We start from the raw sequence: 72,089 nt of genomic DNA, 5'->3' as shown, positions 1-72,089 counted from the left end.
CAAGCAACAAAACATCAACAGCAAACAAGTCCCTTTCCTCCCTCTCACCCTCACCTCTCCCATTAGTTGGCAGAAGAGTAAACAGTTTGGCTGAACTGGTGATAAGTAATCTTTGAAAGCAAATATCTGGGAAGGCCACCTGACAATTGGAGGTCACGCATATTTGGAATTTGAGAGGCTTAATAGGTATATTTTTGTCTTATAAAGAAGCCCTCAAGTTTAATTCTTTCATTCTTTTTACTATTATTTCCTCTTTCATCTCTTGTATTTCTTGCTCACATTCTCCCTTTTCTCTCATCATGTAGATAAGACAGTAAGACCATAAGATCATAAGTAGAATCAGACCATCTGGCCCTTCAAGTCTGCTCCACCATTCAATCTGGCTGATCCTTTTTTTTCTTCCTCAGCTCCATTCCTTGGCCTTCTCCCTATAACCTTTGATGCTGTGGCCAATCAAGAACCTATCAAGATCTGTTTAAATACGCCCTGGCCTCCACTGCTGCCTGTGGTAATAAATTCCACAAATTCTCCACCCTCTGGCTGAAGAAATTTCTCTACATCTCTGTTTTAAATGGACCCTCCCTCTATCCAGAGGCTGTGCCCTCTTGTCCTTGACTCCCCACCATGAGAAACATCCTTTCTACATCTACTCTGTCTAGGTCTTTCAACATTCGAAAGGCTTCATTAAAATTTTTCCTCATTCTTCTAAATTCCAGCAAGTACAGACCTAGAGCTATAAAATGTTCCTTGTATGCTAACCCTTTCATTCTTGAAATTCTCGTGAACCTCCTCTGAACCTTCTCCAATGCCAGTATATCTTTTGTTAGATGAGGAGCCCAGAACTTTTCACAATACTCAAGGTGAGGCCTCAACAGTGCCTTATAAAGCCTCAGTATTACATCCCTGCTCTTGTATCCTAGACCTTTTGAAATTGATCTCCTACTGTCTCTCCCCCCTTTTCCCCATCTTCTCTCCTCTCATCCTCTCTTTTCCTATCTCTTCCCTCTTCTTCCTTCTCAGCTACAACTCCTTTCCATTTTCTCTCCTTTTCAACTCCAAATCTCCATCTCAGTTCTTAATTTCTTGATTGTTTATTTATTTAAAGACACAGCGCAGAACAGGACCTTCTAGATCAATGAGCCATACTGCCTAACAATCTACCTATTTAACTCTATCCTAATCACAGGACAATTCACAATGACAAGTTAACCTATAACCAGTGTGTCATTGGACTGTAGAAGGAAACTGGAGGACCTGGAGGAAACACACTTGGTTCACGGGAAGAACTTACAAACTCCTTATAGACAGTGCCAGAAATGAAATCCAAACTCTGGAATGCTCTGAGCTGTAATAGTTTTGCATATCCTTATTGTTGTGAGCCTACGTTGGCAAACTTTGACATCAGTATCCCAATTCACTTCGAGCCTAATGTAAATTCCCCTCTTTCCCTTTCTTCACTCCACCATTAGATTTCTGAATGGACAATGAATCCATGAACACTACCATGCCATTACTTCCTTACTTTTTTGCACTACGTATTTAATTAATTTTTCAGTTATAAGTCTTATTAATTTTTAGTTTTTTTTAAATATGTATTGTAATGTACTGCTGTCAAAAAGCAACAAATGTCATGACATGTGCCAATGATGTTAAACCTGATTCTGATTCTGATAAAGTGTGTCTCCTCTCTGTGGCAGGCATGAATGGTAGCGACTGCCGTACAAAAGCTGATTGGTGGAATAGGTTGGTTTTATATATTCCAAGTTTAATTCCTTAACTTCAGAGTCAGGGGCTTGATAACAATGTGTTTGTCTTTGGAGATGTGTGGCTTAATTTTGCCTTAATTTTCTTACATTTGTGTTGTATTCTCTGGACCAACCAGTTAAAAATGATGCAAAAATTTCTTCAAAACAATCCATTATCAGGAACAACAGGCAGTCTACATATTCTGTTGATAACTACAGGACTGCAACACATTGTTTTGCCCAATCATAAATGACCACAGGACCTATCACATCATCATTTCTTTCTAAATTCGGATGCAAGCATAAACAAAATGTACTCTGAGCTACAACAAGTGTTTACATAATGCTTCCTTGTTTGCAGATTCAAGCTATCTGGTGGTTCAGTTCTGATTGAACAAGAATATCAGCAATTGATAGTGATATTTTAATATGGTTTTTAATAAAAGATGAAAAAATTTCTAGTTCTAACAAACATCTCCATGGCTGAATTATAATGACCAATAATGTCATGAGTCGTTTTAGTGATGCTCCAACACTGCCATCCAGTTAAACCACAATCATTAATATGTCCCAATTGGCTGATTCCTTTTGTGACATTATGTACAAATAGATTCAATGGCAATATGTTCTGTAGGCAATTTTATTATGTACGTTCTGTATCTAATAAAGTGGCCACTGAGTGCATGATTATTGTCTTCTGCTGCTGTGGCTCAAGGTTCAATGTGCTGTGTGTTCAGTGATGCTCTTCTGCATGCCACTGGTGTAACACATGGTTTCTTTGAGTTACTGTCACCCTCCTGTCAGCTTGAACCAGTATGGTTAATCTCTGTCCTTTCTCTTATTAAAAAGGCATTTCGCCCACCAAACCGCTGCTCACTGAATTTTTGTTGTTGTTATTTTTTTGCACCATTCTCTGCAAGCTCCAGAGATTGTTTTACATGAAAATCCCAGGAGATCAGCAGTTTCTGAGATATTCAAACCACCCTTAATGGCACTAACAATTCCACAGTCAACGTTACTTAGATTTCATTTCTTCCCTATTCTGATGTTTTATCTGTACAACAACTGAATCTCTTGACTGTGTTTATGCATTGAGTTGCTGCCACATGTTTGACTGACATGTTATTTGCATTACCTAATAAAGTGGCCGCTGAGTGTATATGATCATTCGTTTTGAATTGGCAACCATGAGCTCCAATATCATGTTGTTTCTTCCACTTCATTCGTTTGGAGTGGATAGTAGAGCTAGCTTCACCAAATTTCAATGTGTTTGGAGATGTCTGCCTCTCTGAACCTTTCCAGGAACCTTTCCTCTAGGTGCTCTGGGAGTGCAAAAGAAACAAGCAACACTTATCTAAATTTCACCCCTTGTTATCTTGCAGTCTTCATTAAGGGATTAGCAGTGGAAAGGATGAGAAGCTTCAGGCCCCTGGGCATCGATATTTCAGATGATTTATCCTGGACCCAACACTTTTATGCAATCATGAAGAAGGGACACCAGAAGTTTTACTTCTTTAGAAATTCAAGGAGATCTGATATGTCACCAAAGACTCTCACAAACATTTATAGATTTATGGAGGACAGTATTGTGACTGATTGCATCATAGGACAGTGGAAATTCCAATGCGTAGGATCACAAGATGCTACTGAAGGTTGGCGACTCAGCCAGCTTAATCATGGGCAGAACCCTCCCCACCATCAAAGTCACCTTCAAAAAGTGGTGCCATAACTAAGGACCTCACTACCCAGGTTATGCCCTCATTACTACCATCAGGGAGGAGGTACAGGAGCCTGAAGACACACATTCCACAATTCAGCAACAGCTTTTTTCCCTCCGCCATCAAATTTCAGAACATTCCATGAATCCATGAACACTACACTATTCATTTTTTTGGTCTATTTATTAATTTGTTGTAATTTTTATGTATATTTTTATGTCTCTGCATTGTACTGTTGAACTTTGCCAAGTATGTTCCAAAGCCTGGCTGCAAAAGCAGGATGGTTAGGACAAGGACTGCATTCTTGGTAGAGGAAGGATACACCAAGAAGATGGGTTACACTTGCAGACAACTTGGTCAGAGAACCCTGGTGATCTGCTGTTGGTGGCCTATGTCCTGGTCGGCCTATTTAATTCCAGTGCAGTCTGTAAGGGGTTTGTATGTTCCCCCCATGACTGTGTGGATTTCCTCCAAGTGTTCTGTTTTACACCCACAGTCTAAAGATGTACCAATTAGTAGGTTAATTGGTCTTTGTAAATTGTCCTGAGATTAGCCAGGAGTTAAGTAGATGTTTCCCAGATGGTGTGGCCTACTATGCAGAAATAGCCTGTTCCATGCTCTGTCTCTAACTAAAAATAAATAAATATTCAAATTCTCTTTTATATCTGCTCTAATGGAAAGTTCAGGTGTTCAGGGAGGATTAGCATCTCTAGTGAAGCGACCTGTCATGTCTAACCTGGGCCAGCTCACTTACCTTTACACTCAACTCTCACCGGTTTGCATGAAACAGCAGCACACCCCGATACACCACTTTTACAGGCCAGCTAAGCCAGGCACCTGGTGAACCTCATGCCTGGTGAAATGTGACTATGCACATTTAAACTCTGTGCCGGAGGCAGTGTGGAAGAGATCAATAGTGAAATCCAACAGCTAGGAAAGTGGTATTGCAATGTTCTGTGGAAAGCGATGGGCATGACAAAGCACAGAAAATGTCATGGTCATCCACTACGAGCAAGGGAGACCCCAGTTTGTGATGCTTGTTCGTACCACTGGACCTGGACTTCTGAGATCGAGAAAGTGGAACTGTCCCAGGGCCACAGCTTTTCCACTTTAAAAATTCTCCCAAGTTTCCTGTCATCACTGCAGATGATGGACAACCATCACCAATGGAAAGTTAGTTACTTTAAACTCTATTGCTCTCTCCACAGTTGCTGCCTGATGCATTGGTTATTTCCAGCATTTTGTTTATATTTCATTATACTCCCTATTCTGTTTTATCTTGCTGTTAAGTTCAGAACTTCCATTATGACAGCCTCCTAGTTAATAATATTGCCCATTGATTTCTTGTTGTTGGGGCCTCAAAGGACTTTACTGAATATACTTTAAAATCTTTAATGCTGATCTTTTTGAGGGCACTTAGCGGGAATATTGAACTGTGGTGTTGCAGCAATATAAAAAAAATCCTTCTAAACAGACAAACTGACTTGAGATAAAAATTATTGTTGTTGAAAGATATTGATGACAAATTTAAACATACACTTCAGAACCAATTCCTGATTTTACATGCAGGAGAGTGAAACCAATAAAGTTGACCATTACACCCCTGTTCAAGGCCAAAACAGAAGAAAATTCAGGCTAATTTAAATCCCATGTATTCAATGCACACTAAGTATGTGTCTGCAGCCACTTGCCTCTCTAACCACGGGGGTTAAAATATTAATGATCTTTTCTCAAAAGACAAATAGGATGCTTCTTAGATATGCAGATTGGTTCTCATGATACCTTCAGAACCTATCTACAACAGGGGAAATAACTTTGCCATAAGTTTGAAGAAAAAGATATCTCAGAGAGTTATATTGTTTTTTTATTGTGGCTGATAGAGTAAGTTAAGGATTGCATAAAAGCCAAGGAAAGGTTATATAAGGTAGCAAAAGTGAGAAGGAAGTTTGATAATTGGGAAGTTTTTCAAATACAACAAGGCAACTAAGAAAGCTATAAGAAGTGACAAAATGAAATATGAAGGAAGACTGAAGCAGAATACAGTACTAAAAGGTTATGGCGGAAAATAGTATTAATGGTAAGACTCTTGGTAGTGTGGAGGATCGGAGGGATCTTGGGGTCTGAGTCCATGGGACACTCATAGCTGCTGCACGGGTTGACTCTGTGGTTAAGAAGGCGTACGGTGTATTGGCCTTCATCAATCGTGGAATTTAATTTAGGAGCTGAGAGGTAATGTTGCAGCTATGTAGGACCCTAGTCAGACCCCACTTGGAGTACTGTGCTCAGCTCTGGTCGCCTCACTGCGGGAAGGATGTGGAAATCATAGATAGGAGAGGAGATTTACAAGGATGTTGCCTGGATTGGGGAGCATGCCTTATGATAATAGGTTGAGTGAACTTGACCTTTTCTCCTTGGAGCGGAGGAAGATGAGAGGTGACCTTATAGAGGTGTATAAGATGATGAGAGGTATTGATTGTGTGGATTATCAGAGGCTTTTTCCTGGGGCTGAAATGGTTGCCACAGGAGGACACAGATTTAAGGTGCTTGAGAGTAGGTACAGAGGAGATGTCAGGAGTAAGTTTTTTACTCAGAGAGTGGTGAGTGTGTGGAATGGGCTGCCAGCAAAGATGGTGGAGGTGGATACGATAGGGTCTTTTAAGAGGCTTTTAGATAGGTACATAAAACTTAGTAAAATAGAGGGCTATAAGTAAGACTAGTAATTTCTAAGGTAGGAACAAGTTCAGCACAACTTTGTGGGCTGAAGGGGCTATAATGTGCTGTAGGTTTTCTACATTTCTATGCTTTTCAGTTATATAAAGAGTAAAAGGAAGGTGAGAGTTGATATCAGACCACTGAAAAATAATGGCGTTAAAGGAGTAACGGGGGACAAAGAAATTACAGATGAATTTAATGGGTAGTTCGCATTGGTCTTCATTCTGGAGGACACTAGCAGTGTGCCAGAGGTCGGTAGGTGTCAGAAAGCAGGAGTGAATGTTATTGCTATTGTAAAGGAGAAAGTGATATTCAAACTCAAATGTCTTAAGGTGGATAAGTCACCTGGACCAGATGGACAACATCCTAAAGTCCTGAGAGAGGTTGCTGATGAGATAACAGATGCATTTGTCATGATCTTTCAATAATCACTTGATTCTGGCATGGTCCCAGTGGACTGGAAGATTGCAAATGTCACTCCACTCTTTTAAGAAGGGAGGAAGGCAAAAGAACGGAGCTCATAGGCCAGTTAGCCTAACCTTAGTGGTTGGGAAAGTCTATTATTAAGGATGAGGTATTGGGGTACCTGGAGACTAATGACAAAATATGTCAAAGTCAGCATGGTTTCAGTAAAAAGGGAAATCTCACCTGATAATTCTGTTAGAGTTCTTCAAGGAGGTAACAATGAGCGGCAGTCGATGACATTTACTTGGATTTTAAGAAGACAGTTCATTAGGTGCCACACATGAGGGTGCTTAACAAGATGAAATACTATGGCCTTACAGGAGAGATACTGACATGGACAGAGGAATGGCTGACAGGCAGGAGGCAGCATGTTGGAATAAAAGGGGCATTTTCTGGTTGACTTCCAGTGACTAGTGGTGTTCCTTGAGGGTCAGTATTGGAACCACAAATTTTCATATTGTTTGTCAATGATTTAGATAATGAAACCAATGCTTTTATGACAAAGTTTTCAGATGATACGAATATAGGTGGAGGGGTAGGTAGTGCTGAGGAAGCAATGGATTGGAGCAGAACTTAGACATATTGGAAGAATGGACAAAAAAGTGGCAGAGGGAATATAGAGTTGGGCTCTATGCTTTTAGCCTGAGAGTAGTGAATCTGTGGAATGCTCAGCCACAGGCTGCAGTGGAGACCAAGTCCTTAAGGCAGAAGTTGACAGTTTCCTAATCAGTCAGGGCATCAAAGGATATGGCGAGGACAGGTGTATGGATTTGAGTGGGATCTCGGATCAGCCGTGATGGAATGGAGGAGCAGACACGATAGGCTGAATGGCCAAACTTCGCTCCCTAACTTACTGTCTTTTAAGGCTGACGGAAATTGCAAGTAAGAAGGGGGAGTAAGAAGGGGGAGTAAGACAATAGAGGAACTTACAACAATGGGCAATAATTTTATAATCATCCATCAGGGGGTTCCCAACCTCAGGACAAAAGACCCTTTGGTTAATTGTATGGGGTCCATGGCATGAAGAAGTTTGGGAACTCCTGTCATAGTTCTACTACTGGAGGAACTGCAGGAAGGAGAAGACAAAATGTGAACCAAAGAGGGTACAAGATGGAACACAGGCAGAACAGTTTTGGAATCACAAACAAGAGAAAATCTGCAGAGGCTGGAAATCCGAGCAACACACACAACATTCTGGAGGAACTCAGCAGGCCAGGCAGCATCTATGGAAAAGAGTGCAGTCAACATTTTAGGTTGGAACCCTTTGGCAAGACTTGAGTAAAAAGATGAGGAGTAGATTTAAAAGGTAAGGGGAGGAGAGAGAGAAAAACACAAGGTGATGGGGAATGATGCAGGGGGGTTGTGGAGGCATCACTGGAGGTTTGAGAAATCAATGTTCGTGCCATCAGGTTAGAGGTTACCCAAATGGAATATAAGGTGTTGTTCCTCCAACCTAAATGTGGCAACATCACGACAGTGGAGGAGGCCATGGATGAATATATCAGAATGAGAATAGAAAGTGAAATTCAATTGGGTGGCCAAGGGGAAATCCTGCTTTTTCTGGTGGATGGTGGATGGTGCTCGGTGAAGCGGTCTCGCAATCTATGTCTGATCTTACCAATATACAGGAGTCCACACCAGGAGTACCAAACACAGTATATAACCCCAGAAGACTCACAGATGAAGTGTCACCTCACCTGGAAGGATTGTTTAGGGCCCTGAATGTTAGTGAGGGAGGAGGTGTAGGGGCAGATGATCGGTGCTCCCGGTGTGACCTTCTGTATATCGTTGGCCAGGATGAACAATTCAATGATCAGCGTTTGCGGGGAAGTACGGTTGAGGAACCAGATTGTGGAGGTCACAACTTGAATCTAATGTGTAGGTTGAGAGAAGAAAAGATGTAAACTGGAATTTAGTTTAGGCTCTGGAATCCATGAGAACATAGGGTTGTTAAGAAAGCATGTGGTATGTGGCCTTCATTATTCAGGTAGAGACATTAAGAACATTTAAGAAACTCTTCAACAGGTACATGGATGACAGAAAATTGGAGGGCTATATTGAAGGGAAAGGTTAGATTGACTTTAAAGTTAATTAAATGGGCCGAAGAGACTGTACTCGGCTGTATTTTTCTATGTTCTATATTCTTAACTTTAGCCCAGTCAGTTTGAGAAAGGAGAAAGCTAATCTTATGGCAAAGGTGGTAGAGGGAAAGATCTGCATCAATGTCAGACACATGTTGCTGGAAATGGAGTTGGGGAAATGGGCACTGGGATTTGGGAGGGTAGTCGGTGATAGACAAAGTAAACTGGTACTAATCTTTGCTTTCCAAAACTAATTAATACTCAACCGAGGAGAACATATTTCTGCAAGATTTTTCTGTCAGTAATAACCTTCAGGAGCTTGGAAGATTAGCGTAAATGGTAGCACTCTCTGCCTCAGCAAGGGTTCAGATCGTTGACAGTAGCTGGAAGAACAACAGCAAACCTTTTCCCAGTTCATTAAAACTGTAGCCAAATGAATAAAATCAAGGAAAAGACATTGAATGAAAGAATAAAGATCTTACAAGATGATTGGAGAGGTCATTGTTAATTAGATTGAAGATTATGCAGGTCATCATCTCATAGGAACCAAAGATATTTGATTGACTGATTTTCAGGTATTTAAGAATCTTTCTGATTTTGTGAGGTCTGCCCTTTCAATGTATTCTGGTAATTAGAGCTACTTCGCAGTTCTAGTTACAACACTAGTTGCATACGTTAGCAGTTACTTCCCTTATGGCAGTCCAGAAGATCACTCCAATATTTCCTCTAAAAGTTATCATATCTGCAGGACACAGATGTGAACTATCCCATAACCCTGCTGTGGTGCAACCATTCAAGATCAAGAATACAGTTGATTGGAAGATGAGGTAAAACAACTGCCAACCTCCTTCTACAAATCTTATATTTAGTAGAATTCAGGTTCCTTATGGTTGTTATAGGCGAGGAAGGTAATGGGGATAAGCTCCCATTATCTATTGAATGCTCCCAATGGCATGCACCTCAAACCGCCTCTGACAACCAAATCCAGCTACTGGCCTTAAGTGTGGCCTAGCTACTAAGCCCGGTGGAACTGTTTCTAATGGTAGGAGAAGGGGCAAAGCTGAGTTATTGGTGCTCGGGCAGAAGAGGCTCTTCAGCTGTGTTTGGCAGCTCATTTATGAGAAAGAAAACTCTGATCTCAAACCTCCACTGACTTGCCACTCTACTCACTGGTGGGAAGGCTTCAGGAGTAAACCCCAAGGAAAACTCCGGAGCTGGAGTCCATAAGCCCATTTTGACTGGCCTCTCCAGCGACGCCGCTTGGTGCCCAACTGTATCGGTCTCTGCTGTTCCTTTGGACTCAGTAGCTGTGTGAACAGAGGTAGCCTGCTACATAAGCAACTGCTCACTCTCCACATTCTACAGGCTTGCATATCACGTAGTCAGTTGAGATTCAACGTCCATGGTTGAATGGACCAATGGAGCCCTGACCAATGGAGGGCCTCAGTAAGATTCAAGGTTGTTTATTCTCATGCTTCATTAGATGCATGTAAAGTAGAATGAAATGATTGTTACCCCAGATCCAATACAGCATATACAAATGATATACATATAAAATCAATCCTAGAAAACAAAATGTTTAACTAAGTTTTGAGTGTGACTGTATATCCCTAAGATTAGCTAACATACATAGACTGATCGCATGTAGATAAAGTGACACTAAGTGCAGGAGAATCTGAACATAAGGTAACTCTGACAGGAAACGATAAAGTGACAAAGTGGCTGTTGGCAAGAGGGACTCCTTAAGATCGCAGCAGGGCATATAACAACACAGCAGGGTAGTGACTGTGTGAGTGTAGGTGCGAGGTGTGGAGTTTAAGCATAAAGTGGAGGTGCATAGGGGTGCTGAGAGGCTGTGGGGAGGAGTGGCTGATGTGGATGTAGTAAAGGAGGGATAGGTTAATGGGTGGAGGTCATGAACAGTCTGGTAGCTTGGGGAAAGTAACTGTATTTGTGTGTCATGCTCCAGGCATGGGTGCTGCATAGCCTCTTCCCTCCTGGGAGCAGGACAAACTGTCCATAAGCAGGGTAGATGGAATCCTTTGTGATGTTGTTGTCCTTTTTACAGCACCTTTCTGTATATATGATTTAGTAAGGACATAACTTTTGTCACTTGTGTCATTTTGCTAAATAAGCAGAAAATCGTTGCTTCCAACCCCTTGCCCATTCATCAGTTTATTAATGGTAGCAGTGTGAAGCCAATCTTTCAAGTTCTGTCCAATTATATCTGTAATGTTAAATATATAAAACTGGTCATCACACGGAATAAAGTAGGATTTTACATTATGGCATTAATATTGTGCTTAATACTATCAAAATTGAAAACAATTTTGTTGCAATCTGTGAGTAAAATGTTGCACTTTAAAATGGTGAAGTGTATAGACACGCAGCAGAGAATATATTGCCTGTTTACACTCACAGTGCAATCACACACATTTCCTGGTATGGAAACATCAATGTCCTTGAAGGGAAAATCCTACAAAAAGTATTGGGCTTGGTCCAGTCCAGCACGAGTAAAGCCCTGTCCACCATTGAGCACATCTACACAGAAAAGCGGCATCCATCATCAGGGACCCCAGATATTCAGGTCATTCTCTTTTCTTGATGCTGCCATCAGGGAAGAATATACAGGTGTCTCAGGACTCACACCAGGTTCAAGAATAGTTATTACTCCTCAGCCATCAGGATCATGAACCAAGGGGGATAACTTCACTCAATTTCACTTGCCCCATCATTGAAATGGATTCATTTTCAAGGCCTCTTCATCTCATGCTTTCGATATTTATTGATTATCTATTTATCATTATTAACCATATAACATATAACCATATAACAACTACAGCACAGAAACAGGCCATCTCGGCCCTTCTAGTTCATGCCGAACTAGATTATTATTTTGCAAACACGAGGAAATCTGCAGATGCTGGAAATTCAAACAACACACACAAAATGCTGGTAGAACGCAGCAAGCTAGGCAGCATCTATAGGGGAAGCACTGTCGACGTTTCGGGCCAGGACGCTTCGTCAGAACTAACCGAAAGGAAAGATAGTAAGAGATTTGAAAGTAGGAGGGGAGGGGGAAATCTGAAATGATAGGAGAAGACCGGAGGGGGTGGGGTGAAGCTAAGAGCTGGAAGGATGATTGGCAAAAGTGATATAGAGCTGGAGAAGGGAAAGGATCATGGGACGGGAGGCCTCAGGAGAAAGAAAGGAGGGGGGGAGAACCAGAGGGAGATGGAGAGCAGGCAAACAACTAAATATGTCAGGGATGGGGTAAGAAGGGTAAAAATGCCCCTCCTCCCCTTCTTACCCCATCCCTGACATATTTAGTTGTTTGCCTGTTCTCCATCTCCCTCTGGTGCTCCCCGCACCCTCCTTCCTTTCTCCTGAGGCCTCCCGTCCCATGATCCTTTCCCTTCTCCAGCTCTGTACCACTTTCGCCAATCACCTTTCCAGCTCTTAGCTTCATCCCACCCCCTCCGGTCTTCTCCCATCATTTCGCATTTCCCCCTCCCCCCACTACTTTCAAATCTCTTACAATCTTTCCTTTTGGTTAGTCCCAACGAAGGGTCTCGGCCCAAAACGTCGACAGCGCTTCTCCCTATAGATGCTGCCTAGCCTGCTGTGTTCAACCAGCATTTTGTGTGTGTAGATTAGTATTTTTTACTTTTTGTATTTGCACAGTTTGTTACCTTTGGCACACTGGCTGAATGCCCAGTTCATTGATTGTTTCATTGATTCTATTATGGCTATTTTTCTATGATGGATTTATTGAGTTTGCCTATTTCAAAATGAATCTCAGTGTTGAATATGGTGACATATTTGTACTTTGAGAGTTAATATTAAAACATATGCATGAGTTAAAATTTCTGCAATTATTTTCTTCTGTTATAACAGACCAGCTGCCATGATTGTAACAGGAATTCAAGATGTGAAGTTCTTGTACCTTCTCTGCAATGAGCATTGGTAGCTTGCTTCCCTCATAGAATTCCAGAAAATCACTCCAATAGTTCCTTTAACAGTTTTTGAATCTGCAGGGTATGTATGCTAAGTAACCTACAACTAAAGGTCATGCTGGTGGGAGTCATTAGCCACATTATCACGGACAGCATCTTCTGAGTTTACACCCTATTAACCAGTTTTGCATATTCTAAATATTGCTATTGGCTTCAAAGTATAATGACAGTGAATATTGACATTTTGACATTATTATAATTGCAAAATCCAAGCTTTTAAGTAACTAGAATATTTGGTGTAATTATTGCTTATCATCTGTTTCTCCAGAATTCACATTGGGGAAAAGATAATGCACTAATGTTAAGACTATTTATTAGTACGTGATGGACAGCTCTGAAGAGCAAAGGTTTTGCTTATACCCCAGAGAGACTTGAAAGAGAAGGAAGATAATTGATGGCCTGAAACTTTCAAATAGCAGTATACGATTCACCTCTGAAAGGGAGCCAAATGAGCCTGTCTCTCAGCTGTCCAGCAGTTATCAGTTTACTGCTTCCTATTCTTCCAGGGTTAACTGTAGATCATCAACAATGTCATCATTGGGGTTTCATTCAGGATATCTGCAAGCTGTCCTTCCTCCTCGTAGAGTGCAAAGTGCACAGTTTGCTTCCACATGTGGTTGGTCAAATATTGCTCAACACAATTCATCCCCTGGTTATCCTAATATATCACCTAATTCATTTGTTTGTCTTCCTGTAGAAAGCATAGTGGAACACTGCTTCTGGAATTCCATGAAGAACCAGAATCAGGTTTATTATCACTGATGTATGATGTATGTTGTGAAATTAGTTTATTTTGCAGCAACTGTATAGTGAAATACATAAAAACTACTATAAATTACAATAAGAAATATATACTATATCTTGATGGGTTCATTGTCCAGTCAGAAGTCTGATGGCAGAGAAGAAGAAACTGTTTCTAAGATGTTGGGTGTGAGTCTTCCTGTACCTCCTCTCTGATGAAAGAAACAAGAAGAAAGTATGTCCTAAGGGATGGGCGACCTTAATACTGGTGCTGCCTTTCTCAGGCATCGCCTTTTTAATGTGCCCATGATGGAGCTGGTTGAGATTGCATCGCTCTGCAGTGTTTTCCAATCCAATGCAATGGCTTCTCCTCACTATGGCAGTCAGCTGCCAGCCTGCTCATATCATGCTTTGACGCATGTCATGTGTCCACCAGTCATCCTCGGTTTTGTTTTTGTTGGGATATTGCAGAAGCATTCCATTGACGAAGTTAAGATCATGTTATGTAAGTAACTAAGATATATATAGTGAACAGGTCATTGCAATACAATGAGAACGATGTGATGTTTGTGTTTTGGTATGCAATATTACAAAGAAAAAGAATCAATAATCTGTCAAGCTTGAAAAAGACTGGTAAATCTGAATTTGATTCATGTAGTGATTGGATCAATGAAAAGGAAAGAAAAGAGGAAAGAGAGGGGAAAATAAATATTATTATTCATAAAACATTTTTCATGGTGTTCCATTACCTCAAAGCACTTTGCAGCCATTGGACTACTTCTGAAGGAATTTCACTGCTGGAAAAGAACGGGGGACATCGAACAATACAACACAGGAACAGAACCTTTGGCCTGTGACACTTTACTGAAATGAATGTGAATTTAAATTAGTCCCATCTGTCTTCACATGGTCTATGTATATCCCACCATTCTCTGCCTAGTCATGTGTCTGTCTAAATACCTCTAAGATGTCACTATCATTTCTATTCCCTGCACTTCTCCAAGCAGAATGCACCCACTTGAAATACTTGGAATTTAAGTCTCCTTTAATCTATCGTTCTGTCAATCAAAGTTATACATTTGAGAATTATACATTTTCACACAGGGGAGGGATAAAACTCTTGTCCACCCCATCTATGCCCCACAGAAGGTTATGCATTTTTAATCATTTTGCCCCTCTTCCCCAACACTCCAGTGAAATCTTGTCCAACCTCTCATCATTAATGCATTCTAATTGAGGGAATATCCTGGTAAGCTGGTTTTGTATTCTTTCCAAAGGCTCCACATCCTTCCTGCAGTGTGGTGACCAGAACTCCACACAAGTCTCCAAATGTGGCTATTTCTACAGCTGCAATATTCAGAGTGCTAGCTGGTGTAGGCGAGTATCCTCTGCATCTTCTTCACTATCCAGTCTACTTGTGTTAACACTTCCAGGGAGCTGTGGTTTGGACCTCAAGATCTCTCTGTACATTAATTTAATACTCAAAGCAACAGTTAAATTGTCCACAAAATTTTTCTTTTGTGATAATGACAAAGAGAGGATATATTTCAGCTATGCTTCTGTCATTGTGATGTGGTTGCATTAAATGGAAGTAACTTGCCTGGTCTTTTCTGAAATAGTTCACTGGATGCACTTACTGTTATTCAAGGGGCAGATGGGATCTCATCCTTTCATCAACAGAAGTTGTCTCCAGGCTATTCCTGCTAGGTCAGAATGCTGGAAACCATTCCCTCATATTATAGTGAATTTCTCATTACCTTCATGATTAATGCTTGATGTCACCTTCACAAGCTAACTGAAGATAAATGATAAATGCAATACCCAGTACAACAGTTTTAATCATTCTGAGATCTGAGATCACAAGTGGAGACAATTGCCATTTCTTGGAGCTTATTGCTAAGCCTTGGAGAAAGTGTTTCACTCTGGAAGGTATTCATACAATTTACATTACAATGAAAAGTATTCAACTTCATGGGAGGTACTAAATTTGTATTAAAAAATAATTCCAATTTATAATATTTGATGGGAAATGAGATGTTGAAATAAGAAGAGAGTCAGGCAGTGATATTTTTGTAAGTACAAGAAGAACCAATGACATGATCAAAGGTTTTTCCAAGGATGCCTATCTCAAGATAGATACTAGGCAGCACAATAGCATAGAAATTAGCACAATATTTTATAGGACCAGCAACCCGGTTTCAACTCCCGTCACTGCCTGTAAGGAGTTTATGTGTTCTTCCTGTCACCACATGGGTTTCCTCCAGATGCTCCAGTTTTCTCCCACATTCCAAAGACATAGAATATAGAACATAGAAATCTACAGCACATTACATGTCTTCAACCCACCATGTTGTGCCAACCATGTTGCTTTGGGGTTTTCCTTATTCCTGTTCACCAAGGCCTTCTCATGGCCCCTTCTATATTTCCTAATTTCATTCTGGCTCTCCTTCCTGGCACCCTGGTAATTTTCTAGAGCTCTAACAGTACCAAGTTTCTTCAACCTTTCGTAAGCTTTTCTTTTCTTCTTAACTAGTTTTTCTACATCCTTTGTACACCATGGTTCTATCACCCTACCATCCTTTCCCTGCCTCAGTGAAACATACTTATGCATAGCGCCATGCAAATATTCCCTGAACATTTGCCACATTTCTGCCATAGATTTTCCTGAGAACAGCTACTCCCAATTTATGTTCTGAAGTTCCTGCCCGTAGTATCATATTTTCCTCTATCCCAATTAAATGTTTCCCCAAATTGTCTGCTTCTATCCCTCTCCAGTGCAATGGTAAATGAGATAGAGTTGTGATCAATACCTCCAAAATGCTCTCCCACCAAGAGATCTGACACCTGATCAGGAACGTTTCCCAGTACCAGATCAAGTACAGCCTCTTCTCTAGTTGGCATATCTACGTACGTCATGAAATCTTCCTGAACACACCTAACAAACTTCACCCCTTCTAAGCCCTTTGCTCTAAGGAGATGCCAGTCAATATTAGGAAAGTTAAAATCAGCCATCACAACAACCCTTTTGTTATTGCACCGTTCCAGAATCTGCCTCCTTATTTGTTCCTTGATGTCTCTGTTACTACTTGCGGGGGAGGTGTTCTATAAAAAACACCCAGTAGAATTATTGCCCCCTCCCTGTTTCTGACCTACATCCACAATGACACAGTAGACAATCCCTCCATGGCTTCCTCCTTTTCTGCAGCTGTAATACTATCCTTGATTAGCAATGCCACTCCCCCATCTCTTTTGCCTCCCTCCCTGTCCTTTTTGAAACATCTAAAGCCCAGCACACTCAGGAGCCATTCCTGCCCCTGGGGCTTCCAAGTCTCTGTAATGGCCACAACATCATTGTTACATGGATTGATCCATGCTCTGAATTCATCCACCTTGTTTATGATACTCCTTACATTAAAACAGACACATCTCAAACCATCAGGCTGAGTACATCTTTGCTCTATCATCTGCCTATCCTTCCTCACAATCTCCCTACAAGTTGTCTCTACTTGAGCAACAACCACCCCATCCTCTGCCTCTTCACTTCAGTTCCCACCCCCGTGCAAATCTAGTTTAACCCCTCCCCAATACAATAAGCAAATACTGGTTTCCAGGACACTGGTTTCCCTCCAGTTCAGGTGCAACCTGTTTTACTTGTACAGGTTACTCCTTCCCCAGAAGAGGTTCCAAAGATCCAAGAACTTGAAATCCTGCCCCTTGCATCATCTCCTCAACCACTCATTTATCTGCACTATATTCCTGTTCTGATCTTCCCTAGATCGTGGCACTGGGTGTAATCCAGAGATTACCACCTTGGACGTCCTGCTCTTCTGCCTCCTTCCTTACTTCCTAAACCTACTGCGCAGGACCTCTACATTTCTCCTGCCTATGTCATTGGCACCAACATGTAGCATGACTTCAGGCTGCTCACCTTCCTCTTCAAGAATATTTTGCAACCACTTAGAGATATCCTGGACCCTAGCACTTAGGAGGCAACACGCTATTTTGGCGTCTCTTTTGCTCCTGCAGAATATCCTATCTGCCCCCCCTACCCCAGCTACTGTGTCCCCAATGACTGTTGCTGAACCACACTTCACACTACCCTTTTGATGCTCAGAGCCAACCAAAGTGCTATTGGTCTGGCTGCTGCTGCCTTACCCAGATAGGTCATCCCCCTCATCAGTATCCAAAAGGATATACCTGTTGCTGAGGGGAATAGCCATGGGTGAACCCTGCACTGACTTCTTTCTTCCTTTACCGCTCGTGTTGTTCACCCAACTACTCCCCAAATTCTGTACTCTGGATGTATCCACCTGCCTGCTCAAAAGTTGTATCTATCAATGCCTGTTGGATGATCCTTAGTTCATCCAACTCCTTAATGCGATCTTTCAGGAGCTGGAGTTGGCTGCACTTCCTGCAGGTGTAGTCATTGGGGTGACCATCAGGTTCCATGAGTTCCCACATCCTACAGGAGGAGCATTCCACTGCCATCCAGCCTGCGCTGTACAGTGGGCAACCAAGACCGATTCAGCAATAATCAAAGGAAAACAAACCCTTCTATCTTGTTTCTAATGACCAATTAACCTGCTTGTTTGGTAGGTTAATTGGTCTTTGTAAATAGTCCCATGATTAGGCTAAGGCTACGTCCGCACTACACCGGATAAATCCATAACCAACACTTTTTCTCTTTGTTTTTACCCTCCGTCCACACTAAAATGCTGTTTTCGTCCCCTGAAAACAGAGATTTTCAGAAACCCTCTCCAGAGTGCATAATTTTGAAAATGCCGCTTGGACAGAGCAGTGTGGATGGGGTAATCGGAGAAATCTAAAAACGCTGTCATGACATGCCAGAACAGATGGTGGCAGCAGCGCAGAATTTCATTGTTTTCATGAACGCAATAGAACAACACTGTAGCGGAAATGGAAATAGTAAACCGCTTCCTCTTCAGTTGTTTTCGGTAGATATTTCCTGCGCATGCCCAGGAGGAGGAGATTCACCCAAATATCCATTTTAATGTGGACAGAGATGTTTTTAAAAATGCCTAGGGTGGACGCCTATCGTTTTTACACAAAACCGGCATTTTCAAGATTATCCGGTATAGTGTGGACATAGCCTAAGATTAATTTGGAGGTTGCTCGAAGGGCCATAAGGCCTACTCATCACTGCATGTCAATAAATTACTAAGACATCTGTACTTCTGTCATTGAACTTAAAGAAAATGTGTTTCCTGTTCTGCATCCTCATCGCCTCTTGGCTGTGTTCACAAATCAGCTAAAACTTTTAACTTCTGTGACATAGTACATTTCCAGGAGCAACATCAGGCTTTGTTTTGATCAGTTAATTTACTGTGCTCTCTGTAATATATTTATGAATGCAAGCAGCATATTATGAACAACTTGTTGAGGGTGGAGATTCAGTGCCATTAGCAGGGTAGTTGTGAAGGAACAAATCACATAATTTAAATAAATAATATGCACTTCCAGTGTGACTTCACAAAATATATTAGTAAAAAAGCTGTTAACTTTATTGTGTTTTCCAGTTCCCCATGAAACCATGTTCAGCCACCTGTATTGTAATTGGCTTAAGGTATGGACACTGTTCATTAGAATGGATTAAATAAAATTGATATACTCCATACATCAAAAAGGAAACAGCAGTCAATTAGTTGTTGACATTTACCTTTTGGAATTATGTCATATTTAAAGATGATTTTGACTCTTTTTACAATAAAAGAATCCTGAAATTTCACAGTAACTGAGACGATAATCCTTTATGACAGTTACTGTTCTCTAAATGAGTCTAGAAAGCTTTTCCACAAATATGTTCAGAAATCTTGCATTTGTAAAATTTTTACCCAGATCCTTTATAACTAATGTTGTACTTTCTGCTTACGAAATTCAAGTTTTTGCAACACCACATGGAATAAAGAATTCATTTTTCCTTTGTTCTTTTGATGAATATCTTCACTGCATTTCCCCTGGCCCTTGGTTCCCAACCTGTGGACATTAACTCCCATTATTACGTGGAAGCCTTTCTTAATTTTTAGCAGCTCTATCAGATCTCTTTCTAACCACTTTTCATCCTTTACAACCACAAAAGGACTCGACCATTCATCCTTGTAACCAAACATTGTAATTCCATGTACCTTCTTTTGTAATTCTCTTTTGTATCCAATTAATCAGCTTGATGTTCTTCCAAATGTACAAAGTAAGACCCACAAAACGGAACACCAAACTAACACATCGCAGGGGTTCTACCCCACTCTTCCTCTGTTCCACACTCTAACCTTTTACCTGTACTCACCTGCCTATCTCTTCCCCCTGGACTCGCTCCTCCTTCCCCTGCTCCTATTTATCACTCTCCCCTCCTATCAATTTCCTTCCTCTCCAGCCCTTGATCTTTCCCACACACTTGGTTTCACCTATCACCTTCCAACTAACCTTCCTTCCTCCCTCCCTCCACCTTTTTTATCCTGGCATCATCCTTCTTCGTTCTCAGTCTTGAAGAAGGGTCTCAGCCTGAAACATCAACTGTCTATTTATTTCAATAAATTCTGCCTGACACCTAAGTTGGATCAGGTTATTATCTTCACTGTTTCTTTGGTTTAAAACATCAAAGCAAACAATAAAATGCATTGTTTGTGCCAAATCAAATCAGTGAGAGTGTTGTCCCAAAATCTGGTGCCCACATAACATGCCCACAACTCACAAACCTTACCCATACGTTTTTGAATGTGGGAGGAAACCGGAGCACCCAAAGGAAACTCATGTGGTCACAGGGAGAGCATACAAGCTTCTGACATATTGTGGCAGGGATTGAACTCCAACCTTAAGCTGTAAAGCATTACCCTAACTGCTAATCTACCATGCTGCCCCAAATAGTTGATGAAAGTAGAAATTGGAGTGAAATAAAGTTCCTTGTGTAATTAATCATCTTAACTTAAAGTAAGTAAAAGCAGGTCATGGTGGAGAGTTCAGCCATGTGGAATACTTGTTCTACACTATCCAGGGACACTTCCAATATTTGATGCAAATATGTGTCTTCTGCCATGACTACTTAGTCTGGCATCTTCCCACTTCCTTCTCAGTCCTGAAGTCTGTATGTAAATACTGGGGCTGTAGCTGAACTTTGTGGAGCATCCAGGAATCTGAGGAAGTTAGAGACAAAGTCACACCCCAGGCTAAGAACATACAGACAGAAAGTGACTAGGCGGCCATCAGGCAGAATAGTACAGGAGTCCCCTATGGCCATTCTGCTCCCTTACAGAAAACAAGTGTTTGAGATAACGTTGGCAGAGGTAGTTTCAAATGGGAACACACCAGGGACCCAAATCCATGAAGGCACTCTCTCAACTCTGTAGTAGGGAAGGAGAATAAATGGGAGATAAATCATGATATCATAGATGGATAATACAAGTGTTTCTATCAGTAGCTTCCCTACTACTTGAGTCAAGAGTGTCATGAAACAGGTGCAGGACATTCTGGAAGGGATATATGACCAGACAGTGGACAAAATACATGCAAGTACCAGTAACATAAGTGGAAGAAAAAAAGTATGAGCTCCTGCAATATGAATTTGGAGAATTAGAAAGTAAATTTTAGAAGAAAGTAGGGAACTACAAAACCATGATAAAGCAGCATTTCAAAAGTGGTTATGTCAGGTTCACTCCTATGCCATGCAAGAACAAAAATATGGGAATGGATAAAATGAATGTGTGTTTGGGAAGATGGTGTAGGAGGGTGGGATGTAGATTCCAGAGATATTGGGATCAATTCCGGGAAGCTGGGAAATGTGCTAGCCAGACAGGCTACAACCAGACAAGGGTGGGACCATTATCCTCTTGGGTGTTTGCTGATGCTGTTGAGGAAGAACTAAGCTAAGGCAGCGAGGGTTGAGGACATTAAGGAAGAGAGAATAAAAGGAGGGTGAAATTGAAGACAAAAGGGGAAGGCAAGGACAGAAGGGAGAGAACTAATAGAAAGATCATAACTCTTAAAACTGAGATCTTTGTTTAGAAATACACTAAGAATGTTAAACTAAATCCTCTCCCTCCCCCCACCTTTTTATTCTGGCTTCTTCTCAAACCTTTGTAGTCGTGATCAGAATCAGAATTAAGATCATGTTTAATATCACTGGCATGTGTCATGAAATTTCTTAACTTTACAGTAGAAGTACAATTAAATTATATGATAAATAAATTTAGTAAAAAAGAAACTAATTACAGAAAGTATATTTATGTCTATTAAATGGTTAAATTAAAATAAGTGCAAAAAAACTAGAAGCAAATAAGTAGTGAGGTAGTTGTCTTGGCAGGGAGGATAGAAGCTGATCCTAAACTGCAGACTGTGTGCATTCAGGCTTCTTTACTTCCGTCCCAATGGTAACAGTGAGAAGAGGACATGGCATGTGTGATGGGGGACTTTATGATGGACGACACCATCCTAAGGCACCACTCCTTAAAGATGTCTTGGATAATACGGAGGCTAGTAGTCATGATGGAGCTGACTAGTTTCGAAAGTTTCTGCACTTTACTTTGATCTTGTGCATTAGCACTCTCATACCAGACGATGATGCAGCCAGTTAGAATGGTCTCCATGGTACATTTGTAGAAGTTTTTGAGTATTTTAGTTGACAAACCAAATCTCTTCAAACTTCCAATGAAATATAGCTGCTGTCTTGCCTTCTACATATATTGCATCCAGGTTAGGTACTCAGAAATATTAACACCCAGGAAATTGAAAGTATTCATTCCCTCCACTTCTGATCCCTCTATAAGGATTGGTTTGTGTTCCCTCGTCTTACCCTTTTTGAAGTCCACAATCAACTCTTTGGTCTTGCTAGCATTGAGTATAAACCTGTGCTACAACACCACTCAACTAACTGGGGTATCTCGTTCCTGTACGCCCTTTCATCACCATCTGAGATTCTGCCAACAATGGTTGTATCATCAATAAATTCATAGATGACATTGGAGTTATGTTTAGCCACACAGTCATGGGTGTAGTGAGAGTATAGCAGTGGATTACACACACATCCCTGTGGTGCACTGGTGTTGGTTAGACCATTAGACCATATAGGAGCAGAATTAGGTCATTTGGCCCATTGAGTTTGCTCCATCATTTCATCATGCTGATCCAATTTTTCTCTCAGCCCCAATCTCATGCCTTCTTCCCGTCTGCCCTGACCAGTCAAGGATCTATCAACCTGAGCCTTAAGTATACATAAAAACTTGATCTCCACAGCTGCCTGAGGTAAAGAATTCCACAATTTCACCTCTCTCAGGCTAACTAAATTCCTCCTCATCTCCATTCTAAAAGGATGCCCCTCTATTCTGAGGTCCTCTAATCTTAGACTCTCTCACTATAGGAAGCATCCTCACCACATTCACTCTATCAAGATCATTCACCATTTGATAGATTTCAATTAGCTCACTCCTCATTCTTCTGAATTTTAATGAGTACAGGCCCAGAACCATCAAATTCTTTTCATATGGCAAGCCATTCAATCCTGGAATTCATGAACCTCCTTTGAACTCTCTTCAGTTTCAGCCCATCCTTTCGCATATAAAGAGCTCAAAATGGCTCATGATACTCCAACTGGGCTATTATTTAATAAAAATAATGCCACTACTTAATAAAATCTCAACATCCTTGCTTTTATATTGTAGTCCTCTTGAAATACTGTAAATGCTAGCATTGCATTTGTCTTTCTCACCTCCAATTCAACCTGTAAATTAACCTTTAGGGAAACTTACACAAGGACTTCCAAGCCCATTTGCATCTCAGTTATTTTTTTGTATTTTCTCTCCACTTAAGAAATAGTCTACCTTTTATTTCTTCAAACGAAGTGGATGAACATGTACTTCCTGACACTATATTCCATCTACCATTTCTTTGCCCATACACCTAATCTGTAGCCATCTGCAGCCTCTCTATTTCCTCAAAATTACCTGCTCCTCCACCTGTCTTCATATCATCTGCAAACTTTGCAACAAAGCCATCAATTCCATCATCTAAGTCATTGAAATACAATGTAAAAAAGAAATGGTCCTAACACAGACCCCTGTGAAATACCACTAATCACTGGCAGCCAACCAGAAAAGGTTCACTGTATTCCCACTCTTTACCCCCTGCCAATCAGCCACTGCTTGATCCTTGCTAGAATCTTTCCTGTCATACCATGTAGCTTGTTAAGCAGCCTCATGTGTGGCAACTTATCAAAGGTCCTCTGAAAATCCAAATGCACAATGTCAACCAATTTTTCTTCTTGTTAATTCTTCAACGGATTCCAAATGATTTGTCAGGCAAGATTTTTCCTTGAGGAAACCATGCTGACTATGAACTATTTTACCATGTGCCTCCAAATACTCTGAAACCTTGTCCTTAATATTCGATTCCAACTTCTTCCCAACCACTGACATCAGACTAACTGGCCTGTAGTTTCATTTCTTCTGCCTCCCTCTCTTCTTGAAGTCAGCGAGATTGAGATATGATTTTCAGTCCACACAGATTGTGGTCTTCCAAATAAACATGTTCAAACAAGCTGAATGAACTCAGCAGGTCGGGCAGCATCCGTTGAAAGGAGCAGTCAACGGGTGCTGCCCGACCTGCTGAGTTCATTCAGCTTGTTTGTACGTGTTTATTTGACCACAGCACCTGCAGTGCTCTTTGTGGTCTTCCAATTAGGAAGTTGGGGTTCCAGTTGCAGAGGGAGGTACAGAGGCCAAGGTTCTGCTGCTTTTCAATCAGGACTGTAGGAATGATAGTGTTAAATGCTGAGCTATTGCCAATAAACAGCATCCTGGCCTAGGTATTTGCATTGACCAGGTGACCCAAGGCCATGTGGAGAGCCATAGAGATTGTGTCTGGTGTAGACCTATTGTGGCGATAGGCAAATTGCAGTGCATCTAGGTCCTTTCTGAAACAGACGTTGATTCTAACCATAACAAACCTCTCAAAGCATTTCATCGCTGTAGATAACAATGCTACTAGACAACAGTTGTTAAGGCAGCTCACACTTCTCTTCTTGGGCGCTGGTCTAATTTTTGTCTTTTGAAGGAGGTGGGAACTGTCGACCATAGCAATGAGAGATTCAAAATATCTTTGAATATACCTGCCAGTTGGTTGGCACAGGTTTACAGAACCTTATCCATTACTCTATCAGGCCCTGCCGCCTTGTGAAGATTCACCCTCGTGAAAGACAGCTTGACGTCGGCCTCTGTGACAGAGATCACTGCGTCACCAGATGCTGCAGGGATCATCATAGCTGTGGCTCTATTCTCCCTTTCAAAGTGAGCATAAAAGGTGTTGAGCTTGTCTGGTATTGAAGCATTGCTGCTATTCATGGTGTTGAGTTTAGCTTTGTAGGAAGTAATGCTCTACAAATTCTGCCAGAGTTGGAAGTGCATCTGACATTGCCTCCAACCTCTCTCAGAGCAACAAACACAAAATGCTGGAGGAACTCTGCAGGCCAGGCAGCATCTATGGAAAAGAGTAGAGTCGACATTTCGGTCCAAGACCCTTCATCAGGACTAGAGGAAAAAAATGAGAATAAGAATAAGAAGGCAGAATAAGAAGGCAGGGGGAGGAGAAGAAGAAACACAAGCTGATAGGTGAAACTGGGACAGGGAGGGGTGAAGTAAAGAGCTGGATAATTGATTGGTGAAAGGGATAAAGGGCTGGAGAAGGGGGAATCTGACAGGAGAGGACAGAAGGCCATGGAAGAAAGAAAAGGGTGAGGAGTACCAACAAACACACAGGTGAAGTGTCGCCTCACCTGGAAGGACTGTTTTGAGGCCCTGATTGGTAGTGAGGGAGGAGATGTAGGGGCAAGTGTGGTACTTGTTCCACTGGCAAGAATGAGTGCCGTGAGGCAGATCAACGGAGAGGGATCAAATGGACAAGGAAGTCGCATAGGGAGTAATCACTGTGGAAACCAAAAAATGATTGGAGGGACAGATGTGATTGTGTTGGGATCCCGTGGGAGATGGCAGAGGTTACGGAAAATTATGTGCTGAATGTGGAGACCCGTGGGCTGGTAGGCGAGGACAAGAGGAACCCTGTCCCTGGTAGGGTAGCAGGAGGATGGGTTGAGGGCAAACGTGTGTGAAATGGAAGAGATTTGGTTTAGGGCAGCATTGATTGTGGCAGAAGCTCCCTTCTTTGAAGAAGGAGGCCATCTCCTTCATTCTGGAATGAAACGCCTCATCCTGAGAGCAGGTGTGGTGGAATTGAGAGAAGGAGATGGTGTTTTTACAAGTAACAGGGTGCAAAGAGGTATAGTCCAGGTAGCTGTGAGAATTAGTGGGTTTACAATAGACATTGGGAGATAAGCTGTCTCCAGAGATGGAGACAGAGAGATCGAGAAAAGAGAGGGAGGTGTCAGAGTTGGAGCAGGTAAATTTGAGGAAAGGTTGGAACCTCTCTCAGAATTGTTTCTTGCCTCTTGAAATAGCTCTCTGCAGGTCATGCCTGGTTTACTTGAACAGCCCTGTCACCATAGTTAAGTGCCACAGATCTAGCCCTTAGCAGACTATAAACCTCATGGTTCACCTATAGCCTTTGGTTTGGAAATGTACAGTAAGTTTTCACACTCATTCACACAGGTGTTAATGAAGTTGGTAGCATCCAGACTTGAAGATGACTTCCTGAATACAGCCTAGACCACTGATTCAAAGCAGTCCTATAAGTGCACCTGTGCCTCCTTGGTCCATAACTTCTTGGTCCTCACTACTAGTGCTGCAGCCTTCAGTCTCTGCCTATTCTCAGGGAGAAGTACAGCGGAAATGAATTAACACACCATTTTGGCTGTTTATTCCCTTGTATTAATGCTGTCTGATTTGCTGAGTTTCTCCAGTGTGTGTTGCTCAAGAAAACGAAGATACTTTTACAAGTGGTGTATGAGTGGGCCCCCGAAGAGTCACCATACTGTGGAGAAAAGCATATAAATCATGGCATAATGGGGTTGTACTGTATAAAAAGGGTAGTGCATTAATAATAGATGACTTTAATCTTCATGTAGATTGGGTTAATCAAGTTGGAAATGGTAGCCACGAGAATGAATTCATGGAGTGCTTTCAGGATCATTTCCTTGAGTAATATGTTATGGAACCAACCAGGGAACAGGCTATTTTGGATTGAGACAGGTTTAATAAATGATCTCAGAGTAAAAGATTCCCTCAGAAGTAATGATCACAGCAGGATAGAATTTTGTATTCAGACTGAGAGTGAGAAACTTGGTTCTGAAACAACTGTGTGTTAATTCAATAAGTGGAATTACAAAGAAATTCAGATAAAGCTGGCCAAGGTAGATAGGGAAAATAAAATACTAGCTTAAACAATAGACAAGCATGGCTCTCATTTAGGAGGAGAAAATAAACCGATGATAAACCAGCAAGAAATATGTAAAAAAATATAAAAGCTTAGTTGCACACAAATGTGAAAATAATTAGAATATAGGACACTCAGATACACTGTATGAAGCTGGGAAAATGGGAACAAAGAAATGTGAGAGGAGCAAAAAGAGCATTTTTTATCATTTTATGCTCAAAGTAACTGCAACCATCCATTATTTTTTTTAAAACTAAAAATATATAGGAAGTATTAAAGACCATAATACATTGGAGTAGAATTAGCCCCTTCAGCCCATCGACTGCTCTGCTAAACCATTATGGTTGATTTTTTATTCCTCTCAAACTCATCCACTGCCCTCTTCCCATAACACAACGTGCTTACTAATGGAGAAACTATCAATCTCTGCTTCAAATATATCCAAAGACTTGGCATTCACAGCGATATTTTATTCTTAATTGTTATTCTTTTGTCTTATTTTGGCTCAATACATTGTGTAATGATTTGATCTGAATGAGCAGTAAGCAGGGCAAGCTTTCTACTGTATCTTGGTACATGTGACAATAATAGACCAATAATACCACGGTGCTGGGGCAGTGTATCATTATGGAAGGAGGATTTACTTGCAAATAGTATACAGCAAGTGGGAGAAGAGCTTTAATCTTAGACTGGCAGCCTGCCAGCAATGGAGTGCTAAGGGATTGTTATTGGGACAAATGTATATTAATGATCTGAAGTACACAAGTACACTTGGAATCCACTTTATTAGGTACACATGCCCATTGATACAAACGTCAAATCAGCCAATCATGTGGCAGCAACTCAATCTGTAAAACCATGCAGACGTGGTTAAGAAGTTCAGCGGTTGTCTAGACCAAACATCAGAATGGGGAAGAAATGTGATCTAAATAACTTTGGCCATGGAATGATTGCTGGTGGCCGTCAGGGTGATTTGAGTATCTCAGAAACTGCTGATTCTCTGGGATTTTCATGCACAATAGTCTGTGAAGTTTACAGAGAATGGTGCAGACACATTAAAAATATCAGTGAGTGATAGTTCTGTGGGAAAGACACCTTGTTAATGAGAGAAGACACTGAAGAATGGCTGGACTGGTTTAAGCTGACAGAAAGGCAACAGTAACTTACATAACCACACATTACAACAGTGGTGCACAGAATAGCACCTTAGAATGCACAACATGTTGAAACTTGAAGACGATGGACTGCAGCAGCAGAAGATAATGACCATGCAGTCAGTGATCATCTGATAAGATGCAGGAAGTGCTTAATAAATTGGACACTGAGTGTATACTTTGATCAGATTTGTAATTGATTAAAAGATAGGGGAGAAAGCAAGACATGAGGAAGATACAAACAATTTGCAAAGGCAAATCTAGGGATAGCACAATAGATTAGAGGTTAGCACAATACTTTACAGTACCAGTGACTTGGGTTGAATGTGCTCCTCGTGACCATGTGGATTTCCTCTGAATGCTCCAGTTTCCTTCTACCATCCAAAGACATACCAGTTGGTAGATTAATTCATCATTGTAAATTCTCCCATGATTAGGCTAAGATTAAGTCAAGGGTCGATGGACAGTGCAGCTCGAAGGACCAGGAGGGTCTTCTCTGTGCTGTACCTCAATAAATAAATTAGTAGCTTAACAAATTAGAAATTGGAGATTCTTAAGAGAAAATATGAAATTCACTTTATAAGAAAAATATTTTTAAAGAAAAGTTTTCATTTGGAAGGACAGTCAATAGTGAGAGTAAAAAGGGCATTTGGATATCCCTGTGCATTGGAATATAAAAAGCTAGCATGAAGAAATATCAGAGGATCTGGAAAGCTAATGGAATTTTAGCTCTTATGTCGAGAGTTTAGAGCATAAAATTAAGCATGCTTTACTATATTTGTACAAGGGCTGAGTGAGACCACATCTCAGAATCAGAATCAGGTTTATTATCATTGACATCTGTCTTGAAATTTGTTCTCTGTGGCATCACTATAGTGCAAGACACAAAAATTCTATCAGTTACAAAAATAATAACTAGTTCATAAGAAGAATTTTGAGATAGTGTTCATGAGTTCATGGACTGTACAGAAATCGGATGGTGAAGGGGAAGAAGCTATTTTTAACACTTTGAGTGTGAATCTGCTGTTCCTGTACCTCCTCCAGACAGTAATAATGAGAAGAGGGCATGTACTCATAGTGATAGTCCTTAATGATGGATACTGCCTTCTTGATATACTGCCTTCTGAACACATGGTGCGAAGGGTTGTGCCCTTGATGGAGCTGATTAAATCTAAATCACTCAGCAGCCTCTTTTGGAGTATTGTGTGAGATTGGTGGCCTTCTTAATTATATAAATATCTGAAACAAGAACATTAAAGAAAAAGCTAGGAGAATCATCCAATTGTGAGAAAAACATTAACAAAAGATTATGAAGTTTTGTTGAGATACTGAGAAAAGGAATACAATTGTTGACATTGGTAAGAGGATTAACAAGTACATGCCTATGATAATTGACAACTTCTACTTGTGATGAAGTGTAAGGGAAGGAAATGTGAAGAATTCTGTATCTTGAAAAGCTGAGACTCCAGGCTGGTACATTATGTAATCTTCAATCTACTGCAGAGGAATTGGAGCTGGTCGATTTGTTTGTTGTTATAACACAATGCACAAGAAAGAAAAGCTAAGTTGAATATTTCATTTCTCAGTAAATATGTGGTACATAACTTTTTTTTAGGTAAACACTTTATAGACCAATGTTGCAAAAAGGGGCTTGTGGAAATTTGCGAGAATATGGGTTAAATATGTTAAATTGGATTCCAAATGCACTGGAAGCTTGGAAGGCTCAGTAAAAAAAGTCTTTATTGGAACATTTTGAGTTCTGTTTATATTCAGTATAGAATTTATTAAGAATTAGCACAAAAGCAGTCTTTGGATGAAGGTTGTGGAAAATTCCCTGAAGTCTCCATTAACTAGTACAATAGGATAAGCTCTTGCTTGGTAATAGATGGATCGAGCCTCCTGTGAGCTACGATAAAAGCGAAGTGTGAGTATTGGGAGTCCATTTGTATCCAAGAGACACAGGTAAGGCTTATGAATAAGTCAAGATAAAACAACCAAAATCCTCAGTGCAAAAAAGAGAATTCCTTGCAAGAAGCAGCATTAAGTTTAAAGGAAGATTAGAACTATTCTGCTAAATATGGTGTTCTAAAGTAGAGCTATAATAGGGAAGGCATCTAAACATATGGACTGTGATTTTATTTCTGCAAACCATATGTTACAGGGTAATCTAATAACGCTTGCATTATTTAGACTGGATGCAAAGCCTTAGGGGAATGAAGTAACTTGGAAAGTTAAGTTTTTTTATAATTTATTGTATCAGATTACTGGGTAAAAGTAGTATTAAAGGGTGAAGTCTATAGAAAGGGAAATAAGTTGGTAGGTAAAACATGCTGCTAAGTTTTGCTGAACCTCTACTTATTCTGATCGTCTCATTTTCACACAATCAAAGAAGTTGTAATGATCACTGTGATCAAGAACAAGATATTAGAAAAGCTAATGAAAGTAAAGGTAGACAGGTCACCAGGTCTTAATACAATGCAAAAAGATTCAGATTCATATTCATTTATCACATGAATAGCAAACCTAGAGAGAAATGTGTCATCATAGCATGCCCGCAATATTCCACAGAATGACACAAAGCAAAACGAAACAAGACAAAGCAAAACAGGCCCCTATTCCACAAGATTGTTTAATTATCTTTCAACCATTTATGAATACAGACAAATGAAACTGTGTTCCTGTGGGGCCAAGGTGCAAAACATAGTACCAACAGCACATAGTATATAGCATATATAGTTATGACAGCAGGAAAACATACAGTCACAAAAAAAATATATATATATTGCTCAAGTCCCTGAGTGGCATGGCCTATGGATTGATGGTGTAAAGGATGTTGTCCTGGTCCCGCTTGTTCTTCTACTGAGCAAACACTGGAGGGGAGCGCCAGATCAACACTGGAGGGCACCACCCAACCTTTCACAAAGCCATACAGGCCTCCAACCCTAGGACAGGCCACCTCCAGGCTTCCAGTCCTTGTCCCTGGATTCTCAGACTCACAGACATATGAGATATGAGATTGGGGCCTCGATGTCTATTCTCATATAAACCTCTCACCCCAATGATCTGGGCCTGTTTGATTTCTTCAGGCCCTTGTAACTCCTCGGGCCTCTCCTCCAGTGTTCAGCCTTCTAGATTTGCCCTTCAATCTTTACCCTTCAGGCTTCGCCAGTTTGCTCATTGGGTCTCTACTTCTGGACTGACCCTGACTTCCAGCCTTAATCAGAGGGTTAGCGCATAGAAATAGGAAAGGATTGCTGAAATTGTACAGGCTACAGGTTAGCTAGGTGTACTGGGCTCAGTTTCAGTTCTCAATTTAAGAAGGAATATACAGGCAATGGTGACAGTCTAAAAGTGATTAAATAGGCTAATTCCTAAAATGAAAGTTGTCCAGCTGAAGAGATTAAAAATATTAGTTCTTTAATCTTTGGAGCTTAGAATGTCCATCTTGAAACATGCAAGGTCGTTGGGGCAATAACAGGATAGACATTGAAAAGATTTTAGAAAGGGAATCTCAAATGAGGAGACAGCATTGCAAGATTAAAAGTTCATCAATTAAACTGACGTATGAAATTTATTGCACAAACAGCAGTGAATCTCTGAAGGTTTTTTTTGTTTAAAGAGGTGGTACATTATTCTTTGAAAGATCAGGAAGTTAAATGTTATAAAGAACTGGCACAGAAGAAGCAAGACCAGCCAAATTCATTATGTTTGGCAGGGCAAGGTCTGTTCCTATTTCCTTATGTTCTTATTCCTACTGTACATTCTGCTGGTTGGCCAACCTACTCTCCATGCTTATATTTTACAGCCAGTATCTCATCGGATCTAACCTGGGCCAACATATTGATGCAATTATGAAGAAGGTGCACCAGCATCTAGAGTTCATTAGGAGCTTGAGGAGATTTGGAATGTCACCAAAGGATAGCAATTTTCTACAGAGAAGAGCATTCTGACTGTTTGCAAATCTGCCTAGTATGGAGGCTGTAACTCACATAATTGAAAAAAAGCTACAGAAGGTTGTGGACTCAGTGTACTATATTGTACTACAGTCAGTTGAACAACGAATTTCATGACATGCGTCAGAGATTATAAACCTGATTCTGATTTTGCAGCAAATGCCATTACTAGATTGTATTTAATACAATAGTCAACACTATGATTTTCTTTTCAATTGCTTCATGAAGTCTTCCATCTTTGTTCAGCCATGATCGAATGGTGGAGCAGACTCAATGAGTTGCATGGCCTTTTCCTGCTCCTATATCTTATAATCTTTGTGCCTTTCACACTGTCTTTTTCAGGGGAAATGGTTAAAGAATTTCAATTAGAGTATTTGTGCACATATGAATCATTATTGCCTCCATCAACAAGGCGTCCTTAAATATAAAGTCCTCATCTATCTCAGATATACAAAAATATAAGTACAAATGTGTCTGCAATTGACAAAGGACTGATAAGTTGAAACAAGAGTGAAGTCAGCCAGTATTATACAGTTGGAAGGAAATGCTTATAACATAATTACTTCAATTCATTGATGTTTCTTTTCTCAAATATTTTTAATTGAGAACTAAAACAAGTTACAAAATTCCATTAAACCAGAAAAATGGGCTCCTTTCCAACTGCTGGAATGTTTTTGCATTCTCTATTTTCTTCTTATCGTGGACAAGGACAGTAAGCATAACAGAATATCACCACTTGCAGTTTCTCCTTGAAGTAACATATCATCTTGCCATTGTTTCATTGTCATTCAGACTTACAGAACTGAGGGAATAGATTCACCACAGGATCGCATTGGTCCAAGTCATCTCACCACACTTTTCAAGGACGCGTAGGGATGGAAACTAAATGCTGGCTCTGATAATAATGCCAACCATTACTGAAGAAAATAATTGTTAGAATTACTATTTATGTCAACAGAGGAGTGGCCTAATGTAATTTAGTAAAATGCTTCTACTGAACAATATTTTTGTTCAGAAATGCATTCCTTTTCATAATACTGAATAACTATAAAGCAGTGTTATTTTCACTTGACCTTCAAATTGAATGGAGTGAATTTTAGATGCAAATATACTATGATTTTGCTCATACATATTGTTTTCAGAGTCACCAAGGCAGTTATCTCTTAAGGGGTTATACTTGCAGAGAGGAAAGCAAGCAGATGTAGATTAGAATTGAGATTTGGCACCCAACTAGAATACTGGAGACATTGAAAGATGGTTTAACATCTGGTGATCATTCACACTCATTGCTGCTGCAACAAATCCATTCATTTGAATTCAGCAGGGGTCACTGAGAAGTTAGGCTATTTTTTTGTTGTTATTTGAGGAAAAGTCCATTTGACTAAAGCATGACAAGCTTGAGTCAGACTGGAGAAAGACAAAACTATTTAATAGAGCTCATGGTGGGAAAAGATTCTGAACTGGGGTAGATGATATGCTGACATAGGAAAATGTCCATTAGTGAAACAACTTGCCATGATGGAAGTCAGTCACACTCTTTGACCCCTATTTTTATTTGGTCAAAAGAAAAGTCACTTATAATGACGGGAATTTCATCTGACAGAGACTCTGAAGGAATATCAGTATGAAGGGTAAAAATATCCATTCAATAAGAGTACGGATTGAGTCATGCTATGGGAAGAATAGATAGAGGGGATATTTAAAAAAAAATAGCTTTACTTGTCATAGGTAAATCAAAACATTGAAACAGACAGTGAAATGTGCATGTTGCTTCAACGATCAAAACGGTCCAAGGATGTGCTGGGGGCAGTTTACTCACTACGCTTCCAGCGCCAACATTTCATGCCCTCAACTGATTAATTCAGGTTCATATTAAGTTTAATTGTCATTCAAGCATACATGAATACCCATGAATACAGCCAAACAAAACAGTTTCAAATGAGTTTGGAGGCAATTTCAGATGCAGGACACTTCTGGCAGGGTCTGCAAGACATTACTTCCTACAAAGCGAAACCCAATAGTATGAATGGCAGCGATGCTTCACTACCAGATGAACTCAACGCATTCTATGCCCGCTTTGAAAGGGAAAATGTAACTACAGCTGTGAAGATCCCTGCTGCACCTGATGACCCTGTGATCTCTGTCTCAGAGGCTGATGGTAGACTGTCTTTAAAGAGAGTGAACCCTCGCAAGGCAGAAGATCACGATGGAGTACCTGGTAAGGCTCTGAAAACCTGTTCAACCAACTGGCGGGAGTATTCAAGGACGTGTTCAACCCCTCTCAAGTGGGACAGAAGTTCCCACTTACTTCAAAAGGCAACAATTATACCAGTGCCTAAGAAGAATAATGTGGCTGCCTTAATGACTATCACCCAGTAGCACTCACATTGACAATGATGAAATGCTTTGAGAGTTTGGTTATGACTAAACTGAACTCCTGCCTCAGCAAAGACCTGGACCCATTGCAATTTGCCTATTGCAACAATAGGTCAATGGCAGACGCAATCTCAATGGCTCTCCACACGGCTTTAGACCACCTAGGCACAAACACCTAGGTCAGGATGCTGTTCATTGACTATAGCTCAGCATTTAATACCATCATTCCCACAATCCTGATTGAAAAGTTGCAGATCCTGGGCCTCTGTACCTCCTCTGCAATTGGATCCTTGACTTCCTAACCAGAAGACCACAGTCAGTGTGGATTGATGATAACATATCCTCCTCACTGACGATCAAAACAGTCACAGCTTAGGGGTGTGTGCTTAGCCCACTGCTCTACTCTCCAAATACACATGATTGTGTGGCCAGACATAGCTCAAATACCATCTATAAATTTGCTTACGATACAACCATTGTTGGTAGAATCTCAGGTGGTGACGAGAGGGCGTACACTAGTGAGATATACCAACTATTGGAATGGTGCCACAGCAACAACGTGGCACTCAACGTCAGTAAGACAAAAGAGCTGATTGTGGACCTCAGGAAGAGTAAAACAAAGGAACACATACCAATCCTAATAGAGGTATCAGAAATGGCGAAAGTGAGCAGCTTCAAGTTCCTGAGTGTCAAGATCTCTGAGGATCTAACCTGGTCGCAACATATCAATGTCATTATAAAGAAGCCAAGAGAGTGGCTATACTCTATTAAGAGTTTGAAGAGATTTGGCAATTCAACAAGGACATTCAAAAGCTTCCATAGTTGTACAATGGAGAGCATTATGACATGCTGCATCACTGTCTGGTATGTAGGGGCTACTACACAGATCTGAAAGAAGCTGCAAAAGGTTATAAATCTAGTCAGCTCCATCTTTGGCACTAGCCTACAAAGTACCCGGGACATCTTTAGGGAGCGGTGTCTCAGAAAGACAGTGTCTATTATTAAGGACCTCCAGCACCCAGGGCATGTCCTTTTCTCAATGTTACCATCAGGTAGGAGGTACAGAAGCCTGAAGGCACACACTCAGCGATTCAGGAACAGCTTCTTCCCCTCTGCCATCCAATTCTGAAATGGACGTTGAAGCTTTGGACATTACCTCACTTTTTAAAATATTTTTTTTATACAGTATTTCTGTTTTTGCACATTTGTTTAAATCTATTCAATATACATAATTGATTTACTTGTTTATTTATTATTATGTTTTTTTTCTCTCTCTGCTAGGTTTTGTATTGCATTGAACTGCTGCTACTAAGTTAACAAATTTCACATCACATGCTGGTGATAATAAACCTGATTCTGATCTTATTCTGATTCTGATATTGATACCCATACAGAGCTGCAGTAATGGGCAAGAGAAGGAAATAACAGTTCAGAAAAAATAAACAATACAGAGACACCTGAATTTTGTTTGATGTCTGAGCAATAAAACACAGCCACTTCCCCTCTGCCATCTGATTCTGAAAAGGACATTGAGGTTTTGACGACTATCTCATTTTTTTTAAATATACAGTATTTCTGTTTTTGCACATTTTATTTTGATCTATTCAATATACATAATTGATTTACTTGTTTATTTATTACTATTATGCTTTATTTTATTTATTATTATGTTTATTTTAGCTATTATTATTATTTTCTCTCTGCTAGATTATGTATTGCATTGAACTGCTGCTGCTATGTTAATAAATTTCAAGCCACATTCCAGTGATAATAAACCAGCTTCTGATTCTGATTCTGAGTATTATTCCAGGCCAAGAAGCAAAACACAGTACCAAGTCACACACAGCGTAAGGCCTGTATAGCACATATCAGATAACAAGCTCAAAATGGTAGCAGTAAAATGCACACAAAACAATATATAGTCCAAGTCCCTGGGCCCATGAATGTTGCAGCAGTCTGCAGTCGAACACAATACAGCTTGACTTCTGCCAAGTGAAGTCTGGGAGCAGCACTGACTCCAGCATGACTGTTGTTCCATACCACCCCCAGCACTCCAGTGGAATGCACTGAGTTGGATGCCTCCAGCTCTGCTGGGCAGCTGTAAACAGGCAACACTGCAGATTCAGGCCTCATCCTCACTGCAACCGAGACCACATAGCTCCCCCACCATCCATCAGTAAACCTGTGAATTGGATTTGCAGCATTCCACATTTACAATATCCAAAATGGTCATGCAATCACAAGAAAAAACAACTAAAATGATTACTCACTGTTAGACTGTACACTGGCTTTGTGCACCAACTTCTCCAACACCTCTTTAATGCAGACAACAGTATGAACCATATCATCCGGCTCCTTCAGTTTCTCTGCCGATGAGCAACTCATTGATGGGTAGACCTGCAGTTATGTCCAGCTGTATTGTGTTCAACTGCAGACTGCTGCGACAATCATCATGGACTCGGGACGTGCGACTGTAAAATCTATGTTTAAAAATGACAGTAATGCCTTTGGCTGGCTCCGTAGAAACTGCTGTGTCCAAACATGCTACCATCTTACTGGATGTCCTAACACCTACAACTTTGGAATGTGGGAGGAAACTGGAGCACCCAGAGAAAACCCACAGAGTTACAGGGAGAAATTCTTGATCACAGCAGTGAAATTGAACCACAATCAGTGATCACTGGCACTCTAAAGCATGCACTAAATTCCATAAAAGCAAGACAATTAGCTCACTCACTGGGAAGATTAACACTATTAGACTCAAACTGTTACCTGGCTTTGGATTCTACCTATTTGTTAATGGGGAAACAGCCACAGACAAGGACTCACCCATTCAATCTCCTGAAGTTTCTTTGCAACTCATCAATCAGCTGCCTCAGAATATGTACAAAGTGGGGAAGTGGTGAGGAGATGGCCAAGAATACAAGGACACTAAAGAAAGAAAGCGAGTATAAAAATGGAAAGAGGATACTTTCAAAACTAAAGAGGGATGATGTCTTTTTCCCTTTGTGATTAAGTTATTTTTGGCCTTGAAAGAAAATGAACAAAATTAGTTGGGAAAGCTGTGTTTGAGGATTAAATCCAACACATCTTGCTTTGGACTGTCATCAATAATATGTCTTCTTTATAATGCATCAGTATGCCAGATGGCAATCTGCAATTATTCCTTCATAGGGGAACACACCCTCACAGAGCCATGACACTGAAGTAGTCCAATTGCATTAGTACCTATCCAAGTCAGAACAGGATGCCACTGTTACAAATGTTTAACTGGAATCTGTCACCTGGTCCTTCTATTTATCACTCCCACTTAAGGAAGGTGAATTGAAAAGGCCTGTCGGAGATCATACTGAAACTTAAAAATATCAGATTGTGAAGAAACATGATTACAATTTTAGAAAAAAATTACAAAATAATAATTAGAAATAATTCATTAATATCAATATAATTTCTTATGTCCGCATGATCTTTAGGCATAGAAATTTGCTGGTCAAGGACACATCCATACCAACAGTGTCATTCATGGGCTAACCAAAATGAATGGTGTCAACAATCAACATAGATAATATATTTCATCTGTAAAGCTGTCATTTTTTTTATTTTTTTGTGCTTCAAGGTATTGTTATCTTGGAGGAACATTGTGAGCTTAAATAGACAAATGCCAACCTTTATCAGCTGATATATCCTAAGAAACTTGAATGTCAGATGAGAAAGATGGAGAGATAAAGAAAGGTCATTCTGCCATGAACAAAGTGGTTGCTAGGAAACATATAGTTAAATGTGCACAAGTGTATTCTGGAATTGGTTTGACTTGAGGGCCTAAGTTAGTGGAAGAGTTGAATAGGTATTTCCTACTTTCATGAACCTGCACTGGTTGATAAGAGAATCTGAGGAGAAACGACTTCACTCAGATTGGTGTGAGTGTGTAACGAGCTCCCAGCGGAAATTGCGTGTGCAGATTCTAATCTATCATTTAAGTGAAGTTTGGATAGTTACGTGGATATGAGATGTACAGAAGACTATGCTTCAGATGTGGGTCAATGGGACGCGGCAAAATAACAGTCTAGCACAGACCAGATGGGCTGAAAAGCCTGTTTCTTATATACTTATGGTCTATTTCTGACCTTAAGTATGCGGGAAGTCTAATTCTAACACTTTCCACAGAATTTTAATTCAGATATCTGTTCCAGCATTTGGTTTCTCTGATTCAGCCAGCACGACCTGCCTCAGGGAAAATCAACATTTATCATATTATAAATCTCGAAAGGTAAGAGTTTCAATTGAATCAAGCACTTCAGTTCTAAACTATTGGAGACACTTTGGGGCATCCTTGCCTAAGAGTAATAAAAATGCAAGGCGGGTTGGTCGTGGGAACATACAACATCTGGTGGTGGTTGGGGCTGTTAGAAATACACGAGAAAAGATTAAAACCAGAAATTACCTGAGGTACAAATGAACTAATTTGCTTGTTCCTTTGCTGCCACCTGAGAGGAAGGATTGGCTCTTCAAGAAATAAGGAAGCCCGTCTTAATCCTCAGGTTAAACAATTTGTCTTTAGATAAGAATTAAATTGCTTTGTGCACAAAGACATTGTTTTACATAAACAAATGTCTGCTCTAAATATTCATACAATCACAGATAAGATCACAGCACAATACAACACAGGAAAGCACCCTTTAGCCAACATGGTCCATACCAACCAAATGCCTATCTATGCCAATCCCATTTGCCTGCATTAGGCCTGGATGCCTCTATGCCTTTCCTACCCAGATGCCTGCCCAAACGCCTTTTAAAATTTGTAATTTTATAAACCACTACCATCTCATCTGTCAGCTTGTTTCCAATAACACCACTCTCTCTATTGATATCTTACCACTCAGATCGCTTTTAAATATCTCCACTCTCACTTTAAAGGTTCTAGGACCCGAGGAAGCATTGTACCCTCTAGTTCTAGGCTTCACCGCAATAGGAAAAACAAGAAGATTTTGACTCTGTATCATATCCATGTTAATGTTAACCTTATAAACTTTATAAGGCTCTCTTCTCAGCCTTCCACTTTTCAGTGATAATAAACCCAGTTTATTCAACATTTCTATCAACATACAGACCTCTAGTCCAGGCTATAAAATCTCTAGACCTTACACCACCAGTCCATGTTCTAAAATACATGACTTCCAAACATCAAAGACTTGTTATAACCCTTAATATTCCTTCCTCCAGTTCCAGGTCTGGACTCAGAGCATTGTCTCCTCTACAAACCTTAGGCAGTCCTCATAAAACTCAGGTCTCGATTGATACTAATATTGCAAAACTATGGTCTAGTAAAAATATGGTGGAAGCTTATAGTTCAATGCAATATACAGTACATTCCACTTTATTGTTTACCTGCACTGTACATTTCAGTAGTTTTTTCTCTTTATTCTCCATTGTTGGTTTACCTAATTCTAGCTCAATGCACTGTGTAATGATTTGAACTGTGGACAGTATGCAAGACAAGATTTTCACTGTATCTTGGCTGATATGATAATAATAAACCAGTGTTTTCCCACTTGTTTCAAAAAGGCCACAATCATACCAGTGCCTAAGAAGAATAATATGGGCTGCATTAATGACTATCACCCAGTAGCACTCACATTGACAGTGATGAAATGCTTTGAGAGTTTGGTTATGACTAAACTGAACTCCTGCCTCAGCAAAGACCTGGACCCATTGCAATTTACCTGTCACCACATTAGGTCAATGGCAGGCACAATCTCAATGGCTCTCCTCACAGCTTTAGACCACCTGGACAACACAAACACCTACATCAGGATGCTGTTCATCAACTATGCCTCAGCACTTAATAACATCATTTCCAAAATCCTGATTGAGAAGTTGCAGAACCTGGGCCTCTGTACATCCCTCTGCAATTGGGTCCTCAATTTCCTAACCAAAAGACCACAGTCAGTGTGGATTAATGATAACATATCCTTCTCACTGATGATCATCACTGGCACACCTCAGAGGTGTGTGCTTAGCCCACTGCTCTACTCTCTGTATGGCTAGGCATGGTTCAAATACCATCTAGAGATTTGCTGATGATACAACCACTGTTGGTAAAATCTCAGGAAGTGACGAGAGGGTGTAAACAAGTGAGATATGCCAACTAGTGGAGTGGTGTCGCAGCAACAACATGGCACTCAATGTCAGTAAGACAAATGAGCTGATTGTGGACTTCAGGAAGGATAAGACGAAGGAACACATACCAATTCTCACAGGGGGATCAGAAGTGGAGTGAGTGAGCAGCTTCAAGTTTCTGGGTGTCAAGATCTCTGAGGATCTAACCTGGTCACAACATATCAATGTAGTTATAAAGAAGCCAAGACAGTGGCAATACTTTATTAGGAGTTTGAAGAGATCTGGCATGTCAACAAGTACACTCAAAAACTTCTATAGTTGTACCATGGAGAGCATTATGACAGGCTGCATCACTGTCTGGTATGAAGGGGCTAATGCACAGGACCGAAAGAAGCTGAAGAAGGTTGTAACTCTAGTCAGCTCCATCTTTGGCACTAACCTACAAAGTACCCAGGACATCTTCAGGGAGTGGTGTCTCAGAAAGGCAGCATTCATTATTAAGGACCTCCAGCACCCAGGACATGCCCTTTTCTCAGTGTTACCATCAGGTAGGAGGTACCGAAGCCTGAAGGCACACACTCAGCGATTCTGGAACAGCTTCTTCCGCTCTGCCATCCAGTTCCTAAATGGACATTGAGGCTTTGGACATTACCTCACTTTTTAAAATATTTTTAATACAGTATTTCTGTTTTTGCACATTTGTTTAAATCTATTCAATATACGTAATTGATTTACTTGCTTATTTATTATTATGTTTTATTTTATTTTTTATTATTATTTTTTCTCTCTCTGCTAGATTATCTATTGCATCTAACTGCTGCTGCTAAGTGAACAAATTTCACATCACATGCTGGTGATAATAAACCTGATTCTGATCTTATTCTGATTCTGATATTGATACCCATACAGAGCTGCAGTAATGGGCAAGAGAAGGAAATAACAGTTCAGAAAAAATAAACAAGATGTTGTTGAAGGATACAGAGACACTTGAATTTTGTTTGATGTCTAAGCAATAAAACACAGCCAACAAGAAGCTGAAACCCTCAGGTACTGGGCAGAGAAATATGCTGATGCAGATTTAAATGACGGGTCTGTTGACTTTGATCTATAACTGCAATCATTCAATTATGCACAACTGTATTTTAATCATAATCTGTGGTTTTATAGAGGAGCAGTGTTTTATTTTCCAGAAACCATTATGGACAGAAAGAATGTGAGAATTTTCTTGAGGAAGAAACACGCCACATGTATTGTCGTAATATCCTCAGTGTCAGATCCAAAACGGAGTGCTTTTATAAAGAAGGTATATGAACTAGCTGCCAATTTGTTTATCTATAATTATATAAATAACACCACTTTATTTATGAGTAGTCATATTTATACATTTACCTATGTGCAGACATTGGAGAGGGTCCAAAGGAGGTCATGAGAATGAACTTGGGAATGAAAGAGTTAACATTTGATGGCTCTGGGCTTGGACTCACTGGAGTTCTCCACCTAACTTCGTATCATCTGCAAACTTTGCCATGAAGCCATCAGTTCCATTATCCAAGCAATGTGAAAAGTTTCAGTCCCAATACTGAGCCCTGAGGAACACCACCAGTCACTGACAGCCAACCAGAAAAGACCCCTTTTGTTCACACTCGCTGCCTCCAGTCAGCCATTCCTCTATCCATTCCAGTATATTTCATATGACGCCATTGGATTTTATCTTGTTAAGCAGCCTCAAGTGTGGCACCTAATCAAGTGCTTTCTGAAAATCAAAGTAAATGACATCCACTACCTCTCCTTTGTCCATTCTGCTTGTTACTTCTTCAAATAACTCTAACAGATTTGTCAGGCAAATTCCTTATTTCTCTTTACAGAAACTATGCAGACTTTGACTTATTTTATCATTAGTCTCCAAGTACACTGAAACTTTGTTCTCAATAATAGACTCCAACATTTTCCCAACCACTGAGGTTAGGCTAACTTCCTTTCTTTTAGATTCCTCCCTTCTTAAAGAGTGGAATGACATTTGTAAAAAACACAAAATGCTGGCAGAACTTAGCAGGCCAGACAGCATCTATGGGAGGAGGTAATAATGACATTTCGGACCAAAGCCCTTCATCAGGAGGGTTTCATTTGTAACATGTAACACTTGTGACATTTGTAATCTTCCAGTCCTCCAGGACCATGCCTGAGAGTTATGATTCTTGAAAGATCGTGATGAATGTATGTTTTATCTCCTCAGAACTCTGAGATGTTGTCCTTCTGGTCCAGGTGACTTATCCACGTTAAGACCTTTGAGTGTGCCCAGCCTTTGTAATAGCCATGGCACTCACTCCTGCTCCCTGACAGTTACAGACCTCTAGCACACTGCTAGTGTCTTCCAGTGTGAAGGCTGATGCAAAGTACTTATTAAGTTCATCTGTCATTTGTTTGTCCCCCATTACTACCACAGCAATATCATTTTCTCACCAATACCAACTCTCACTTACCTTTTACTCTACATAATGGTTATTTGTGGGAATGGGACCCGCTCTCAGGGTCTCACAGCTGGCCATTTTTCAATATACCAAGGACACGGCCTAGAAGATTAATGCCTTCGGACTTTCAGGATTTCGTGGCTCTGGAGGCAGGCGGACTCGAGGTCGGTGCCTTTGCAGGAAGTCAGTGTGTCGTGGGAGACGGAAGATCTCTGGCTGTGTGCCCAGAGACTCAAGTTCTTTGGCACAGAGCTCGGATAAAGCAATGCAATGGACTTTTAGCATCATAACTCAGTGAGTTGTTTTTCATGTCTCCCTTCTCCCTGTGAAAAGGAAACACCTCTTTTTCCCTTATTAGCGAGAGAGAGAGAGACAGCCTGTGATATGTCAAATTACCAGGTGAACGAGTAGTCTTAGGGATACTGCAAATTCTGATCTTTATTGATGCTTTGCTACACACTTGAGTTCTTGGCGGAGGCGCCGATTCTTTTATTTTGCTGGTGGGGGAGGGGGATCGTTGCTTTGCTGCTGCTTACACAAGAGAGGGGAAGAGCTGGGATGTGGGTTCTTTGTGGTTTTAACATTTAACTGTCTTTCATTCTTTGGGGCGCTCCTCTGTTTTTGTAGACGGTTGTGAAGAAAAATAATTTCAGGATGTATATTGTATACATTACTCTGACGTTAAATGTAGCTTTGAAACCCTCGAAACTTTTGAAAGACTTTTAGTATCCTGCTTTACTTTGTTCTCATATTTCCTCTTTACCTTTCTTATAGCTTTTTTAGTTGCCTTTTGTTGGATTTTAAAAGCTTCCCAATCATCCAACTTCCCATTCACTTTTTGCTACCTTATTTGCCCTTTCCTTGGCTTTTACGCAGTTCTTAACTTCCTTTGTCAGCCATGGTTGCCTAGTCCTGCCTTTTGAGAACTTTTTCTTCGGTGGGACATATCTATCCTTTGCCTTGTGAACTATTCTCAGTAAATTTAGCCATCTCTGCTCTGCCATCATCCCTGCCAGTATCCCCCTCCAATCCACCTGGGCAAGCTCCTCTCTCATGCTTCTGTAATTCCCTTTATTCCATTGCAATACAGATAGATGTGAGTTATGCTTCTCCCTCTCAAACTGCACTACAAATTCAATCATGTTATGATCATTGTCTCCTAAGATTTCCTTTTCATTAAGCTCCCTAATAAGATCTTGGTTGTTACATAACACCCAATCTAATAAAGCCTTTTTTCTGAGTAGGATAAAGCACAGCTGATCTAAAAAGCCATCTTGTAGGCATTCAACAAACTCTCTCCCTTATGATCCGACACCAACCTAATTTTCCCAATACCCTTGCATATTGAACTCCCCATTACAGTTGTGTCATTACCCTTATTACATGTCTCTTCCAGATCACATTGAAACCTATCAAACATTGCGAGGCCTAGAAAGATTCGATGTGAAGAGGTTTTTTCCTGTAGTGGGGGAGTCTAGGACCAGAAGGCACAGCCTTAGACTAAAAGGATGTCCTTTTAGAACAGAGCTAAGGAGGAATATCTTTAGCCAGAGGTGATGAATCTATGGAATTCATTGTCATAGATGTCTGTGAAAGCCAAGTCTTTGGGTACATATAAAGAGGAGGTTGATAGGTCCATGATTATTGGGGGTGGCATAAAAGTTTATGGGGAGTAGGCCAGAGAATGAGGTTGAGATGGATAATAAATCAGCCATGATGGAATGGTGGAGAAGACTTGATGGTCTGATTAGCGTAACTCTGCTCCTATATCTAATAGCTTTATGATTTTATAACATGAATTAATTTTATATATATAATACAGGGTGATCGATTTTATTTACTTAATCAAATTTGGTTTGATTTTATTTTTGCCAAATGCATTTTCCATTTCCCTTAGAGGAAAAATTGCAGAAGGACACAAAGCAATAAAATTCATAAAGACTTCTGAGTGTGCATCTCTAAGTTTATTCCACACGGAGTTTACTTATTGCATTCAGATGAAGAGAAGGATAGAATTGCCCATTCCACCGTTCATTAAGATGATGCCTATTCATTCATCTTACTATCATATGTCTGCATTAAGTCCATATCGCTTTGCTCCGGAAACAGAAAAAAAGTCTATCAGTCTCAACATGCATATATATTCAGCATTTGTACCTCCACTGTACTTTTGAACAGGAAATTCCAAAGACTCGCCTTTTAGATGATGGATCTCATCCTGAATGGCTGATGTAAGATTTTTGTTACCTAGATGTCACTGGCAGGCCCAACCATTCTTTGTTGACCATTCTTTGTTGTAAAGGTATTGTTGAGCTGCCTTCTTGAAAATGCAGCAGTGCTTATAATTTCTGGGTTCACTTTTAATTTTGAATTGTCACTCATGAAGCAAACACAAAATATGCACATGATTTATCTGCCATTTTATTATTCACCAGTGCAATTTCTCTTCCATCTGCCAGTAACAGACCTACATTCATTTTAATTATTCTTTAAAATAAATATCTATTGTTTACTGTTTTCCAGTTTACGATGGCACTGGTGAAGCCCAGCAACTACTTACTGGTGAAAAATTAAAGAAAGAATAAATCTAAATACTTAACTGATATTACATTTACTTGTAAAATTCATAGTAAACGATCACCACAAACTATGGACTGGCGAGCGAAGGCAAAGCTGAGTCAACGGTTGAAGTGTGTGGCTGTGAGACGAGACTGAGGCATATTTGAAGCAAAGTTGGGGCAAGCAGAGCGGAGCAAAGTCAGAGTGGAGGAGAGGCAGGTTTGAGACCTGTTGGCCTAAACTGAGAGTGGGGTTTGATCGGTCTCAGTGCCAGACCGATTTGGAAATGTCGTGTATGGGCCGAAATGTAGCAGTGGGGTCCAGGCCCAGGTCCTAGTGTGAGGAATGACGTGATATTTGAATGACCTTAATGCCAGGCCAGATGGATTGAAAAAGCTGGCTGTTGGGACAAGAGGCGAGGGTTCTGCTTGCTCTGCGCTGAACTGAGGACTCGCTTTTGTTTGGAATTTTATTTGCTTACTTTTATTGTTAGCAAGATTTGTATTTTCACTCTGCACTCTGGGTGTTTGACAGTCTTATTCTTTTTATGGGGCCTTTTGGGTTTCTTTTGTTTTGTAGCTGTCTGTAAGGAGATGGACCTTAATGTTGTATTATGTATGCATACTACAATAACATCACTCACCCGGAATGATTCCACAACCTATGGACTCATTTTCAAGGACTCTACAACTCATGTTCTTGATATTTATTGCTTATTTATTTATTTTTGTTATTTTTTTTCTCTTTTTGTATTTGGACAGTTTGTTCTCCTTTGCACATTGGTCATTTGTCAATCTCAGTTGTGTGTATTTTTCATTGATTCTCTTGTATTTCTTTGTACTTATTTTGAATGCTCACAAGAAAATGAATCTCAGGGTTATATACGGTGGCATATATGTTCTTTGATAATAAATTTACTTTGAACTTAACTTCTCTTGATGACCATGGCTTTACTATTTTTTTTCTGTTAAGTGCTTTGACTTAATGATTACATATTTCTTGCAAGTGATGTGCTAATCATTTTAATGCTGGTGTTTTTTGTCCATAGTGTTAAATGTCCTTTGTCATTTGACCATACCTCATGCCATTCTAGTTGGCATTATTAGGAGTTAAATCAGATTGATTTAAGTCATGTTTTATTTTGTTAAGATGATCTGTCACATCACTGTTGCCTCAAAGTCCATAGGTTATCAATTAATCCTTTCACATCACAAAGTACCTGATCTAAAATATTATGTTCTATCACTTGCTACCTAAATATTGACTGAGAAACATCACCTCATATGAGTTCATACCCCAATCTATTACTGCTATATTTTTCTGCCCACTTGACATGTAGGTTGAAATCCATGAGACCATAACACCATAATGCATAGAAGAATGAGGCCATTCAGCCCATCAAGTCTTCTCCACCATTCTATTGTGGTTGATTTATTATCCCTCTCAACTCCATTCTCCTCCACACCACAATCTCCAATCACCCACCACTTTAAATAGACCCAATGATTTGGCTTCCACAGCCATCTCTGGTAATAAATTCCACAGATTCAACACGCTCTGGTTAAAGAAGTATATTCACACCTCTGTTGTAAATGGATATCCTTCTATCTTGAGGCTGTGCCCTCTGGACCTTGACTCCCCCACTATATGAGACATCCTTTCCAAATGCACTCTATCTAGGCCTTTCAATATTTGATAGGTTTCAATGAGATTTCTCCCCCACCCCACACCACCATTCTTTTAACTTCCCCAAGCTTATTGCATAAACCTTGTTATGTGCACCCCCAGTTCCCTGATTAATAATGTGCCCTATATTACCATCACTGTTGAGTGTTTGGGCCCTATTGATATCTTTCACAATGATTTTCTCATATTTCTTATTTCTTAACTTCACCCAAACTAATCTGCCTTACAATACTCTAAGGCAAAATCCCCCCTCCCCCATCTCTACTATTCCATTGTTTATTCTCAGGGATCATCTTCTTTTTAGTAACCATATTGACTAACTCTCCAAAACATTATTAGATCCCATTATTTCTTTTTGTTCCATATATTTATCACATCATCATCATTATTATATGCCATGTTGTATGATGTAGGCGATCATAGATCTTTCTTGGCAAATTTTTCTACAGAAGTAGTTTGCTATTGCCTTCTTCAAGGCAGTGTCTTTATCTATTTTGTTATAAATATAGCATTCATTCTGATAAAGAATACAAGAATACAATTTTAGAATACAATTTTCTCTACTTTTGTGCAAACTGGTGTCATTCTATGATGTTTACATGCATTGTCTCTTCCTAACAAATCAATATCTTAACCCATTTAACTACATTTATCGACCATTATTCCTCTCTCTTTAGCATTAAATTTTTACCAGAACTTTTTCTCTCAGAACTTAGTTAGTACCATTAACTATAGCTCTACCTATTTTTTTTTTACTGATTTTGGCATGATACAAGTGAAGCCTGTTGCAACAGAACAGCTCCTTCTTTCTCCAGTATTGGCAACAGTGCCTCATAAATTGAAACTCATTTATTGAGATACAGTATAGAATAGGCCCTTCCACCCGTTCGAGCTGTGCCACGCAGCAAGTCCCCATTTAACCACAGCCTAATCTCGGGATAATTTACCTAACAATAGGTATGTCTTTAGAGGAGATCAAAGCTCCCAGAGGAAACCCAGTGGTTAGGGGAGAATATTCGAATTCCTTAAGGCCACGATGGGAATTGAACATAGGTTGCCATTTTCTGTAAAGTGTTGAGCTAACCACGAGGCTACCTGCTGCCTTTCTCCCACACCAATTTAGTTACAAATAGCTACAAGTAAATAGAGTCATGCCGCATGGCAGATGGCTAAAAGCAACCAATATTCTTGATTATTTCACAAATGAAGTAGCTTAACCCTTGTAGTGCCAGCCTGAACCTAATTAATTTGCTGGAATTATGTAAACATAAAATTGAGTCATGGTAAGGCTGTCCAATAAATCATTGAAATCTTAGATACATGAATTATACATGATGTATGGAGATGTTATTATTGAATGCTATAGCACAACAGGCCATTTTGCCCATCATGTCTGTGTGGATGTTTTTATTTACAAGACAGCTAGTCTAGTCTGATGCCATTGCTTGCATTTCTCCCACATACTTTAATAGCCCTTAACTTTAACTAATAAATGTTCTTATAAAATAATTTACAAGCAGTTTCACCAATATTTGGTGAGATGCATGATGCTTCCTAACTTAATTACACATAAAATATACACTTCCTTCAGCTCCTCTTTTAATTCTATTTGATTTTTGTTTTAACATCTCAGCAAATATTCCATCTCTTTTTAACTCATCATAACTCTTCATGATCTGGATAAGCTTTATTTGGTTATTCACTGATTAACTTTCTCAGCGTAAATTTTCATGAGTGCTTTTCCCGGCGCAAACACTTTATATTAATAAGCACAGAAACAGGCCTTTCAGCCCATAAAATCCATACAGACCAGTAAGCAATTATTTATAACTAATCCTTTTTCAGTCATTTCCTGTTCAAACCCTCCAGCAATATCTTGCCACCTACCTGCCTAGGGGCAATAAGCAATAGTCAATCAGCCTACCAACTGCTACATCTTTGGTATGTGCAAGAGAACGAGGGCCTCCAGAGGAAAACACTAACTCAGCAGGGGAACATGCAATTTCCACTCAGACAGCTTCAAAGATGAGTTTTAAACATAGGTGTCTGGACCTGTGATGCAGCAGCACTAACTGCTGGAACAACGTGACACCCTAATCTCTACTGCTATTCTTCTTGCACTATTTATTTATTTTTTTGCAGTTTATAGATTGTTATGTCTTTGCACAGCATTGCTACCACAGACAACATACTTCACATCATATGTCAGTGACAATCAATCTGATTCTGGGGTCTTCTTGAGTCTAAACTGCAAGGTTCGCTTTGCTTTTGTATTCATCTTGTAATAGTCAGAATCAGGTCTAATATCACCGGCATAAGTCGTGAAATTTGTTAACTTTGTGGCAGCAATACAATAGTTAAATTAAGTAAGTAGTGCAAAAGTTCAGGACATTTACAACAGCAGGTGCATAAAAGGGCCCAGAGGATCATCAGGAACTCTAGCCACCCCAACCTATTTCAGCTGCTTCTGTCTGGCAAACGGTACCACAGCTTTAAGGCCTGGGCTAATAGGCTCCAGGACAGCTTCTTTCACTAGGCCATCAGATTGATTAATACACATTGATCGGATTGCATATCGAACTGTACATACATGTATACAATCTTAGTGTTTGGGCAATATCCTCCCGCATTTCCCTTCCTTGTTGCTTGTACATATTGATGGGTGGAGACACAAGATATTTACTCCCTCATGCTGTGAGATGGATGTAAGAAATAAAAATTCTAATTCTAATTCCAATTCTAGTGAGGAAGTGCTCATGGATTCAATGCTTATTCGGAAATCAGATGGCAGATGGGAAGAAGCTGTTCCTGAATCATTGAGTGTGTGCCTTCAGGCTTCTGTACCTCCTTCCTGATGGGTAGCATTGAGTGAAGGGCATGTCCTGGGTGAAGGGAGTCTTTAATGATGGACGCCACCTTTTGTGAATGGTGTTCACAAACAGAAAAAAAAAACACACACACAAACTTTTAATGAATAACATCCTTCTAAGATGTCAACGTTGCTTATTTGCATCAAGATACAAAACAGCATTCCATTTGCCTTTTATATGTCATTATTTACTTATGCTGCAATTTTAATGGCCCATCATGGATGATTCTTTACTTTATTTAAAATCTTACTATCTAAAGAAAGAAATTAAAGCTTTCAATCTAAGCAAAGTAAACATTAATATAATGAAAGTGAATTGGCAGAGTAGTGTTGACTGGACTGAGCTATTAACCTAAAATCAACAACTTGTATTTACACAGAATGGCCACTTTATTAGGTACACCCGTTCATTAATCCAAATATTTAACCAGCCAATCATGTAGCAGAATCTCAATGCATAAAAGTATGCAAAAATGGTCAAGAAGTTCAGTTGTTGTTCAGACCAAACATCAGAATGAAGGGAAGAAATGTGATCTAAGTGACTTTGACCGAAGAATGATTTTTGGTGTCAGATGGGGTGGTTTGAATATTTCAAAAACTGCTGATCTCCAGGGATTTTCACAGACAACAGCCCCTAGAATTTACAAAGGATGGAATGAAAAATCAAAAATAAACATCCTGTGACTGGCATTGGTTTGGGCAAAAAATGCCTTGTTAACGAGCAGAGTCAGAGGAGTATGGCCAGACTGGTTCAAGCTGACAGGAAGGTGACAGTAACTTAAATAACCAAGCGTTACGATAATGGTGTGCAGAACAGCATCTTACAATACACAGCCTATCAAGCCGTGAATTGGATAAGCTACAGTAACAGAAGACCTTGAACATACAGTCAGTTGTTACTTTATTAGGCACCTAAAAAAGTGGCCACTGATTGTTTTTAGCATTATTATCATATTTAAGTTGCTGTCACCTTTCTGTCAGCTTGGACTAGTCTGGCCATTCTCTTCTGACTCCTCTCATTAACAAAGCATTTTCCCAAAACACTGCCACTCACTGGATGTTTATTTTGTTTTTTTGTACCAATTTCAAGGTCCTTCATCATCAACACTATCATTACATGCCATGCGATACAATGTGGGAAATCATGGTCTCAATGACCATGATCGTCCTTGGCAAGTTTTTTTATAGAAATGGTTTGCCGTTGTCTTCTTCTGGGTAGTATCTTTGCAAGACAGGTAACCCCAGTCATTATTCAATACTCTTCAGAGACTGCCTGCCTGCCATCAGTGGCTGCACAACCAGGACTTGTGATATACACCGGCTGCTCATACAACTATCCACCAGCTGCTCCCATGGCTTCATGTGATCGTGATCAGGGACTAATCAAGTGCCACATCGTGCCCAGTGGTGACCTGCAGGTTAGCGGAGAGAAGAAGCATCTTACAACTCCTTTGACAGAGATGTATCTCCATCCTGCCACCCACATGGCAGCTTTTAAATAAAATTTAATATCAAAGTACAATGGTTATTTCTTCAGGTTGTGGGCACTGTTTTTACCCATTTTTGATGACTCTCAAGAAGATGTAGTTGAACTACTTTTGGCCTTTCTAATACTTAGTTGGAAAGAGACAGTGGAAAATATTTAAATAAATACTCTGCAATGTAAAAACCAGGTATAATAAATGATAAACTATTTTTAATTCAAGAAAATAGTAAATGTAGTGTTACAATAAAGTGTGCAATACAAGGTGAAGTTGAAGTCAACAGACTTGTAAAGACGTATAAGTCCACTACTAACACAAAAGAAGTGATAAAATATAAAATAATAAACTGCAAAGATTTTCAGACCCAAAGATATTTTTTTCTTACATAATGTTGTTATGATGGCAAAAGAGGCTTGGTGGAATTAACATTAAATGCTGATCATGTTTTCAACATAATAAATGGCATATAAATGGCACACCTCTAAATTAAGACTTTGTAACAATATAGGAAAATTTCAACACATGCAGCCTAGTTACATGAGATGTTTATTAAGGAAAATGATGAACATAGAGCATAGAATAGTACATCACAGGAATAGATCCTTCAGCCCACAATGTTATAGCAAACTAATTAAATTAGTAATCAAATGGTCAACTAAACTAATCTCTTCTGACTACACATTGTCCATATCCTTCCATTTTTCTTATATTCACTTGTCTCATAAACATCCCTCATGTATCTGCCTCTATCACTACTCCAGACTGCACACTCCAAGCATCAAACCACTGTCTGTATAAAACTTCGCCCCTCCAATCTCCTTTGGACTTAAGCCAACTCACCTTAAATGTATACCTTCTGGCATTAGATATTTCAAACCTAGGAAAAAGATACTCCATCTACTCTGTCTATGCCTCTCATAATCTCATAAGCCTTTATTAGATCTCCCTCAATCTCCGCTGCTCTAGAGGCAAAAACCCTCTTGTTATAGCATGTACCCTCTAATCCAGGCAGCATCTTGGTAAACTTCTACTACACCCCCTCCAAATACTCGATATCCTTCTTATAACGGGGCAACCAGAGCTCTGTGCAATACTCCAGATGAAACCTAATTAAAGTATTAGAAAGCAACAAAATAACATCCTGACTTTTGAACTCTGCCTCGACTGGTAAATGCAAGCATGCCATATACCTTGTTAACCATCCTATTGACCTGTATAGCCAGTTTCGGAGAGCTATGAACTTTGAACTCAAAATCCCTATGCTCATAAACACTGTTAAGCAACTTGCCGGTACACAGTTATACTGTCTCTTTACATATGACCTGCTAAGGTGCAATATATCATATTTAGCTGAATTATACCCATCTGCCATTTCTCTGCAACTGATCTATATCCCGCTGTATTCTTCTACACTATCCACAACACCACCAATCTTCGTGTCAGCTGCCATCTTACTAACCCACCCATCTACATTTTCATTCAGGTCATTCATATACATTAGAAACAGTAGAGGTTCCAGCACAGATCCCTGCAGAACACCACAACTCAGCCAACACGTCAGCATGGCTTTGTGAATGGAAGGTCATGCCTTACGAGCCTGATTGAATATTTTGAGGATGTGACTAAATGCATTGATGATGGTCGAACAGTAGATGTAGTGTATATGGATTTCAGCAAGGTTATTTGACAAGGTACCCCAAGCAAGGCTTATTGAGAAGGTAAGGAGGCAGGGAATCCAAGGGGAAATTACTTTGTGGATCCAGAACTGGCTTGCCCACAGAAGGCAAAGAGTGGTTGTAGACGGGTCATGTTCTGCATGGAGGTCGGTGACCAGATGTGTGCTTCAGGGATCTGTTCTGGGACCCCTACTCTTAATGATATTTATAAATGACCTGGATGAAAAAGTGGAGGGATGAGTTAGTAAATTTGCTGTTGACACAAAGGTTGGAGGTGTTGTGGATGGTGTAGAGGGTTGTCAGAGGTTACAGCAGGACATTGATAGGATGCAAAAAGGGGCTGAGAAGTGGCAAATGGACTTCAAGCCAGGTAGGTCAAATATGATGACAGAATATAGTATTAATGGTAAGATTCTTGGAAGTGTGGAGAATCAGAGGGATCTTGGGGTCCGAGTCCATAGGACACTCAAGGCTGCTGCACATGTTGATTCTGTAGTTAAGAAGGCATATGATGCATTGGTCTGCATCAATTGTGGAATTGAATTTAGGAGCCGAGAGGTAATGTTGCAGCTATATAGGACCATTGTCAGACCCCACTTGGAGTACTGTGCTCAGATCTGGTCGCCTCACTATTTGAAGGATGTGGAAACCATAGAAAGGGTACAAAGGAGGTACAAGTATGTCAGCTGGATTGGGGGCATATGCCTTATGAGAGTAGGTTGAGTGAATTTGGCCTTTTTTCCTTGGGGTGATGGAGGATGAGAGGTAAGATGATAGAGGTGTATAAGATGATGAGAGGCATTGATTTTGTGGATAGTCAGAGACTTTTTCCCAGGGCTGAAATGGCTAGTGCGAGAGGGCACAGTTTTAAGATGCTTGGAAGTAGGTACAGAGGAGGCATCAGGGGTAAGTTTTTATTCACAGAGAGTGGCTAGAGCATGGAATGGGCTGCCAGCGACAGTGGTGGAGGTGGATATGATAGGGTCTTTTAAGAGACTCCTGGGCGGGTATATAGAGCTCAGAGAAATAGAGAGCTATGGGTAATGTTAGGTAATTTCTCAGATAAGGACATGTTTGGCACAGTTTTGTGGGCCAAAGGGCCTGTATTGTGCTGTAGGTTTTCTATGTTTCTAACTCATAGAACTCCAGCTATAATTATAACCTTCGACCAATGCCGCTGTCTTTAATGGACAAGCCATTTGTATATCAAGATGGCCAATTCACCACAGATTCCATGCTTCCGAATCTTCTGGATGAGTCTCTCATGAGGGACCTTGTCAATCGCCTTACTAAAATCCATGTAGATAATATCCACAGCTCTACTTCCATTAATCACACTTGTCACCTTGTCAAAAAACTCAATCAGGCTGGTAAAATATGATATGCCCTGCACAATGCTATGCTGGCACTCCCTAATTAGGGCATAAGTTCTATCCCTAGGAATTTTCCTCAGTAATTTTCCTACTACTGATGTAAGACTCACTGTTCTATAGTTTCCAAGGCTTTCCCTTGCTCACTTCTTGAATAATGGAGCAACATTAGTTACTCACCAGCCCTCGGGAACACGCCTGTAAGTAGAGAGGACACAAAGATTTTGGTCAAGGCGCCAACAATCTCTTCTATTGCCTCTTTCAATAATTTTGGGTATATCCCATCAGGCCTTTCAGAATTATCTAGCTTAATGCTCTTTAAGAGACTCACTCAATGCTACCTCCTCCTTTACCTCATTATGCTCTAGCATATCAATTCACTCGGTACTTATTGCCCTAACCTCCATGCCCTTCTTCTTGGGAAACACCTATGTAAAGTACTCATTAAGGGCCTCACCCACATTCTCTACATCCAACCAAATGTCACCCCTTTGTCTTTGAATGGTCCTATCATCTCCCTAGTTCTCTTCTTGTTCTTAATATATGTATGTATAGTATGCCTTGGGATTCTCTTTAATCTTACTTGCCAAAGGCTTTTCATGGCCCCTCCTGGCTTTCCTAGTTCCTTTCTTGAGTTCTTTTCTGGCTTCTTTATAATCCTCCAGGGTATTGTTTGACTTTTGCTTCCTAAGCTTTGCATAATTTATCTTTTTTTGAGAATAAATTCATCACCTCTCAGCATCCAAGATTCTGTTACCTTGCCATCCTTGTCTTTCCTTCTGAGTGGAACATACGTGTCCTGTACTCTGTGCAGTTGGTCTTTAAATGCCGTCCACATGTTTCCAAAACCAGCTGCTCAAAAAGGACTCCAACTCGTTCTTGCCTAATACTCTTGCAATTTGCCCTGCTCAAATTTAATACTCTGCTAAAAAGTTCATCTTTATCCTTATCTATAGCTGTGTTAAAATTTAAGGAGTTGTGATCACTGTTCCCTAACTGCTCACCACTGAAAGTTTGGTCACCTGGTCATACTCGATACACAACATCAGGTCCAATACAACTCCTCCTCTAGTTGGACTATCTACTGGGACATAGAGAAGCAGATATGCAGGCAGATTAAGAAAAAGTGTGAAAACAATAGGGCTTCTGTTATAGGGGACTTAAACTTCACCAAAATAAACTTGAGTCCTTCTGAGTGCTAGAAGTTTATATGGAGCAGAATTTGTTAGGTGCATCCAGTGGGCTTCTTAATACACTCTGTAGATAGTTTAGCAAGAAGAGGGGCTGTATTGTTTAACTGCACAGAATATAGGACAGGTATATTCCAGTCAAAAGGAAGGACAAGGATGTTAGGCTAAGAGATGACAGAGGCGCTGTGTGGACAAGAGTAAGTGGTGGCTGTGGTTACTGGTTATGTCTTTTGGTTAATGTCTCTCCTTTGCATTAAGTACTATGCAGAGAACCCCCTTTTAAGATTACTATGACATTGTCATAACCTTCTCAATGTTTTTCATGCCTGTTAAACATGATGACTTCGTAATGTTGCTCTCACTGTTATAGTAAGAGTCCTTCTGTTTTAAACATATGGGACTGAGCATATAATCAATTTATGTATGACGTTTGAAAGTTCAATACATGGCCTTGTGTTCTAGCCCACGAATTTAAAACAGATAAAACTTCTTACCATACAGAACATGTCCTTCACCTCATTGGATAGATCACTGCTGCTATTGTTGCTGCAAGAAACATCACTTGACCAACTATAGGTTTTAAGTTCACCTATCACGATGACTTGTTTTATTTGTCTTTCATTTCACTTTTTTCTTGGGAATTTATAGTAATTTTATGTCTTTGCTTTGTATTGCTGCCGTAAACCAACAAATTTCACATCATATAAAACAGTGATAATAAACCTGTTTCTGATTCAATATATTGGGATCAGAAACTGAATTCAGTCTGGTTGTCATTATTCTCACATTTGAGAAAGATAATTTAATGGCAATAGTGTCCTTTATATCTGTGCACAAATATTATTTTTGAAAGATATAGAAATAACATAATTTGATTTTATTGTTAGAATAATATTGCATTGCTCACACTTATCATTTCAGAAATTAAAATCTGTGAATGAGGATAGTCTGAAGTTCATAATTGTACATTCTTTGTATTTTAAAATATGCTTTTAACAAAGATTTTTCTTCTTCTGCAACTATTGTATATTACTGTATTTGAAGAAGATGGAAGTACAGTTGCACAGTGCACTGTTACAGAAAACCTACAGCAAATATTCTTCGGCCCACAAAGCTGTGCTGAACATGTCATTACCTTAGAAATTACCTAGGGTTACCCATAGCCCTCTATTTTTCTGTGCTCCATGTACCTGCCCAGGAATCTGTTAAAAGACCCTATCGTATCTGCCTCCATCACCGTCGCCGACAGCCCATCCCACGCAGTCACCACTCTCCATAAGAAAAATTACCCCTGACATCTCCTGTAAAAAACTTACCCTTGATATCTTCATAAAAAACATACCCCCTGTCATCTCCATTACAGTATTAATATCTCTGTTATTAATCCTTCTGACACAGTGAATCAGTTCATTCATCCAGCTGTTCCGATGAACCAAACAAACAGATTTTCATGAATGTATAACATATAAACTGAATGGTTGATCACAAAGACAATATTGATAGGATGATCAGATGGACTGAAAAGTGTGACAAGAATTCATTCAGGCATGAGTAATAATGCATTTGAAGAGGGCAAACAAAAGAACACATGAGAGGATTAGTCAACATTTTACTGACACTTTTAGTTGGAGCCACAGCAGTCATGATTCGACACAACACGGCAGTCCATGGCTTCCTCTTGTGATACAATAAGGCCATCCTCAGGCTGGAGATTCAAAACCTGATATTTTATCTCGCTAGTCTCCAGCCTGATGGAATAAATATAAATTTCTCCATCCCCCTCCCCTATTCCCCACTCTTGCTCCTTATCTCTTCTCACTTGCCTTTCAACTCACCCTGAGTTCCCTTCTCTTTTTCCTATGGTCCACTCTCCCCTCATATCAGATTCCTTCCTCTCCGGCCCTTTACCTCTCCTACCCATCTGGCTTCACCTATCACTTTCTAGCTATTCTCCTTCCCCTCCACCCACCTTTTTATTCTGATGTCTTCACTCTTCCTTTCCAGTGCTGAAGCCGAAACAACGACTGTTTATTCATTTCCATTGATGCTGCCTGAGCTGTTCAGTTCCTCCAGCATTGTGTCTCTTGCAAAAGATCTCTGCTGTCCACCGATGCAAGTCTCTACATGTTTCACTATTTAACCACCACCAACAACCACACCTTTTAACACCTTAAACTCAGAAGTTCCTTTCCTGAACTTGTCACCTACTTCATCCCTTTTCATTTTCCCAACAGGTTCACTAAATCCAGCTTTGTCTGCCTTAATATCTCTCGGTGGCTAAGATAACGATGTCATTCCTTGAGACATAAAACTGGTAAATTGCTATTAGTATTACTACTCCTCATCTGGCCTGGTTAAAAGGCTAATGAATAATTTGGTTTCTGTGTATGGAAAAGGGAAAACAGGTTTGAAAATAAAAGCATTTTAGGTGGGTTTTCACACACTCCTGCTTCAAATGTACAGGTGACACCTTGACACAATTATATACTCCCTCCCATTGTTAACCTGAGTCAGTAGAACATTTTTTTCTGCCCTAAAGCAGTCTTCAGCTGCTTTCCAGCAGTCCTTTTCTTCCTTAAGTAGAAGTAATTATTTTGCACTGAAGCACATGCAACTTTTCAAAGCAGGTCAACACCACAGGGAATCCACAGTTGAGTTCCACTTTAGCCATAGTTTATTTTAAAGTCAAAACCTCACACACAGTCAGTCAGGTGTTTTAACGTTGGCTTACCTTATAAACTGTTATCATCAGACTTAAAATAATTTGATTTCCCTTTGCACAAAGTTTAAAGCCATTAACTTATTAGTAAATGCAATAGGAATTCACAGGAAGTCTTTTCACACAGGATGCAAAATATAAAGCTCATTATCACAAAGAGTGGCTCGGTAAATTAGAGTAAATGATTCTAAAGGGAGAAATGAGGGGGGATTTAGAAGAATGATGGGAGATCTCATTGAAACTGACCGAATATTGAAAGCACTAGGTAGAATGGGCAATGCAGAGGATGTTTCCAATATGGGGGAGCCTAGGACCTGAAGGTATGGCCTCAAAATTACCTTTTAGAGGAGAGTTTAGAAGGAATTTCTTTTGGCAGAGTGTGGTGAATCTGTGAAATATCTCTGCCACAGATGGTTGTAGAGACTATGTGATTGGGTATGTTTAAAATGGAGGTTGATAGGTGCTTGATTAGGCATTGGGAGAAGGCAGGAGAATAGGATTGAGACAGAAAGTAAATCAGCCAGGACTGAATAGAATTCATTCAGCTCCTATGTCTTATGGTCAAAAATTGATAATCACAATAAAGGACAATATTTAAAGGGAATGTTGATGGGATCTGATCTAAAGAGTTAGTCCTGAGCAGAATATTAGAATAGAGCAGGCTTGGAGTTAAGGAGTAAGAAATTGTGAAGTTGAAAGTGGAACAGCTAGGAACAAGTTTATTCTATCCATGTTTGGAGATGATAAAAAACTAAGTGGGAAAGGGACTCATAAAGACACCAAAAGGTATGCTTTGGGCAATAATTAATTACAAACTGGAGAATGGACTATGTTGATATTCATAGGAACCTATATTTCATTGTACAATGATCATAAGACCATAAAACTATTAGATATAGTGTTCCTAGAAAGTTTGTGAACCCTGTAGAAATGTTTCTATTTCTGCGTAAATATGACCTAAAATGTGATCAGATCTTCATGTGAGTCCTAAAACTAGATAAAGAGAACCCAATTAAATAAATTACACAAAAAACATTATACTTGTTCATTTATATATTAAAAAGTGATCCAATATTACATGTATTTGTTGGAAAATATATGTAAACCTGTGGGGTAATGCCTTCTATTTGGAATCAGGTGTTTCAATCAATGAGATGAGATTGGAAGTATGGATTGAAAAGGTACCCTGCCCTATAAAAAATGAAATACAAAGTCAGGTTATTGACAGAACCTGTTCTTCTCAAGAAAGATGTGTTTATCTGCACCATGCCTCAATCAAAACAACTTTCAGAGGACATTAGAAGAATTGTAGAGATGCATGATGTTGAAAAAGGCTACAAAAGTATTCATATAGACTTGAGCATTCATCAGTCCACAGTAGGAGAAATTGTCTACAAATGGATGAAACTCAGTACTGTTGCTACTCTGGGAGTGGGCATCCTGCAAATATCACATCAAGAGCATGACAAGTAATGCTGAAGGGGTTGAAAAAGAACCCAAGAGTAACAATAAAATACCAGCAGAAATCTTTAGAACTTGCTAAAGTCTCTGTTCATGTGTCCACCATAAGATAAACACTGAACATGGAAGGACACCACAAAGGAAACCACAGCTCTCCAAAAAAGATATTGCTGTATGTCTCAAGTTTGTAAAAGACCACCTGGATATTCTACAACACTTCTGAGACAATATTCTGTGGATAGATGAGACAAAAGTTGAACTTTTTGGCAGAAGTGCACATTGCTATGTTTGGAGGTAAAAGGGCACTACACACCAACAACAAAACCTCATTCCAATTGAGAAGCATGGTAGAAGGAGCATCAGGGTTTGGGGCTGCTTTGCTATCTCACAGCCTGGGCAGCTTGCAATCATTGAACACAAGAGTGTCAGGGTAGCAGTCCATCACCTGAAGCTTAATAGAAGTTGACTAATACAACAAGACACTGATTTGAAAGACAAGAGTAAATGAACAACAGATTGGCATAAAAAGATGAAAATTTGTGTTTTGGAATGGCGGACTCAAAGTCCTGAACTTAATTGTACAGTAATGTCGGGAAAGGACCTGAAACAAGCAGTTCATGCAAGGAAGCCCTCCAATAACCCAGAATCTTAGCAGTTTTGTTTGGAGTAACATCCTAAAATTCCTCCAAACCAATGTACAGGAATGATCAACAGTTATGAGAAATGTTTGGTTGAAGTGATTGCAGTACAAGGTGGTCTCACAAGTTACTGAAAGCGAAGGATCACATACACTCTCCAACAAATACATGGAATATTGGATTTTTTTTCAATAAATAAATGAACAGGTCTAATGTTTTTGTGTTATTTATTTAATTTGGTTCCCTTTATCTAGTTTAAGGGGAGACATTTGGCTGGATATGGAGGATGTGGGTGAGTTCCTTAATGAGGATGTTACAGCAATATTTCCCAGGGAGAAGGGTGTGTAGGACAGGGAGATCAGTGCTAAGGGTATAGATGTGCTGCAGAATTTTGACATAAATGTGGAGGCAGTGTTGGGTCTCCTAAATAGCATTAATGTGCCTAAGTCTCCGGGGCCTAATGGTATATATCCCAGGTTATTGTGTTACATACCACGTGGGTATCTTGTGACTTTCACATGATCATGATGTAATTGAGTCTCTGCTGAGCATGATGTAATGGTCTTGTGATGGTGGAGTGATGTAATTTCCTGCCGATGTGAGGTCACATGATGAAATTTTCCCTCCAGTGAGAGGTCATGTGATGGCCTGTTTCAACAGGTATAAATGGAGGAAGCCTTGCTGTGACCCAGGTCAGTTCGTGGCTTGATTCATCAGTGACTCAGTAATGTTACGTGTTCGTCTCATGATGCAGTTTTGTTTTAAAGTGGAGCTTTACTTTCTGTTGTAAGTTGTGCTAGCAGATTTTAAAACCTGTGCCTTTAAGCTGTTTTATTTCCTTCATCATAATTTTTTCAGGCAAGGCATATTTTGGCTGGGATCAGCAATAACTTCATGCCGTCAAGGAAATCGTTACTTCAGGAAAGCCTCTCCTAATAGACTGTATAAATCAATTGGACTTTTGCATTTATCACTTTTAAGAACTGTTCACATTTATTGCTTTAAGAACTGTTCAAGTTGCCGTATAGCAATTAACTTCCAGTTAAGTTAGTAGTTTGTTTACTTTTGGTTATTTATTGAGTTATTGAGCAGTGTTTAATAAATGTTTTATTTGTTTATATAAAAACCTGTCTCTATTCTATATTCATTCTTGCCATTTCATAACAATTGAAAGAGGCAAGAAAAGAGATTGCATGGGCCTTTACCAATATCTTCATGAACACGGATGTGGTCCTGGAGGACTTGGCGAGTAGCTCATGTCATTCCATTATTCAAGAAGGGAGCAAGGGATAACCCTGGAAACTATAGACAGGTGAGTCTCATGTAAGTGGTAGGGAAGTTACTGGAGAGAATTCTTAAGGATAGAATTTACGAGCATTTGGAAAACCATGGCCTAATTAGCAAGTGCCAGCATAGCTCTGTGCAGAACAAGTTATGTCTTACAAACTCGATTTAGTTTTTTGACAGGGTGATGAGGGTGGTTGATGAAGGTTGAGTTGTGGATGTTGTCTACATGGACTTTAGTAAGGTGATTGACAAGGTCTCTCATGGGAGACTCATCCAGAATATTAATATGCATGGGGTCCATCATATACTGGTCATTTGGATTCAGAACTGACTTGGCAATGGAAGGATAATGGTCAAAGCAACTTATTCTAGCTGGAGGTCTATGATTAGTGGTGTTCCCCAGGGAACTGTACTGGGACCTCTGCTGAATATAAAAGATCTGAATGGAAATGCAGATGGGTGAGTTAGTAAGTTTGCAGATGATACAAAGATTGATAGTGTTGTGGACTGGCAAAGAATACAAAGAGATATGCAATATTGATCATTTGCAGATATGGATGGAGAAATGTCAGATGGAGTTTAACATGGCCAAATGTGTAGTGTTACACCTTGGCAGGTGAAATGCAAAGAGACAGTACACTATTAAGGGCAAGACCCTTAACAGTGTTGATGAGTGGAGGGACCTTGAGGTCCTAGTTCCCAGTTACCTGTAAGTGGCTACACAGGATGATAGGTTGGTTAAGAAGCAATATGTCATGCTTGTCTTTATTAGATGAGGCATTGAATTCAAAGTCAGGAAGTTATGTTGCAGCTTTTTAAAACTATAGTTAGGCCCCATCTGGAGTATTGCATACAGTTCTCGTCACCTCATTATAGGAATGATGTTTGGGCTTTGGAGAGGGTGCAGAAGCGGTTTACCAGGATGTTGCCTGGATTAGTGGGAATGTGCTGTAGTGAGAGGTTGGTCAGATTTGGGTTGTTTTCTCTGGAGTGTCATTGGCTGAGGAGAGATCTGATAGAGGATTTCAAATTATGCCAGGCATAGACAGAGTGGACAGACAATATATTTTTCCAGTGGTTGAAATGTCTAATTAGACATTTCCTAATGAGAAGGGGTATTTTCATAAGAGATGTCAGGGGCATTCTTTTTTTACACTGAGGGTGGTGAGTGCCTGGAATGTGTTGCTTAGGGAGGTGATAGAAGCAGAAACATTTAGAGATTTTTAGGTGACATTAGATAGGCAGATGAATGTGAGAGAAATGGAAGGATATGGACATTGTGTAGGAAGAATAGATTAGTTTAGTTAACCAGTTGACTGCTAATTTGATTGTTTCATCACACAATTGTGGGGTGAAAGGGCCAGTTCCTGTGCTACTGGATAGGGAGCTTTGTACACATGGAGAATGTTATGTGTTGCAACACAAAAACATAAAACTAATTGAAAGGAAAACACGGAGGATGTACATCTGACTTCACTTTTACTTTAAGCAAGGCACGCACGTATGATGTGGTGCTGTGATGACATATGCCATTCACGTACTATTACATATAAACCCATAATGAATTATTTAAACAAAGAATGCTTAATCAAACAATATATTTATAATATTACTCAAAATTAATGAAGTACACAGCTTCCTAATCAACATAGAATGCATCTCAACTTATAAATGTACAGTATATATGTATGTATTTATGGACGATGTGGATCATAATTTGTGAGTACAGTGGTGGACACCATTATTTCCTTTACCTTTTGTGAAAGGCACTTCCCACTGTCTTGTCTATTGACATTATTTCCCCATCTGCAGTAATGAGTTCAAAGGGTAAAGCACAGTAGCCAGATTTAGTGGAGAATGTGTGACAGTAATGGACAACACAAAAGGAATAAAACTATGACACATCCTTTGGACTTAGGGTATCCACTACTGTTTAAATTTTCTCAACACACTTGTGCAATCCTTGTGTGTCAATGGTGTGACCACACTGTAAGTGATGCTTGGTTTAAAGAACTCACACTTGTTGCATTGTGCTCTGAACCCATAATATTTTAATCATTTTAACACTGTCTTGAGATTTCGGAGATGTTCCCTGTCATCCTTACTGGTAACAATGATGTCATCCAGGTAATATTGAGTGCCCAGGCAGACTTAGAACACCTGGTCCATAGCTTTCTGCCAGAGTGCAGGTGCAGGTCCTACTCCAAAGTTAAGCCTATTATAGCAATAAAGCCAGTTGGGAGTGTTCAGTGTGAGAAACACTTTTGGACTCTTCTTCCACCTTTATTTGTATGTAGGCCTCAGCTAAGTCCACTTTGCTAAAGTGATTCCCTTAAGAAAGGCCTGCAAAAAAATCTTCTGAAACTGTGTAGGTGTTATTAATCCAAGTTCATTACTGGGTTGATGCTGACCTCAGAATCACCACAGAGCCTTACAGACCTGTTCTTCTTGGTTACTGTGACCACTTGTGTTGCCCGTGGGCTCCACTCATACTTGAAAAGAATTCTCTCAGTCTCCATGTGATCTAGCTCACTGGCTATTTTATTTCCATTGGTATAAGGAAGTGGACAGGCTATGTAAAACTTGGGTGTGGCATGCTTATTTAACACTTTTACCCTTAAAATGCTTGAGTTTTCCAAAGCCATCCTTGAACACATCTGAGGCATTAACAAGCACTTTTCTTGATTTTCTTTCTGTTGACTCTGTTGCAGGAGATGCGACATGCATCTCCAATCAAGTTGTAATTGTCTCAGCCACTCACATCTCCACAATGCTGGTCCTCCTCTTTTTACCACATACAAACCCAAAATGCCTTGTTGGTTATTGTATCTCACTGTTACAGATATCATTCCCACAGGAATTATCTTTTCTCCAATATAATTTCTTAGTTGGATAATTGCAGAGTTCAACTCTGTATCTTTGAAATGCCATTCGAACTAATTTTGTGGAATGACTGAAACAGCCGAGCTGGTGTCCTATTCCATTTTAATTAATTTACTATTCACTTCTGCTTTAAGCCATATTGCTTGTCTATTATTAGTTTTTGCATTCTAAATTTCAAGGCTATCCAGTTCTGTGTCACTCTCATCATTACCAGATTTTTTATTAATGCCATGCTCGTTCTGAAACTGCAACTTGACTTTTTTAAAATCTTTTTCTTTCCTGTGCACTTCATTTATTTTGGTCTGCCTGATATGTTTTTTGTATATGTCCTACTTTGTTGTATTTTCTGCAAGTTTAATTTTTAAACCTGTATTGGTCTGGTGTATATAAGCCCCTACCACAAAGGTAACACAATTTCTTCAGTCAGGCCAGTTTTTGTACAGACATTGAAATTTTGTTCACACTCATTTTCATTCGTGACTGCAATTCAGTTGTGCCTCTGGCTTCGATTTCCATTGATACAACAATTTCAACTGCTCTTTTAAATGTAAGTTGTGCTTCAGTTAGGAACCATATTTGATTCAAGATTCAAAATTTATTTATTATCAAAGAATATATAATTTATAAACTTGAAATTTGCTTGCTCACTGGTAGCCATAAATCAAGAAATCCAAAAGAACCCAATTAAAAGAAAACAAAAAGAATAAAAGAAAGACCAACATTTGATGTGCAAGAGAAAGAAAACAAAACAAATCATGCAAACAACACACACAAAATGCTGGTGGAACACAGCAGGCCAGGCAGCATTTATAGGGAGTAGCACTGTTGACGTTTCAGGCCGAGACCCTTCGTCAGGACTAACTGAAAGAAAAGATAGTAAGAGATTTGAAAGTAGGAAGGAGAGGGGAAAATGCAAAATGATAGGAGAAGACTGGAGGCAGTGCGGTGAAGCTGAGAGCTAGAAACGTGATTGGCAAAAGGGATACAGAGCTGGAGAAGGGAAAGGATCATGGGACGAGAGGCCTAGGGAGAAAGAAAGGGGGTGGGGAGCACCAGAGGGAGATGGAGAACAGGCAGAGTGTTGGGCAGAGAGAGAAAAAAAAACTAAATATATCAAGGATGGGGTAAGAAGGGGAGGAGGGGCATTAACGGAAGTTAGAGAAGTCAATGTTCATGCCATCAGGTTGGAGGCTACCCAGCCAGTATATAAGGTGTTGTTCCTCCAACCTGAGTGTGGCTTCATCTTGACAGTAGAGGAGGCCATGGATAGACATATCAGAATGGGAATGGGGCGCGGAGTTAAAATATATGGCCACTGGGAGATCCTGCTTTCTCTGGCGGACAGAGCATAGGTGTTCAGTGAAACGGTCTCCCAGTCTGCGTCGGGTCTCACTAATATATAAAAGGACACACCGGGAGCACTGGATGCAGTATACCACACCAGCCAACTCACAGGTGAAGTGTTGCCTCACCTGGAAGGACTGTCCGGGGCCCTGAATGGTGGTGAGGGATGAAGTGTAAGGCAGGTGTTGCACTTGTTCCGCTTGCAAGGATAAGTGCCAGGAGGAAGATCAGTGGGAAGGGATGGGGGGGGGGGATGAATGGAAAAGGGAGTCACGTAGGGAGCGATCCCTGCAGAAAACAGAAAGGGGGCGGGGGAAGGGAAAGATGTGCTTGGTAGTGGGATCCCGTTGGAGGTGGCGGAAGTTACGGAGAATTATACGTTGGATCCAGAGGCTGGTGGGGTGGTAGGTGAGGACAAGGGGAACCCTATCCCAAGTGGGGTGGTGGGCGGATGGGGTGAGGGTAGATGTGCGGCAAATGGGAGAGAGGCATTTGAGAAGAGTTGATGGTGGAAGAAGGGAAGCCCCTTTATTTAAAAAAGGAAGACATCTCCTTCATCCTGGAATGAAAAGCCTCATCCTGAGAGCAGATGCGGTGGAGACGGAGGAATTGTGAGAAGGGGATAGCATTTTTGCAAGAGACAGGGTGGGAAGAGGAATAGTCCAGATAGCAAACAATTGAAGCAAACAACACCATTCTGAACCAAAATTAAGTCTTCATATCTGAACCCCGGAGCAGCCCAGAGTAGGATCCAAAGCCTCACTTATCAGTTTATCTTATTAGCGGGCACAGGGCACATAGCCTCTGCACCATGGAGATGACCATCGTGCAGTCTGAGTGAAATTGGCTGGTGTCCCAACCGACACCTTGTGTTTTCAGTAAAAGAGCTTTCTTGTGAGAGTCCACAAACTAAACAATCTCTCAGTGCATTATTAAGCCCATCTTTGAACTGACAATGTTCAGACAATCTTTTCAATTGAGACACATATGCTGAAATTGACTCTCCTTCTTTTTGGTTTCACTTATGAAAACTGCAATTCAGCAGTTAGCAATGGTTTCAATTCTAAGTGTTCCTGGATTACTTTTATGATATCAACAAAGCTAATTTCATCTGGTTTATTTAACCTTCTAAGCCAATGTTTCCCAACCATTTTTAGGCCACAATTCCCCTAAAGTGCCTTCATACTTGCCCAAACACGAGGAAATCTGCAGATGCTGGAAAGTCAAACGACACATACAAAATGCTGGTGGAACGCAACAGGCTAGGCAGCATCTATAGGAAGAAACACAGTCAATGTATTGGGCCGAAACATCCTGACGAAGGGTCTCAGCCTGAAATGTTGACTGTGCTTCTTCCTATAGATGCTGCCTGGCCTGCTGCATTCCACCAGCATTTTGTGTGCGTTGCTTCATACTTGCCAATGCCCCCTTAGAAACAATATACTTTCCAGCATCTCCATACTGTAAAAACATTTCTACCAGATGCTAACATGAGAAAAATGATTCTGCTTTAAATTTCTATTTGTCTTTAAACCTTGTTTACACATTAACCATGTGCTGTACAGCAACTTTGATATTATTGTGATCCTTGAGCTTAATGGTTTTTAGCAAGAGTTGAAATGTCTGGTTCAAGTCATGACAACAAAAGCCTTAAGTCCCCATGTAACATTGTCCAAGCAGTTTCTGTTTTTTGTGAGAATGTGGTTCACTGCAATGAAACATCATTCTACCAGGTACGATGATGGTAATGCAATGAAGAATAGTTGGGCTCTTCTTCAAAGACCAGGAAACATTGTATGACAATGTTGGTACACACCACAAAAGCTAAAATTTTTGAAAAGTATTTATTCTTCATCAGTCTGAATCTCGATCATTTCTTCTTGTAAGCTTTCTACCTGTTCTTCCATATTGCAAAGAAATGGGTTAATTACCCAGTCCAGAACTTCCAGATCATTCAAGTCCTTGAATTGGTTCTGAAAATCCTTCTTTAGTGACTGCAGGTTAAGTAGCATTCCTGCAAGTCACTCTCTGTGAAAGAGAGTACCGTACTTTCCATGCAGGGAAACTGTGAGAACATATTTCTCCCAATGTTTTCCTTATGTATTTCCAATTTTCTAATAAAAGTGAACACTGCACTTATTGCCTCAATTAAATTGAAATTCTCGCCTTTCAGTTTCATGTTCTGAATGTTCATTTTGTCATACAGATCTGCTAGGTATGCCACATCTCCACGTAGAAATACAATCTTGTTTCCAAGCTCATGTCGACTTCGAGCAAAAATTCAACCACCGTGTCAAAAAGATCAAAGAAACCTTTTAAGCAGTAGCCTTTTGACAGCCTATGCACTTTAGTGTGAAGAAGCAAGCATTCAAACTCGTTATCTTGGCTTAACTGGCAAAATATTCTGCTATTTAATGGATGAGCTTTAATTTTGTTGAAAGCAGATATTACAAGAGTCAAACTTCAAAAAAAGGTTTTTTGCTGCAAGAAGTTGGTGATGTATTACACAATGGATTGCAAACAGACTTGCAATTTATATTTTTCATAAATGTGACTAACCACCATGGTGACCTGTCATAAATGCTGCTCCATCTGTTGCACAAGAGGTCACCTTCCTCATCAGAATGCTTTTATCCTCAATATACATTTTGAGCTTGTAGATAGATTCTCCATTGATATTTGTTTTTAACTTTTTCTTAAAAAAATAATCTCTTCATAAACATCTATTTTTGATAAACCCTACAGGTACCATTAGCAAAGACTCGTTGTTTCACACAGTTGACTCATTCAGTTACACAGAACATAGAACATAGAAAATCTACAGCACATTACAGGCCCTTCGGCCCACAACATTGTGCCAACCATGTAACCTACTCCAGAATCTGCCTAGAATTTCCCTACTGCATAGCCCTCTATTTTCCAAGCTCTGTGTAGCTAAGAGTCTCTTAAAAGACTGTATTGTATCCGCCTCTACATTGCATGCAACCACAAATTCTGTTTTTTGTAGCTCTGGGCACAGTTGATACTCAGTGTCTTCACTCATTTCTTTAATATGACACCTTACAGAGTTATTAATCAGAGTAATTGATTTTAAAATACTAGTATCCATTTTGAGAATAGTGGTGAGCACTTCTGATGCAGTAAACATTATTATACTTTCACCAAATGTATGAGATTTTCCAAACTTTGCTATCATTTTGGAAATGTTACAAGAAGCAATGAGACCACTATGAAGGTCATTTTAAGCTTTCTTGGCAAATGACTCGTGTGCAACACATTTCAAACACTTCTTCCAACTTTTGGAACTGAGTAATACCATGGAGCCTTTCAAAGTGTCTTTTATGGAAGTGATCCTGAAATCTTGATGTTTTCATGACTTCATTAGATAGTAATAGTGTACAAGTAAGATACAAGTAAGATATTGCTGATCTCAGCAGAATGGACTATAACCATACTCCAAGTAGGTAAAATTGTATTGATGCACTTTCTGTAGTTTGTTTCTTAGCAGGATTAGAATTCGAGGCTTCACCATTTTCAGACTCATAGAGATCACACTGTATGTATTTATCCATTATTAATGAGGCTAAATTAAAATAAAAAATAACACTAACTGGGAATGCCTATCAGGTGTTGACAACAGCAGTCGTCACGAGCGGTCTGGTCCTCTGTCTCAAGTTACAGTGCTGCCTACCATGCCCCTTCCCCCCCAAGAATCGTGAACACCCCCTGATGACTTCTATTTCCCCTAATTCCTCTTTAAGGCATGCAATCACCCTCTTGGGGGCAGTACCACCCCTGTTGGGATTCACTGTGCCACAGCAGCAGAAAGCTATAAGTATGCATACAGTAGCCATTAATTCGATACAGGAGGTATCTAATAAAGTGGCGTCTGAGTGTATATCAGCTTATTTGTGGGGAGGTTGTGAATTTTTAAATACCACTTTCAGATTTTATTTTGGTTTTACTTATTATTATGGTTTTATATACTTCTTCACTATTCTTGGTTAGTGCTGCTGTAACGAAACCTAATTTCCCTTGGGATCAATATAGTATGCCTGTCTGTTATTTAATGATACATCACAGTGTAGGCTGTTCCTGGCCTTTGAGCCAGGCCACCCCGCAACCCCACAACCCTGATTAACTCTAAACTAATCCCGGGACAATTTACAATGATGAATTAACCTACCTGCTATGTCTTTGGACTATGGGAGGAAATGGAAGCACCTGGGGAAAATCCACACATTCCACAGGGTGGACAAACAGAGACTCCTTACAGAATGGCACCAGAATTAAACTCTGGAATCCAAAATACTCTGAGCTGCAATGGCAACTTACTAACTGCTACGCTACTTTGACGCTCCGTGGTAATAACAATAATTTTTTTTGAAATTTACTTAATTGAAACAAAATATCTCTGCTTTTACATCCAGAGGTTTTGACACCTTAAATATATTTATTTCCTCTCATCTAATTTCCAGTTACCTTTGATGCATATATTCATCGCACATCTTTCATTCTGCTATGTTCTTTTGTTTATCTCCTTTGGACATTGTTAGACATAGCTCAGCTTTGATTAAGCTCTGCATAAAAGTAATTGATATTAATTACTTTGTGCACATGTCCACTTCAACACTTGGAGACTGTGAGGTGTCCTGACGCAGTCTGCTGAGAGCACGAATATCCTTACCGTGAAAAAGTGAGGAACATCGGTGTAGTCACACTTTCAATGTTCAGTTTCTTTGTTATTGTCTGCTTTGACAAATATTTTATTTAAGATTCAAGTGAAAAGATTTCAGCATTTCAAAGATTAATACTTTAATAGAACATCAGACATCATGGCTTGACTCATTGTTGTAAAGGTAGCACAAGCCCAATCTCTTTTCAAATGTCAATTCATAAATTCATGAATCAGCCCAATAAAACTTTGCCGCACTCACGTGATTGAAGTTATATCTCTATCTTAAATGAAGAGGGAAAATTAACCAAATTAGGCAAATTGGTAAATAAATGTATCTAACTTACTATATGTTGTATACTCTCTCAATTGCAATCAGATCTATTTTTAGGTTAGTAGGCAAATTTAACCATTTTAGGTTAATTGGTAATTTTGGCCACCTTACCAATTTACTATTTACAGCCCCTCCAAATACAAACACATACCCTTTTTTTTTAGGCAGGGAGACTTGGCCTGTGCACAATTTGGCAGATAAGGTTCGAACATATCACCCAAAAGACTATTCCATCTGTAACCATATAGAAAACCAAGGGTGCCACTGTTCTGTACTTTGAACTTTGAATGATTCCATCTAGCCGTGGCCACTACACCCAAAGGTAACTCCCAGTGATTACCCATGTGACAAATGTAAGACCTGAACTAATACGTATCTGTTGCAAGTTCACGACTTTCTGAGAGACAGAAGTTAGACTCCTCATCGTGCCCTGAGGCAGAATCTCTACAAAATGCTTTTCTGAACTCAACAGGAAATATCTGGAAGCAAAGAGTAATGACTGTAATTTTAAAGATCATCTGTCTATTTCCATTTACATTTCAAAATGATTTCTAAGCATTTACTGTTTTTTTGAATAACCTATCCTTATTCCTCTAAACTTTTAAAAATAATTTTTTATTTTTTTAGCATGGAAACATCTATTAAAGTGAATTACAGACATTGAAACTTGACAAATCACAGCATCCATATCATCTTGTGTCAAGGCCTCCCAGGGTATTCCAGAGTGGGCCATGAAATTGTTGTATCTATGGATTAGTTATTGTTGAAATATCAGTGCAACAACATACTCTTAATACCCTTCAATATCCAGAGGTGGTGGGTTGGAGATATGTCTCTACTAAAGGAGGTGCAAGGCACTCCTTCCCTCCGTTACCCTGTAGATCACCATTGAGCAAGATGTAGCACCTGCTTAGCCCTGAACTAGGGTCACGTTGAGCCATGGGAGCAGGTGGCCGACGTCGTATGAGCAGCTGCTACATGTTACAAGTTCTGGTTATGCAACCAATGACGACAAGCAGATAATCTCTGAAGAGTATTGATA

Source organism: Hypanus sabinus, chromosome 14 (genome assembly GCF_030144855.1).
Source record: "Hypanus sabinus isolate sHypSab1 chromosome 14, sHypSab1.hap1, whole genome shotgun sequence".
In the NCBI taxonomy this organism is placed as follows: Eukaryota; Metazoa; Chordata; class Chondrichthyes; order Myliobatiformes; family Dasyatidae; genus Hypanus; species Hypanus sabinus.
This window is presented reverse-complemented; position numbering follows the sequence as displayed.